Source organism: Momordica charantia (genome assembly GCF_013281855.1).
Source record: "Momordica charantia cultivar OHB3-1 chromosome 5 unlocalized genomic scaffold, Mcharantia_2.0 BLBB01000005.1, whole genome shotgun sequence".
NCBI classification, from domain to species: Eukaryota; Viridiplantae; Streptophyta; class Magnoliopsida; order Cucurbitales; family Cucurbitaceae; genus Momordica; species Momordica charantia.
Genome location: NW_028275163.1, coordinates 16,474,662 through 16,546,049, shown reverse-complemented (window position 1 = coordinate 16,546,049; position 71,388 = coordinate 16,474,662). Strand labels below are relative to the sequence as shown.

General features: G+C 36.9%; 4 protein-coding genes, 1 long non-coding RNA gene and 2 other non-coding genes across 19 annotated transcripts; 5 read left to right on the top strand and 2 right to left on the bottom strand.

Annotated features, from left to right (window-relative positions):
- The first annotated feature begins 1,774 nt into the window (after nt 1–1,774).
- On the top strand, nt 1,775–3,471 carry LOC148211452 (uncharacterized). Its single transcript, XM_088124424.1, has 4 exons — nt 1,775–2,254; nt 2,347–2,457; nt 2,664–2,719; nt 3,159–3,471. Exons 1-4 carry the CDS (start codon nt 1,775–1,777, stop codon nt 3,469–3,471), a joined length of 960 nt encoding a protein of 319 aa, XP_087980550.1.
- Nucleotides 3,472–10,987: 7,516 nt separating this feature from the next.
- On the top strand, nt 10,988–11,094 carry LOC148211451 (small nucleolar RNA R71). Its single transcript, XR_015791145.1, has one exon. It is a non-coding gene; the product is annotated as a small nucleolar RNA R71 (small nucleolar RNA).
- A 9,746-nt stretch (nt 11,095–20,840) lies between these two features.
- On the bottom strand, nt 20,841–28,091 carry LOC111022939 (uncharacterized). Of its 12 annotated transcripts, none has more exons than XR_015790776.1 (9): nt 27,882–28,091; nt 27,511–27,617; nt 26,972–27,343; nt 25,858–26,606; nt 25,533–25,765; nt 25,313–25,432; nt 22,749–23,124; nt 21,592–21,954; nt 20,841–21,433 (listed from the first exon to the last, which is right to left on the bottom strand). XR_015790776.1 is itself a non-coding variant. In XM_088123835.1 (2 exons), exons 1-2 carry the CDS (start codon nt 27,910–27,912, stop codon nt 27,018–27,020), a joined length of 357 nt encoding a protein of 118 aa, XP_087979961.1. In that variant the 5' UTR covers nt 27,913–27,927; the 3' UTR covers nt 26,835–27,017. The 12 variants fall into 12 exon arrangements, 1 of the variants encoding a protein (XP_087979961.1); XR_015790777.1 differs by having other exon boundaries at nt 27,511–27,610; XR_015790775.1 differs by lacking the exon at nt 27,511–27,617 and having other exon boundaries at nt 21,592–21,745; nt 21,826–21,954; nt 27,882–27,927.
- Nucleotides 22,408–26,162, top strand: LOC111022941 (cytokinin dehydrogenase 1-like). The gene is made up of 4 exons (XM_022300253.2): nt 22,408–23,065; nt 25,294–25,421; nt 25,516–25,776; nt 25,896–26,162. The coding sequence occupies exons 1-4, from the start codon at nt 22,408–22,410 to the stop codon at nt 26,160–26,162; spliced, it is 1,314 nt and encodes a 437-aa protein (XP_022155945.1).
- A 4,774-nt stretch (nt 28,092–32,865) lies between the features above and the next one.
- Nucleotides 32,866–35,988, top strand: LOC111022942 (uncharacterized). Of its 2 annotated transcripts, XR_015790941.1 has the most exons (4): nt 32,867–33,134; nt 33,226–33,309; nt 33,911–33,948; nt 34,674–35,988. It is a non-coding gene; the product is annotated as an uncharacterized LOC111022942 (long non-coding RNA). The 2 variants fall into 2 exon arrangements; XR_015790940.1 differs by lacking the exons at nt 33,226–33,309; nt 33,911–33,948 and having other exon boundaries at nt 32,866–33,134.
- Nucleotides 35,989–52,897: 16,909 nt separating this feature from the next.
- Nucleotides 52,898–54,848, top strand: LOC148211449 (uncharacterized). The gene is made up of 4 exons (XM_088124423.1): nt 52,898–53,086; nt 53,481–53,727; nt 53,815–53,976; nt 54,235–54,848. Exons 1-4 carry the CDS (start codon nt 52,898–52,900, stop codon nt 54,846–54,848), a joined length of 1,212 nt encoding a protein of 403 aa, XP_087980549.1.
- On the bottom strand, nt 53,360–53,464 carry LOC148211450 (small nucleolar RNA R71). The gene has a single exon (XR_015791126.1). It is a non-coding gene; the product is annotated as a small nucleolar RNA R71 (small nucleolar RNA).
- Nucleotides 54,849–71,388: the final 16,540 nt, after the last annotated feature.

Here is a 71,388-nt window from a genome sequence, read left to right as displayed (position 1 = left end):
ATTAAAGATCTAGGAAGCTTTACAATTTTGGTGTCCATTGGGGGTCTTAAGATTGGTTAAGCCTTGTCCGATCTTGGGGCAACTATTAATTTAATGCCGCTGTCAGTATACAAGAGGCTAGGCATGGGTGAAGTGAGACCAACGACAGTCACACTACAGCTGGCAAATAGCTCAATTGCAAACCCTGAAGGAAAACTCGAGGATGCTCTGGTACAAGTGGACAAGTTTATATTTCCAGCTGATTTTGATGCAGATGAGGACGTGCCAATCATCCTAGGGAGGCCATTCTTAGCCATAGGGCGCGCGCTTGTGGATGTACATAAAGGAGAAGTAACAATGAGAGTGCAGGATCAAGAAATTAAATTTTTTGTCTAGGACTCTATGAAGTACCCTTCTGATGATAAAGAGTGTGCAGTCTTGTGAGTACTAGACGAAGCTGTCCTGGAGTCATTCAGTACAGAGGCAATGCTGGAGCAACATATAGGTGAAGTGGATATTATGCTGGAACAAGTAGATGAAATATGTCAAGAAGTTCTCTATTTAGACTGTGCTGGCGATTTCGCAAGATCATGGTCAAGATTCCACGAGAGCTTAGACTTAGAGGACATTGGACGTAAACAGTTGAAGCCATCTATCGAGGAACCACCAGAATTGGAGTTAAAAGTCCTCCCAAAACATCTAAAGTATGCTTACCTTGGAACATCCAAAACACTGCCCATTATAATTGCTGGAAACCTAACAGCAGAAAAGGAGAACGAGTTGCTAGCAGTGTTGAGCGAACACAGGAAAGCTATCGGGTTGGACAATCGTGGATATTGAAGTAATAAGTCTCAGTTACTGTATGCACAAAATTATTTTAGAAGGAAATTGCAAGAATTCAGTTGAACCGCAGCGAAGGCTCAACCCGACGATGAAGAAGTTGTTAAGAAATAGATCATAAAGTGGCTGGATGCTGGAATTATACACCCAATATCAGACAGTGAGTGCGTAAGTCCGGTATAGTGCGTTCTGAAGAAGGGAGGAATGACGGTAGTTGAGAATGCCAAGAATGAGCTCATTCCCACTCGGATAGTTACCAGATGGAGAATATTCATGGACTATAAAAAACTCAACAAAGCTACAAGGAAGGATAATTTTTCGTTGTCATTCATTGATCAAATGCTGGACAAACTAGCTCGGCAAGAGTATTACTACTTCCTTGATGATTACATTGGGTACAACCAGATCACTATAAGTCCTCAAGATCAACAAAAAGCAACATCTACATGCCCGTATAGAACTTTCACCTTGAGGAGGATGTCTTTCGGTCTATGCAACGCTCCAACCACATTTCAGCGATGTATGATGGCTATATTCTCAGACCTGGTTGAATTTGTGGTAAAAGTCTTTATGGATGACTTCTAAGTTTTTGGAGCTAGTTTCACTAAATGTCTATCGAACCTTCGACGGATGTTGCAATGCTGTGAGGAGACCAACCTAGTCCTCAATTGGGAAAAGTGCCATTTCATGATAAAGGAGGGCATAGTATTGGGACATCGGGTTTCAAAGAAAGGACTGGAGGTAGATAAAGCCAAAGTAGACATCATACAGGGTTCTACCGACGGTTTATAAAGGATTTTTTATAAACTTGCTAAACCTTTGTGTTCCTTGTTATAAAATGATAGAGTGTTTGATTTTTCTGTTGACTGTTTATAAGCATTCGAGGTGTTTAAAGTATGCTTTCACCCATGCCTCGATTATTCAATCACCAGATTGGTAGCTCCCATTTGAATTAATGTGTGACGCCAGTGATTTTGCAATAGAAGCCGTGTTAGTGCAACAGAAAAATAAGATGCTGCATCTAATCTATTATGCTAGCAAAACGCTGGTAGAAGCTCAAATCAACTACACCACTATAGAGAAAGAGTTGCTAAGGTTGGTATTTGCTTTCGAGAAGTTTTGCGCTTACCTGATGGGAGCAAAAGTGATAGTCCATATTGATCGTGATGCTTTGAAATACTTGCTAACCAAAAAAGACTCAAAACGAAGATTGATTAGATGGATTCTGCTGCTACAGGAATCTGGCGTGGAAATAAAGGACAAAAAGGGGTTAGAAGACTTGGTGGCTGACCATTTGTCTAGGATTGTAAAAGCAGATGAGGGTAAAGACGTTGTAGGCCTCAGAGAGAGCTTTCCAAATGAGCAACTGCTCACAGTTTCGCATACAGATGTTCAGGAGGAAGAACCCTGGTTTGCAGTTATTGCAAATTTCTTGGTAGTAGGAATACGTCCAGAGGGATGGACAAAACAGCCCACGAATGCAGATTTTACTATTGGGATGATTCTATTTTGTATAGATTGGGGTAGGACAATATACTTCGAAAATGTGTCACAAAGTCGAAAGCATCTCAAATATTAAAGAGTTGCCATGCTGCTCCTTATGGGGGACATTTTGGTGGACAAAGAACAGCAGCCAAGGTGCTTCAGAGTGGCTATTTTTTGCCATAAATTTTCAAGGATGCGCAAGAGCTGGTCAAAAACTGCAACGAATGTCAACGGGTCGGGAATATCTAAAAGAAATCAGAAATGCCAGTGACCTATATTTTGGAAGTTGAATTGTTTGATGTGTGGGGTATAAACTTCATGGGCCCCATTTACTGGCCATCTATTTATTCTTGTTGCAGTTGATCATGTGTCTAAATGGGTTGAGGCAATCTCATGCCCCACCAGCAATGCTAAGGTGGTAACCAAATTCCTCCTGAAAAACATCCTCATCAGATTCGGCACACCAAGGGCGATCATTTTGTGAACAGGGCTATAGCAGGATTATTAGCCAGGTATAATGTTAAGCATAGAGTCGCTACAGCATACCACCCTCAATCAAATGGCCAAGCAGAAATTTCGAATAGAGAACTCAAAAACATCATAGAATAGGTGGTGAACGCCAGCAGAAAAGGATTGGGCATTAAAGTTGGATGAGGCTTTATGGGCATACAGAACGACATTTAAAACGCCATTAGGAAATTCCCCATACAAGCTGGTGTTTGGTATAGCCTGCCACCTACCCCTAGAATTGGAGCACAAAAAGCATTTTGGGCAATAAAAAAACTGAATCTAAACTATGCTGCAGCAGAGGAAGTCAAGAAGTTGTAGCTGGAAGAATTGGAAAAATTCTGAAGAGACGCATATGAAAATGCCAAGATTTATAAGGAGAAAACCAAGAAATGGCATGATGCGTGCATACATCCCAGGAAATTCGAAGTGGGGCAACAAGTTCTCCTTTACAATTCAAGGCTCAAGCTATTTCCTGGAAAGCTAAAATCTAAGTGGTCGGGGCCCTTTCAAGTAGTTAAAGTTTCTACCTATGGAGCTATAACGGTCAAGGAATTCAAATCAGATAGAGAGTTCACTGTAAACGGACAACGACTCAAGCACTACTGGGGAGAGTATGTGGCAAGGGATGCTGAAGCTCACCAGCTGGCCTTTGCATGAAGGAGCTATTCTTTACTTATACTTTAAAAAAATAGTTATATATATATATACACACACACCTATATATCTGTAGATATTCTTCTTCCAGTTCGCAATGCTTAAATTCTGACATTTTTGTTTAGAAATTTTTAATTACTGAAAGATTGATTTAATTTTAGTTGTAGGTGGTTCATACGGGGATAGATAGTTAAACACAGCCACAGAGAGAGAAGAAGCAGTAATGATAAAGGGACAGCTGGCTGGGCGCGGTAATTAATTTAAAAAAAGGGGCGGTAATTATTTTCGGGAATTGGAGGTTAATTCAAATTTCAAAAGGGAGGCCCTTAAAGCCTCTATTTAAAGCCCACTACCACCGCCCACCAACCCACTATCGTCTTCCCCCATTCATCTTCCTTTTTCATTAAAACCGTCCCGCCTGAAACCCTAGTCCCTCTGTCCTAAAAAGCCATCGCACCCATTCCTTTGTGAACACCAACCGCCTGTAGCAGAAGCCATGCCTCGTATCAAGCAAAAGGCCAACCGCAAGAAGCTAAAAGAGTTACCCCTGCCAGAAGGCTCGTCAGAGGATCTCGACAACTAAGGCGACAAATCGATGGAGGCAGAAACCATCAAAAAGCAAGTAGCGTCACCCGCTCATCTGCTGGTAGTGGCTGATTCACGTTTAGCTCCAATTCCTGAGGCAGAGAAAGTTCTTCCAGCGCAGTCAGAGGAGGAAGCCCACCTCTAAAAACCCTCCACCCTCTACCTCTATCAATCCATCTCGCCCAATAACTACTCCTCCGCCTTCGCCTCTTCCAGTCACCTCACCAAAAAGCACCAAACAGCTATCCTCCTCTGGCCCAGCCTCCCACACTCGAACTGCCAAACGGCTAAGCGAGTCAGCTTCTGAAGGCATGACCTCTAAAAAGGCAAAGGCCGCAACTGCTACAAAATCTTCAAAGCTTGCTGATGGCCCATCTGCCACTGTGCCCAAAGGCCCCATCGAAGGTAATACAATCAAGACCACGACCTCATCTAAGAGGAAGCGGCATTATTCTGTCTCTTCTATGCAAGTCGCTACCTAGCCACTTCTACTAGGGCGAAAGAGAGCCAATGTTGTTGCTCCCCAGGATGCAGCCTTCATAAGGTTTAGTACACAAGCCACTGTGGAGGCTCATAAACGTTTATGAAAGCGGGACTTCTTTTTCGAGAAAGAATTTCATTTGGACACCATGCCAACGTTTGTCTAGCAAGTCATCACTAGGAACAAGTGGGACTACTTTTACGCTTCCCTTGGGCCACTAATTCCACGTCTGGTAAAGGAGTTTTATGCGAACCTTCACCACGACAGCATTGGAAGAACAATCGTGTGAGAAGTAGAGGTTGTCTGGAGCTCCAAAGAGATCAATACGGCTCTCCACCTTCGTTCTAATTTGGAGGCAGAATTCAACAAGATGCTGGAGCAACCTACTGAGGCTCAGTTAGCTCACGCGTTGTCAATTGTGGCCTACCTTGGAGCCTCCTAGAGTATCACCTACAAGGAGCCCGCTCTCTACCCTCCAACTTCTTTAAGCCAGAGGCCAATGTATGGCTGTACTTCCTCAAGAGCTGAATCATGCCTACCACTCATGACTCGTCAGTGGCAAAGGAGAGGGTTCTGCTCATCGCATGTTTAATGGAGGGTACAAGTATTGACGTCGGCCAGCTCATTCACCACGAGATCGCCCGGTGCGCCTCCATGAAGTTGGGCCGACTGTTCTTCCCCAACCTTATCTTCAAGCTGTGTATGAAATTCGGAGCTCCTGTGGTCAGTGATGAGGAAGCGTTAACAGAGAAGCGCATTATGGACAAAGCACTTCTGGACCGCCTCATGGCTAATGACAGCGCGCGGCGAGGCATTATTCCAATTGGGGCCATCAATGAAATGATGGCTCATGAGGCGAGAATTTCAGGAGAGTTGGCTGAGCTAAAATTTATAATGGTCGCTTTAGTCAAGCAAATTACAGCTCGCGACGCTGAACTCAAGAGCCTCCTAGAGGGCATAGCCAAGTCGGATGCTGCAACCCCTCTGCTCAGCGCCGCGCAATGGAAGATCTGTTGGAGCACACCTCCAGTTCGGAAGACGCTGAGGCTCAGGAGGACATCGGCTCGGAAGAAGAAGAGAGCAAGAGCAATTCTATATAGCCTGTGGAGCCCCTCTCTTCGTCTTCATCTCTTTGATTCCGAAAACCCAACCAATCAACAACCAATCAATCTTTTCAATTATGCATTTACTTTCTTGCCAGTTTTAAATTCAACATTGTGTTTTTTTAGGGTACGAATGCTGTTGTTTTCATGTTGCCCCTCCCCCCCTCCCCAATTTTATATTTCGAGTGCTTAAATGAATAGAAGTATGTTGGTTATTGCATCAGTTGTTCCGTGTATCTTGTTCTTGCCCTACTTTCTTAACTAATAATGCTGCCAGTAAATGTTTAGTCTTGAATATAGTTTTGTGCTAGAGCAACCGCTTGTGGGCAGTGACTGTTTTTGTTCCTGCTCTAATTTAGGCCCAAGTACTACAACTCAAGCAGCATCCTGTGAGTACAATTCTAAAACAAAGGCCATTTAGTGGAGGCATTTCACCAGCTTACCTACCCGTGTCAACCAATACCTTAGTATCACCATAGAGACATCCTTCTTTTCCACACCCTTTATATGTCCCTTTACACCATCCATATCTGACTTGCAAAAAATTCCCCTTATGTCACACCATTTTTCTTAGTTCTAAGTTTAAGGGTATGCGGGAGCATCCTATACCTGTTGTCAGTCGCATTAGGGACAATACTACATTTAAGTTTGGGGGTTGGTGCGTCTACTTTGTTGCTGTAAGGATAAACTTTGTAATGTAAAACTATGAATCTTTCTAGTCCTGTAATTCAGCCAAAAGGAAAAGAAGAAAAAAAAAGTTGTCAAGGAGGCTGCAAGGCTAGGAAGGGCTAATAGCCCATAGTTTAAAAGCTAGAATGGTAATAAAAGGGTAGTGGTGTAGGCTAGTGGTAGGGAGTTAGAATTGTACCCCTAGAAGAGTTAATGTTTTTGAAAAAGAAAGCAGGATGATTCTAGAGCCGTAGGAAAGAGCCTATGCTAGAACAAGAACAAGGATTTAGCTGCTCTCTTATAGATATTTTTAGCGTAAGCAGATTCATAGGCTATAATATATGCTGGCAGTAAGTGTGAAAGCAGAAAGCAGTGTTTAATGCAAGATGTATGTTCATTAGATGGAGGTTCTTTTCATATTTCAGGGATCTTAGAATTAACCTTGCTTAGGGACGACCAAAGTTCTAAGTTTAGGGGTGTCATAACTCTCAAATAGAGAGTCTTAATAGGCTATTCAGGGCAATTATGGTGCGAAAACGCAAAGATATCTAGAAATAAGCTTAAGAAAAATGGAGAATACATCGAGCGGACCCCAAAGTTCTAAATCACTCTGATTTTCATGATTTAATGCATAATAGTTGTTAGTTTGTGCAGGGGCAGTTGAATTCGGATTTAAAGGAGAAGCATGTTGCCAAGTTGTGAAGATTATGTTATGTACGAAAAAGAAGCAATAGTCAGTAGCCTGGAGTTCGTCTGGATGCTCCAGAGCGCATAGCAGCACAGTAATTCTTTGAGCTGGGAATATTACTGGTCCGTACAGCCTCCAAGAAGTGCCCTAATTTTAAAAGACAGGGTATTTAAGGAAATTGCAAACCAGCAGCGAGAAAGATTCAGACACCTTTGGAAGTTAGCACCGGTTTTGGGAGGAGAGAAAAAGGAGAAGATTCCCTCATAGACGAAGGGCTTTTTTATCGAAGAATGAGCTGAAAGATGCGGGTTGTGCCGTGGGGTTTCACTATACATCATAGGAAGCTTCTTATTCTCTGTTTTCTCCTTCGGCAATGATTTCATCTTCACTCTTCGTCATTTTCTTTCACAATTTTATTATGAACTAACCTTCACCTTCGGGGAGGGAATATTCCTAATGCTTGGTATTTATTCGTGGTTTATCTTATTCAACTTCAATGAATGTTTAATGGAAGTGTACTTAATTTTTGTCTCACTATGCTTGTGTGGCCTACTTGTTTAGTGTGTTGTCTTGTTTGAGGTTAGGAAAAGCCCTTGTTAAGTAGTTTAGCTTCCTTTAGCTGTATTAATCCTCGATTGGATATGAGAGTGGATACTTAGGGATGGGGTTCACCATAGAGCGCCTATAGACCGTTCTGATATGAGTATCTTATCTATGGTGGGAATCGAGTTAAAGTACATCTAAGGTATCTTAGGAAAGAGCCGTGAAGGTTTGGGCAGTAGAGCTGGAGAGTTGATCGGTGATAACCTTTCGAACACAAGAGCAGTGCTAAGGAAATCCCCATCCCTGATTTACTTATCACTCGTTTCTTCCGTGTGTTTCTAATCTTCGTTGCCAACTGCTTTTGAGTGTGCTGAGAGTCTGTAATAGCTGGTTTCCGTTGCGTGTTTAATTTAAATAGTTTTAGAAACTGAATTAATAGACCATTTATTGCTTTTCTTTTGTTTTTCTTTGGTGATTCAAAATTCCCAAATTCGTTTCTTCATTCTATAATCCCTATGGAGACGACCTTGTTATGAAGCTACTTGACTTTACTCGATAATTATAATATCGAGCCACTCGGTTTGTATTTAGTAAGGAGCTGCCGATAGAGAAAAGCTACTGCTGCCATTTCGTGCTAGTGTCTCCATCTGCGTTCTCTTTACCTCTTTTTCATAAATGGGTTGTATCTTTCCCTTGCCCATTGTGTTTTCTTTTTCCTCCATGAGCTAACCCCATTTCGGGGAAGATTTACATGATGTAACTACTGAACAACCAAAACTATAGCCGTTATTAAGTTCTATTTAATAGAGGTGTGCATATTTTCTTAATCTTGCGGAACATTATTGATCACCTTGTTTAGTTTGCTAGCTTTTGTATGATCCGGAAGAATATATAGTTAGTCGACTTGCTTTGTTCATGATTAGTCACTTTTGTTTAGTGGGTTTGAGGATTCGCAGGGATGGGGTCCCCTAATTATGCTTAGAACTTGTTTTTCAATGCTTAAGTATATAGCAACGTGAGTTGTGGGTATCCATGTTTGGGTGTCTCGGAAGGGAACCATATCAAGTTGAGCAATAGTGAGCGATTTCATGTTGGAGTCGAGGTTGGGTTGTAGAGAAAGCATAATAAATCTTCCCCGCTTTTCTGTATGTGTCAACCCCTTTTCTCGTTATTCTATGCTAGAGCTATTTCTTGTCCCCAACATTTATAAGTTTTCTCATTGTTGGAGTCATTTACTACTTTTGTTTATTTTACTTAAATTACTATTTTCATACCCACATTATTATTTTATTATTTTCTTGCACCATTGGTATTCACAAGCATAACTTAAAATATTACCCTAAGTCCATGTGGTTTCAACCTCGTTCGTACTACAATCGACGGATATAGTGTACACTTGCACTTGTATCCATCACGGTTGTTAGGATGCAACAAGTTTTTGGCGTCGTGGCCAGGGACTTAGTTATTTTTATTTTAAGACATACTGTTTGAGGATACGGAGCTTAATCGAGTTTTCTTTTTCTCACATTTTTGTGTGGTAGTAGGTGTATGAACAATTTCGAAAGGTTGGTATATATTATAGATCACGAGATAGAGCAGACATTTCATAGGATTCGAAGAGAACAAAGGAGAACCCAAGCTACATCAAATATGAATTCGTCTAACCCACCTCAGCGCCCACCTATTCCACCAAATGTGAGGATTGAGGAAATAGTAGATGAGGAGCCTACTGCTACCGACCTTGTGGCAGCAGTGCCCCCTCTCAATGTTGTTCTACTAGAAGACAACACGGACATAGAGATCGGGGCATATGCGGCTCCGACATTTTACAATTTTAACCCAGTTATTATGGAGCCAGAAATTGAAGCTCCCATATTTGAGCTGAAGCCAGTGATGTTTCAAATGCTACTTACAGTGGGACAATTCCATGGACATGCTACCGTGGACGACCCACATTTGCATCTGAAGTTTTTTATGGGAGTCTGTGATTCATTTAAGGTTGAAAGATGTAGCAAAAGGTGCTACAGCTCAAGTTGATCCCCTGCCCACTGAGAGACACAAGGACTTGATTGGAGTCACTACCTTATGAGTTAAATCACAGGCTGGAATGACTTGGCAGAAAAATTCCTGGTGGAGTACTTCCCACCAAGCAAGAATGCTAAATATAGAAGTGAGATCAACAACTTTCAACGATTTGATGAGGAGTCACTGAGTGAGTCTTGGGAGCGGTTTAAAAGACTTTTGATTCTTTTAATATGTATATGCTTAAGTACCTCAAGAAATCGTTTAAACTGCCCATCTTGATTCTTTTTCAGCAGCCTTTTCGGGTAGGGTACTATAGGAACATATTCTGTTGTGGTTGCTGGAGCAATGGCCTGTTCCGGATGCTTCGACTTGTCAGCTGTTTTGGACACAGATGCTCCAGCATTGTCTGTCTTAGTAACTTGGTTGTTCTCTTCGCTTGTGTTGCCTTACGAATCCACTATCTGCTCAGTATTCACTAACTCCCTGAGGTTTGTCTCTTTTTTAACTGGCATGGTTATAGGTGTCCTGTTTGCCTCAATTTCTTCTACTTGATTTAATTCATCATGGAGTCCTAAAGCATTTGGATGGGTAGGAGGTAATGTCTTCCTGCTTCTCAATGTAATGGCCTTAAATTGCTCCTTTCCACCTCTTCTTGACTACTCAGTGTCACTAGGAAGCACTCCTCGTGTACGACTTTTCAATTATGTGGCTAGCTGACCTAATTACACATCCATAATTCCCAAAGATGCAGCTAGACTTTGAACAATAGTATCATTCTTCGTCATATAACCCTCATTCTTTACTATATATGCTTTAAACATATCCTCTAGGGTCATAGCCTCTAGATGCTTTGAAGCGGTCTGTTGATTCTGCCCAAAAAATTCAAGTGGGTACAGCACCTTCTGATGATATGCTGGAGCATTACTGGTTCCAACTGATCTAGAATTCTGGCCTAATAGATTTCCGCCCCAGATAAAATTTGGATTATAAATGTTTCCATAAATATTATTCCTGTTTGGTTGTTGATTACCCAAATAAAACATTGAAGCTAGGTTGCCCAGACAATCCTCAAAACGATGTTTTCCTTCTCAATAAGGGCATGAAACATTTTACACACTATTTACCTTAACCTTGGATGCTCCAGCATCTGAGTGCGATATGCTCATCATCACAATGTCTGCTAGCTTTGAAATTTTTGAATTTAAATCTGCCACGACATCATCTTCTACTCATCCCTTAGATGTATTTGTTGAAGCAGCCTTGGACTTTGACCATTGGTGCTTATTGTGCGAGATTCTTTCCAAAATATCGAAGGCTTCAGCATACGGCTTTGATAATAATGCTCCATTAGCTGAACCATATATCACCAACTGTGTTGCCTCATTCAAACCATTATAATACGTCTCTATTTGAATACACCGTGGGATTCCATGATGAGGGCACTTATGGAGCAGTCCTTTAAATCTCTCCCATGACTCTCTCAAGGACTCTCCAGGGAGTTGATGAAAATTATTGATTCTGCTCCTAAGCTCTGCATTTTTGGATGGTGGAAAATATTGCATCAAAAAATTTTCAGCTAAATCATTCCATGAGGTGATAGACTCGGCAGATAAGGAATCTAACCATGCTCCAACAGTATCCCTCAAAGAGTAAGGGAATAACTTCAGGCGCATAGCCTCTTTACGAACTCCTTCTACCTTAAATGAATAAGCCACTTGCATGAAATACCGTAGGTGGCGATAGGGATCTTCTGATGAAAGTCCATGAAAATACCCTACGGTCTAGAGCATCTAAAACATTGTGGGCTTCAGCTCAAATCGAGCTTCAATAATAGGATCTGCAATCATTGGGTTGAAGTCATAAAATACTGGGGCCGCATAAGCTCTAATTTCCTGCTCTATATCATCCGCGAATAGAACAGCATTCAGAGGAGGTATTGGAACATGTCTTCGAGCTACAACCCCTTTACTCTCTCAACTCTGGTGGATGCTGTGGGTTATCCATTTTAATTTCTTCTCTACGCTAGACTATTTGCTCGGCCTTTCTCCTTCTAAAATCGTTCAATTTCGAGTCGAACTCAAATTCCAAAGTAGGAAAATCGTTCATTCACTGCACAAATCAACAATAGATAGATTAAGAGAGCTTTTACGTCCCGTATTCTAATTTGCTAAAATCAAGTAAGAAAACTTAATCCCCGGCAACGGCGCCAAAAACTTGTTTGTTTCCTCACAACTAAGAGAAAATTGGTGCAAGTATACACCAAAACGCTTTGATGTAGTATAAAAACAAGATCGTCTCCATATGGATTATAGTTTTACTTGAAATAGTAAATTAGAATACCAAAAAGCAAAATTATAAATAAAATATTAAAGTTGTCTATATGCTGTAAAGGAAATCAACAAAAAACAGTAAATTAGAAAGAACATAAATATTCTACAATTCGACTCTGGAGCATCCAAAAACAAAAAACAGACAGAAAATACGAAAAGATGTGATATGAAGGTAAATCGAGGGGGAATCACTCTAGTAAACTCAAAATGTTGAATGCCCAAACCGACATGGCTCTCTCTCGAGATACCCAAACATGTTTAACCCCAACTCCCGTTGTAGACTAAACAAGCAATACATTCAGTTTATAGGCACGAAAGGAGGAGTCTCATCCCTCAGTACTCACCATTCTACTTCAAAGAGATAAATCTTATGCAAAGAGAGGCAAACACGCAACACAAGAACTTTCCCAAGTTTTAAGTGAGCATAACCAACTAATAATGTTGGCCAAACAAAATTAGCACGATGAAAGAATAAAAACACCTCTATTAAATCAACATAAATATATATGAGTTACAAAAACATAAATAAACAAGAGCTACAGTGAGTTCATCCCCCCTGAAGGTGGGGTTTAGTTCATAACAAAAAAAAAAGAAGAGTGAGTAGAAGAGAAATGTAGCCCATTGAGTAAGGAAGCTTCAGCCGCAGTAAAAATTCCCCCAACTCAGTGAGACGCAAGGATCGGCTTCTTCTTCGTCGGCTTCTCCTTCAAATGGGTGAGAGATGTTCTCTAATTTTGTTGCCCAAATGGATTATATGTTCTAGGGCTCTCTGTGGCGGTTGGACATTGTTTTGTTATTTATATCGGGTCCTTAAAATTAGGGCTACACTAGGAAAGTTGTACGGACATGGTAAAACTGGTGCAAATAAATTACTACGCAGTCACACTCTAGAGCATCCTGAGCGGCTTCTAGCTCCAACATAAATGCAATCTTCCTGCCATATTCTAACAACACTTTCACAGCCTTGAAAGCACTTTGCTTGCCTCAACAAATTCTCCAATTCCTATGCAAAACATCCATAATTAAGCATAATTCATTCAAAATGGGGAAATTAAGAATTATAATAGCTCAAGGACCTAACTAAGTGATTTCTAATCTTTTCCATGGTCTATTGATAAGGACTCTCACATCTATACACTAAAATTGCCCAAATTATACCACAAAACACTCTCTTATGGAGAGTTATCACTGCCTGTGTACCCGCCAGCCGCCTACCATGCCGGCGCCCGCACACTCATGCCATGCTAACCTCATAAGAGTCCAGCACCTGCCCCAGAGCGTGCGCCTACCTAAACCTTGCCAGCACCCCTGCCAGCACGTGCGCCTACCTGCAGCGCTTCTACCTTTGCAGCGCTTCCCCCATCCGCACACCCCAACTTGCCTCCAGCATTCAAGCGCGTGCCCACCTGCTCCATGCGCATACCTATGCAATGCCACGCCTGCACGCCTATGCTTGTCCCAACGCCCATGCACGCCCCTATCTGCCGCACAAGGTCGCACGCCCGCACTTGTCCCAGCACCCATGCACACCCTTCACCTGCCACATACGCTCATGTGCGCCCCCCACCTGTCTCACACGTCCGCGCACCTCCTGTCTGTCCTCGTGCGGCTCATTCCCCCAGTACCTACATGCCCCTACACGTCCATCAATACACTTAGGTTGTCGCGTATCATTTTGCGATGAAGAGCATCTTTACAACAATTGTCGTGGCAATTTATAGTTGGTGCACTACTTGGGAAATGCTCAAGACAACATAAAAGCCCCTACTCCAATACGTATAACCTAGGCTGGAGAAACCATCCCAACTTTAGTTGTAGCGGAAATCAGGGAGGAAATAATGATGGAACATCCAATGCTTCAGTATACTAGGAAAATGGAAACTATCCCCCAGGTTTTGCTAACCATGGTCAGGGAGCAAGACAACGACCATTTGAAAGATCATTTGCATATTTGGAAAATTCAATGAAGCAGAACATGGAGAAGAATGACGCCACGGTGCAAAGTCAGGTAGCATCACTAAGGAATCTAGAAATGCAAGTGGGCCAATTAGTAACAGATTTGAAGAGTAGACCACATGGAGCACTACCTAGTGATACCGAGGTGCCTAAAAGGGATGGCAAAGAGCAGTGTAAATCTCTCACACTGAGAAGTGGAAAAACTTTACCACTGGCACATCCCAATGCTCCAACTAGGATCGAGCCCACTCAAGAAGAACAAGGAGAGTTTCCGCTAGAAAAGGATGATCAGTTAGAAAATGATAGTAAGCCAGAAAGAGTAGTATCTTCCAGCCCATCGATACATATTAGTGAGAAGTCAAAGGATACTCCGGACACTGCAAGTAAAGAGGTCAGCCTAATCAATGCTGGAGCATCACAGGCAAGAGTGTCTGAGAAAAGGAAGCCTATAGAGCATGAAGATTCTCCAGCTGAGTATTGACCCGCACCACCATATCTGAAGCGGATGCAAAAGAAAGAGCAGTATGTGCAATTTAGAATGTTTCTAGATGTGCTGAAGCAACTGCATGTCAACATACTGATAGTGGAAGCATTAGAGCAAATGCCAGCTTATGTGCAGTTCCTCAAGGACGTACTCACAAAGAAAATAAATCTGAGAGAGTATGAAATGATATCAATGACCAAGGAGTGCAACAACATCCTTATAAGCAAGATTCCAGTTAAGATAAAGGACCCTGGAAGCTTTACTATACGTGTTTCCATTGGATGACAGAAGATAGGCTAGGTGTTATGTGATTTAGGAGCGAGCATCAATCTTATGCTCTTGTCCATCTACAAAAAGCTTGGAATGGGAGAAGCACGACCAACAACAATCACATTGCAGTTAGCTGACCGATTGGTCACATTACCTGAAGGAAAAATCAAAGATGTCTTAGTGCAAGTAGATAAATTTATTTTTCCTGCTAACTTTATTATTTTGGACTATGATGCAGATAAGGAGGTCTCTATCATACTTGGGAGGTCATTCCTTGCAACTAGAAGAGCGCTTGTGGATGTTCAAAAAGGCGAGGTGACAATGCGTGTCCAAGATCACGAAGTTAAGTTATCTGTGTATGATTCGATGAAATACTCATCAGAGTCAGAAGAATGTTTAGTGTTGAAGATTTTGGATGAAGCTCTAATAGAGGAATTGGAAGCAGAAGCAATGCCAGAGCATTTGAAAGTTGCTGAGGCTGGAATTGCCTTTGGGACACTCTTCAGGATGTAGGTGTCGAGCATTTGATCAATTGTTAGCAGCTCAGTGGGGTGCAAACCCTCGTGCTCTCGCGCTCAAACTCCTTCCACCACAAATAATAACACCTATACAACATCCCCCACCCGTTGGAAAAAGCTGGCAGTGGAAGGCGCATACCGGACCCGAACGTTGACAGGTGAACCCAACATGCCCTACTGGTGGCTCCTCCAAAGGTTCGCCCCACTTAAGATACCTGATTCCTATGCAGACGGGATGTCATATTTGGCCTTAATGAAGTCCAACCAGCCCCTACCAAGCTTGGATGGACAGTCCTCACTCCTAAGTATTGTTTCCCGACCTCTTGGAATTAGCACTGAGTCTAAACTATAGACTCAATGACGAGCTAATGTGCCTACTGCTCCCCGAGCTACGCTTACAGCTATCTATCCTAGACATATCTACGAAAGTGACTGAAGAGAAGACTAAAGAAAATTGACCTGTAAAAAGAGCGACTTGCAGCTCAGATCGACGTAAGAGAGATGGTTTGAAAGCGTGAAAAATGAAGACCTGGGGGATGCCTTATATATAGGATCCCATAAGCAATCCTGGCCGTCCACGTAACCCCCATTTAGCAGTCCAAGTCGCGCCTCGAAGCACGAAAAACCATACATGCGCATTGCCTTGTCAGAGCGACGTTCTGCATTCTGTCAGAACGATCGAAAACTAGTTCAGCTCGTACCCCCCGCAATTCAATATTCAAATTATTTTCTAACTCTTCTATGTCAAACCACAGCTTGACTTTGCCAGTGAGGGGGCAAATTTTGGTTGCAAAATCAGAATCAACACGTGGAAGCACCTATTCAGTTCACGGACCCTCCATACCCGCCGACCTGTCTATGTCGAGCTGAGATGATCAAACCATACCAATCGACCTGAGGAATCCAACCTCTGGCCCGATCACTGACCTGGAGGCCCGACAGCCGTAACTGCCACTCAGAACGGCTCCAACGACCTTGTCTGCCCCGCCTGCCTATAAAAAGGACACTCTGCCCACAATTCCTCCAAGTATGACTTGATATAGCTCGAGCTCAGGCATCAGAGTGTTTGTTCCTTGTGCTAGTTCACTAGAGACCACCTCGACAGCTCGTCCTCGTTGAAGGAAGAAGACTTTTGAAAAATTGGGACTTATTTTCACAATTCAAGAACAACATTTGAGATATTGAAACAATCAATATGAAAGAGAGAAGATGATGATTAGTATCTTCATAAAAGTTTGATGAATAGCAGCAAGGCAGTCCTTTTATCAAGAAGAGGTCGATTATACTATTGTGGACAAAAACCAATATTAGTGACCTCGTGAACAAACAATCAGACTAGGAGATTTTTTGGATGTACAAATTATTTGGTAAGTTGAATAGATGTCTGTTCAGCATTGATTTTAATTAAACTTTGTAATTGTGTAATTTTTTGTTTATAGAAATTTATATAGGTTGTATTGCATAATGGAAATTATTGCAATTTTTTTGAATGGTATAATGAATGCATACGTGATAAGAGAAAATTTGTGATACTCCAATAGAGGAACAAGATTTTAAAGTTGGAAGAGAATATTTGCACTTTGAAGATGAATGAAAAACAATACAGAGGGCAGCTAACTTGCTCATGGATGCTAAAAAGTTGTTTAATGTTAGTTGTTCGAGTAAAAATGAAATGTCACGTATTAAAAGGCCAGCTAAGCCACTTTTGCTGAGTTAGGAAACCAACCTTGCATGGTCGAGCACACTAAAAAAGAACTGAGCACACCGCCAATGGGGTTGAGCGCTTGTGCACGTCACATACGAATTACAACCAGCGGATAGGGTGTTGGCGCCTTGTACCCAAACCACTACGCGCCTCTAATGACCATTTAGGACGCCACCAAGTTTTTTTATTTGTGCGACTATGGGAAACAGAGAATATTGGTGGTTTCCACAGACCCCTGGCATGGCATACCTCTACCCTGTTGGACGTTGAAGGGAGTGGGGACCTCCCACTAAAACCCTCTCGATCTCTATATATAAGGAAATGAACAACCCTAATGAAGGTAGGTCGCATTTGCCTACACAGCTTCTTGTGAGGATTCAACACGAACTCTCAAGCAGATTTTCACCTTAAGACTCCTGCTTCCTTATTCTTTTAGCTTCATACCTGTTTCCCCCTACACGACTTCTAACTTAAGCATCGGAGTGCATTCGAGAGAACACCACACCAATGCAAGACTTCTGTATGTGCAAGCAACATGTTTTCGATATGAAAGTATATGTAACATCTCAGTGTTACCTACATGAACCTTATACCCATAAACACTATCCACTTTTGCATACACTATCCGCCACAAAATAACCATAAAACCTTAAACTACATTTCAAAATATTTAGGACACTTGAACTACATTTGGTCAAAGGATTAACGTGATTTACTTTTTTTATTATTTTTTTTATTTCGATGTTGCTTACGTTAGTGGATCCCTATAACCGAGGTTAGTTGCTTGGGTTGAACAACACTTTGACCAGTGTAGAGCTCGAACACAAGACCCTTTGTGGTAGGTAATTAATGTGATTGTCATTGCGCTATCCCCCAAGGGATGAGGATTAATGTGATTGTCATTGCGCTATCCCCCAAGGGATGAGGATTAATGTGATTTACAACATCACAAACATATCTAAATGCCTCTGGTGACCTCAATCCACGAACATTCCAGCATAAGGTTTTCATGGCTTCATGTAGGGCTAACTCACAGCCTCTACCGATATAACAACTTGTGGAAAATCATGAACACCATCATCCACGCGTTTAATTTTAACCTATAACCATTTATTTTTTTGTTTTTTCTGTTTTTATTTTTAAGTTTTTAAAAAACAAAATCCATACATGTTTGATAAATGTTTTTTGTTATTTGTTTTTAAAAAAAGAGAGAATTTTATATTGAGTAGATATGATAATGGTGTGCGGCGAGAGTGCCCTCTCTCATTCTCGTTTGTATTATGACTAAATTTACAATTTTTTTTAGTCCAACATGTTGGGGGATTCGAATTCACAACCTGTTGATTGAAGAGATATGTCAATTACTTGAGTTATACTCGTTTTGGCGTGACTAAATTTACAATTGAACTTTTAAGTCTCTCAAATTCAAATTTATTTACTAGTTTTAGTATTTGTTTTACTTTTCACGTTTTAAAGGCACTTTTCTTTGTTTTGCAAAATAACACTTTTTAAGATCTCGCAAAATTAATTTAGGTATTTCAAAAAATGTCAGTCTTTCCAAATTTTTAAATATTCCAAAATGTTGATGTCTATTTTCAAAATTTTCATTATTCCTATTTTACCCTTTCTATTTATTTTCAGATCTTGCAGGAATTGTTTGTAGCTTCAGTTTTCGGGGATGCTCTCCTTCAAAAAATGTCACAATCTTATGATGCATATTTCCAATTCAATCTTAAAAGTTACTTTTGCAATTCAAATTATTTAGAAGTATCTTATGAATAAATGTATTGTGGAATTTTTAGATTCAAATTAATTTACGGGAAGTACTAATTAAGATTCTCGTTTCAGAACTGTTAGTAAGAAATTATTACAAATCGGACCAAAAAATAATGAATTAACATGATTAGCGACAAGGCATTATTGTCGCTACTAAACTATTCTGCGACAATGGTCCTGTTGCTGATAATATTATCAGCGACACGGCCCCTTTGTCGCAAATAATATTATTTACGATACGGCCATTTAGTTGCAAATAATATTATTTGCGATGGACGGTTGGCGTCGCTAATAAGATTATCAACGACGGTCCATTGCTGTCGCTCATACTAATATAATAAGATTATCAATGACGGTCCATTGGTGTTGCTCGTGCTAATATTAGCGATGCCCTCTCCCTGTCGTTGATAACCTTATTAGCGATGCCGCAACACTTTTGTCGCAAAAACTATAAACGACGCGTTCTTAGAGACAATCTTAGCGACGCGCAGGCCCTTGTCACTAATAATTTTAGCGACGCAGATTGATTTTTAGCGACATGTTTCCTGTGTCTCTGAAAACCTATTTTGTTGTAGTGGATCTTTGAGTTTTTACACGCACAATCTTCCTCTTTCCGTTGGGATTTTTCTTTGTTGGTCCAGAATTTGGTGCACTCAAATCTTCCTCTTCGACTTGGGATTATTCGTTGGTTCAGAATCTTCCTCTACACGCGCTCAATTCTTCTTTATTCTTCATCGAGACTCTTCTTCGCAACGTTCGCGGCTCTGTGTTTGATGGTTTTTGCCCCAAATCTGTTATAATTTTTCAGAATTAGGTTTGCAATCAGCTTCAGAATTCTTCGTTGGAATTCTTTGATGATTTTTTTTTCGAATATGGTATAATTTTTCAGAATTAAGTTCGCAATTAGCTTCAGAATTCTTCTTTGTTTTTCGTTATAATTCTTCTTTATAATATAGGGTTCAATGTTTTAGAATTACAAAAATTTCAACCAGTTTTAATAGGTTTTGTTCATCAATTTGATTTTGTTATTGTTTTAGTTTTTCTGTTACGTTGTTTTTTGTTCGTTCTTCGTTCTATATTAATATGAAGTATATCAGTGAAGCATATCTATGAGGTATATCACACATATACAATTCTATTTGTAACTTATATACTAAATATAAGCTATATTAAGTACATCAATAGTATATCGGTATCAGATATCGTATAAATTTTTTTGTTATCTGTGTCCTACTGTGGAACGTCACTGCTCACTGATGAAATTTTAGGGATAGTTGCCGGGAGAATATTCTCATATTTCTCTCCTCTTATGTTAAAAAAATATTAGGCACCATCGAGTGAGAAGTTGGAATGAGAGAAAAAAAAAAAGAAAAGGAAAAGAGTCACACAGCCGTATAGTAATTTAAAATTCAGAAAAGATGACACTTCGTTTAAAATTTATCATATCAGCACTATTTCTATTTTCAATCCTTAGGGATTAATTTCTAAATTTAAAGAATGAATGGTGTACTCAAAGCTCAAGAACATGTCCCTTATCGTACTGATCTTCAGAAAGGTTTTTTGTCAAATAATTTTACTATATCCGTACACTGTTAAACTCTACTGCACGATAAGATCTATCACGGGTTGAGATGCAAATAGATTGGCTGTTATTTTGAATCAAATTACTATATATACCAAAAAATATATATACAATAACTTTTTTTTTTACTCCTATAATCAAACTACAGTTATGAAAAGAATATTAGAATAAATAGTAATAAAAAGGAAAAAATATTAGAATAAATAGTAATAAAAAGGAAAATTTAGTCGCTGAATCTCAGCCCTCAAATATTGTACTTAAAGAAAAGTAATAATAAAAATAAAAGGAAGAAATTGTTAATAAATAAACTTGATTTTAAAAAATATAAAACTAAACCTTGAAGAATTTGTTGAATTGACTTGCCTCCATAGTGTCATTTTTTATATATAACTAGGAGTCGGAGTTTTACTCTCCTATATCAAGGACACCCGCATCTAATCCCGGACTCGAGAGACATCAAAAGTTTTTTAGTGTTAAGCTCTCCAAAATGTTCGAACTTGAGAATCATAAACCAATATAACCAAGAGATTCCAAGTCCTTACCAACTGTCCCGATGGTCCATATTGTCATAATCCAGAAGCAAAGAAAACTAAGGAATATAGGCATAAAAAGGAGAATCTAGCACTATTGAGGAAGAGTCCAAATGGCTGAGAAATCTAAAAATTAAATGTGAATCTTTTTCTATTAATGTGTAGGGACTAGGGAATCAACAATAATACTTTCATGTGTAAATGTAAAATAATGTCTCACATTAAAAGTCACTCCCTCTTGAAGTTAAATTTTTTTTATTCCAAAAAAAAAAAGAAAAGAAATAGAATAAATCCTCCATGAGCCTATTTTTGTACATCACATCATCTCATGAAAACATCTGCTCAGCAATAAACATAATACTATCGTCATTCAAAAGGTCGAAGGCCACATCGGTTGACATCGATGCAGCTTGTGACAAGATGGATGTCACTGAATAAAAATGGATAGGGACGACCACGTTGCTTTCTACCACGAGGTCATCATGGTGCTTGCTTTAAAGCTCCTGCAACAACCCTCCTATAGAAGAGACAACTTCTACAATAATTGTACTATGTTTTGTTACTACTTCATCAGTTTACATGCCTCACATACCCATCTGTTCCCAACCATTCACTAGAATTCTAAGCACTGTCCTCCCCAGTGATTTCCAAAAACAAACTTCTTCAGCAACGATATTCAAACAAGGGGAAAGAGTAAGATACAGTAAGGCAGGTCAATACCTGCCAAGTGAAAATCGAACCATCGACATTTTAAATAGTAAAAAATGTCATATCCACCCGGGTATAATCAAATTATAAACATGTTCTTTCCTGGACCATGGAAATTGGGAAATTTCTTGAAAAGTAAATTTATAGGGTGAAGGTAAGGAGAGTTGTACCAATGGTTCCTCGTGGTGATCACATGTCTGGGGACCCGCGTGACACCTTATCTACAATGATCAATACCTGTAAGACTTTGGACCATTTTCCATACATCAACATCCCAAAGGAACTCCAAATGGTCGTCCATTTCAACTCACCACTGCCCCTTCACTTCAATTCAATTCACTTTCCATCTGACTTTTCTCAAAACAAGTATAGTAATAAAATCAATCCAATTCACAACAACTTACAGTGCTTTTAATAGGTCTCACCCAACAATCTCAACCACCCAAAATTGGCGTCGCTACCTTATTTTAAGACTAGTTTAATTACGCCCAGTTGTACTTGTACAGCATCATGGTATTCCATTCCCCCTAATGCTGTCACAGAAAGAAAAAAACCAAAAATTATTTTCAAGCTGTTTTTTTGTTTTTAGAATTGAGTTTTGGTGGTTAGTTATTGTTCACAAAAAATAAGCCACTCGTGAAAGCACATAAAAAGAACTTTTAAAAAAAATTTTAAGAAACAATTATCTAACCATATTTTTATCACACATATGTACATACACATACATATATATATATGACATCAGTATCTTTTCCCTTGACCAAATGCCGCCTTAACAATAGAACCCAAAAAGGTCGAGCTAATAAAGAAGTCTACCCACCCAAACAGTAGACAGTAAGTAAATAAGGTCTGCTCAAAACTTCTCATTAGATAAACAAGCCCCTTAAATTCTCTTCTTCCACCTCCAAGTACCTTAAGCTCTTCCACACCACTTCTTTTCTCTTGGCTTCGTTAAGAAAAACAAAGAGAAGCTCAATATTTGAAAAATGGGGTCACCATCTTCCAGCTTCCTCAACCACAACAAAACCTTAGTCCTCAAAATTTCCATGATTCTATTCTTCGTGAGCTGTGTACCTTACAGAACCACCCAATGTTTGGGGAAGACAAGAAGTCACCCTCCTATACACTCTACTTCTAACGTGCTTTCATCCTTAGAAACACTAAGCCTAGATGGATACTTCAGCTTCAAAAACAATCAACAAGCAGCTAAAGATTTTGGCAATATTTATCACATGCGTCCCTTAGCAGTTCTACATCCACATTCGATTGGTGACATTTCAATCACAGTAAAGCATATTTTTCAAATGGGTTCAGGAACCGAACTTACAGTTGCTGCAAGGGGCCACGGCCATTCCCTTCAAGGGCAGGCACAAGCCTTTCAAGGCGTGGTTATCAACATGGAGTCCCTAAAGGAACCAGCCATGCAGGTTCACAGTGGAACATTGCCGTGGGTGGACGTTTCTGGTGGAGAGCTGTGGATAAATATCTTACACGAAACGCTTAAATATGGTTTAGCGCCAAAATCTTGGACTGACTACCTTCATCTTTCCGTGGGGGGTACACTATCAAATGCTGGTATTAGTGGGCAAGCTTTTAGACATGGACCTCAAATCAATAACGTCTACCAGCTTGAAGTTGTCACAGGTACTATTCCTTAACTTTTCGTCTTAAGCTTTTTATAATTCATATATTTATTAAAATTCCTGTCAATAATAAATGTAAAATGATACATCATACATATACTTAAATTTGTTACTCAATTAATATTCTTGTAGTCAGTTCTACTAATTTTTTCAGGTTTTATTGTTTTTATTTCTTTTATCATCAAATTAGGGTATCAACTCCATTCTCACCCAGCGTATAACAATTATAAAGATACTTTTCGAGGGTATTTGATTTGCAAATTATCAAATATTAGATACTGATGATGAACCTTCCGGCAATGCTTTGATGATCACCATTTGTCCACAAATTGCACAATCATCCCTAAATCATAATGTTTGTTTCACTTTCACCCAGGAAATAAAAACTTGTAGAAATTAACCCTGAGACTTGCAAGTGTAAAAATTGGACCTTTCCATTACGTTCCGTTAAAATTTTGTTCTGATGAGAGAGAATAAGACTCTTTCTCTAAGAGAATGTATCTCACTCTGCCACTCCTCTCTCTAAAAACTCTCTTAAGTCTATCTTTTACTGTCTAACACACTCCTTGATCTAAAAAAAGCATTCACCCCCCCCCCCCCCCCTCTTTAACAAGGTTCTCTCTAAAAATGTTTGGGAGAAAATAATCGTGAAGATAGAATGTTAGAGAAAACACTAGTCAAAGAGGAAGACAAGACTTTTCTTTAAGAAACAAGAGCATGGTAGGGAAATAGAGACTCTTTAGTAAGGAGTGTGTTGAAGAGAGAGATGAGACTTTTCAAAAGAGTATGGTAGAGGGACACCGATATTTTTAAGAAAAATATTTTTCATGAATATTCTGATAATAAAATGACATAAAAGATAATTTTATTTAGATTACGTCGAGTTTATGAATATCATAGTTTAAAAGAAAATTTATACAATATTGTTAGAAGAAATATTGCAACCACTATGGATTGCCAACATGTGCTAGCTCAATTGGTTGCCTCAATTGGTTAAATACTCATTTCCAATCAAAAAGACTGCAAGTTCAAACCCACCCCTTTATTAAAAAAAAAAAAACATTATAGACACTCTCTCTCTCTATTAAAACTAAGCACACATCGATAATATTTTCCCCAGGACATGAGCTTCCTCCAGAATCAAGAAAGGGACCAAAATAATTATCTTAAACGTATGCGCTTTTGTAATTTCCTTTTGACAGAGGAAACGATTATCTACTAGACTCTTTTATCTAGGCCAACACTCCCTCAATCACCTAAGAATAAAATTTAAAATAAGTTCAAAAACAAAGAAAGAAGAAAACTTGAACTAGAATAATAAAATAACTCTGCAAACCCTCTGAAATTAATAACTTAAATTTAAAATGCTGTCATTTTATAAGGAAAAGTTTATCTTAATCTGAAGTTAAAAAAACAATCTTGCTAGGACTTTTTGTTTTATATTTTCTCCAAGTTTTCTTTATTTAATTACCACAAAAAACAGGAAGGATCTTTCAGGAAGGAAGATAAAAACATCGATATAATGTCTGGACGCTAGAAACAAAAAGCACAAGAGAGCTGCCAATAGCGCCAAGGGAGGAGAAAGTCGGGGAGTTAAGAGAGTGAAAACCACCAAACAAAAAAAAAAAAAAACAAGGCCTCAAAGACATAGCAAAAGAAAACGAAAACCAATTCCAAGGGTTTCTGTGAGTTCGTGGTTTTTTTTTTTTTTTGATCAAAGAGTTCGTGGTTAGTTTGGAAAAGAAATTAAACAATAAGGTAACTAATAAATTTTGAAAAGCCTAGTATTAAAATTGAAATGGTTTATTGGTCCAGCCTAAGAAAATCATAAAGAGGGTGAATAGGAATAACAAAAATATGGTAACTATTTAATTAAATTGTCTATGTAGAATAATTTTTTATTCATACCTACTCAATAGCTGATATAATTTCTTTTTTTTGGGTTTTAATGAATTCTCAATCGTCTGTCAGTAAGAATCAAGTTTTTTTTAATGAGAAATACTATATTCTTAAGAGATATTACTATAATATGTAATATTTCTTAAAGAAACTAAGCATCATTTTTAGGAGTAGAAAATAAAAAATAAAAGTATGCGCTTAAATTATTATATTACAAAGATGGCGTAGAACCACTATAGCAAATATGTACAGCGAAGCCAAAGTTTTAACTCATTTCAATATTAAGAACTTGGAGGTAGACAAACCGATGAAAGTTTCAATTGAGCGCAGGAAAGGGAGAGGTAGTTACCTGTTCGGAGCAGCATAATGCCGATCTGTTTTATGGTGTACTAGGAGGACTTGGTCAGTTTGGCATCATCACAAGGGCAAGGATTTCTCTCGAATCAGCACCGAAAATGGTAAAAATACCCTGCACTCCATCAGAATAGGTATATTAATAAACCTTTTTGTGGAATCTTGTAATGCACAACATAATTCATCATCTTTTGACAGGTAAAGTGGATAAGAACCTTGTACTCAGACTTCACAATATTCTCCAAGGACCAAGAGCATCTGATATCCTCCAAGTTCTCCTTCGATTATATTGAAGGCTTTGTTCTAATAAACAGAACTGGTATCCTAAATAATTGGAGATCTTCCTTTGATCCCAAAGACCCGATTAAAGCCAGCCAATTTGTCGCAGATGGAACAACTCTGTACTGTCTAGAATTGGCCATGTACTTCAAATCTGAAGAGACTGAGTCTATGAACAAGGTAAGCATAGCCAGAAACATTATGAGATATCATACTCATGTCAAATAGCCAAAAGAAATTTAAAAAAAGAGAAACCTTTACCAAATAATTCAATTTGTAAGCTCTACTTTGTAATGCAGAGAGTTGAGAAGTTGCTATCACAATTGAGCTACATTCCATCCACTCTCTTTCTATCAGAAGTTCCTTACGTGGAGTTTCTGGATAGAGTGCACATATCTGAGAAAAAACTAAGGGCAAAAGGATTGTGGGAGGTTCCTCACCCTTGGCTGAATCTAATGATCCCAAGAAGCAACATAAATGATTTTGCTACAGAGGTGTTTGGCAACATACTTTCAGATTCTAGCAATGGTCCCATCCTAATCTACCCGTTTAACAAATCCAAGTAGTTGTTTCATTAGATTTAGTCTCTTGCCCATTAAAATCCAACATACATATTATTTACCCATCCTAATACAAATCAGTTTGGGTTATACAGGTGGAACAATAAAACTTCAATGGTCACACCAGACGAAGACATTTTCTACCTAGTGGGTTTCTTATTTTCTGCACTGCCAACTTCAACTGGAAAAGAGAGCGTAGAACACATTTTAGCCCAAAACCAAAAAATTCTTGACTACTGTACCAGAGCTCTTCCAGGATGTAAGCAATATCTGCCTCATTGTAGCTCCCAAGATGAGTGGCAGGCTCACTTTGGCTCCAAATGGTGGACATTGGTGGAGAGGAAATCTACATATGACCCATTCTCGATCCTTGCTCCTGGACAAAGAATATTCCAGAAAGCCACTCCCTTACAACATCTTGTATCTAAAACAGGTCACAAAACGAGCATCCTAGAGGAACAGGATGCCAGAATGATATAGTGAAGGTAAAATAAATTAAAACTGTATTTTGTCATAAATAATAATATCATTAACCACATAAAGACTATGGATGCCTTGAGTTTTTTCTTTCAGAGGTTTAAGAGTTAAAAACACAATCAAAAGTCCAATGCATCATAGAAAGCTGAGCTTAACTTTGCTTCCTAAGGGCATTCCAAGCATAATTTTGAAAGAGTCATCTGCAATCTATCTTGATCATAATATTGAAAGGCTCATGGTCTATCTTGATTCAAAGATACAACAAACAAGTACATCTTCCTACTGCAACAGAAGACAAAACATGATCATGTACAGACTAGTAAACAAACCGTACTTACAAATGACTGTAGATGGACACAAACAAAATTCTCAAAGCATAACTACTCAGTCTTTGTTAGCATCTTTCCAGCCAAGGCCCGGTCTAGAAATTTTCCCCTGTGGTCCTTCATAGTCTCGGGCATTGAGAATTGTAGCTTCAAAGTCAGTAGAATCACTTGCAACAGGAAGAAAACTACCAATATCATCCCTCGCACCAAATCCTCCAGCCCGTAAAACATCATCAGTTGTCATGGAGGCCTCCATGCTAATCTCCCCAGCTATATCAATCTGTCGTGATGGTTCACCTTTGTTAGTTTGCACATCTTTAGGTGAGCTTGAAATTGATTCTGCAGCCTCCTTCTCGACCATCACAGAAGGAACTTCGGCCTTATCTGGTGCATTACAAAACAAGACAACTTCAAATGGAGGAACGAACATCATGTAATCCAAGATACAAAGACAAGTTTGGAATGAGTTTTCAAAATCGTAGTTAAACTCTTCAATGAAAACGTTGACAATTCTATGGAAATTTTGAATTTTTCAATGCACAAAACAGTACCTTCCAAAATGATCGAACTCTGTACTCCACGAAGCATTGTAATGGACAAAATCCAACAGATTACGGATACAGAGGATGATAATGCAGCAATGATTCAAAGCTATCCTCTCCACAAGTGAAAACAAACACATCGGCAACAATAAAAAACTATTTGAATCGAAATCATCCAAATGCTTAAAAAAAATAGCTAGTTGTTTTTTATCCCAGAGACGCAGCTCTAAACCAGAAAAATACCCGATGAAAAGAAAATTTAAAATAAGGAGAATCAAAAATCAAATGCACCCACGTTCTATCGAATTACACAGCAAAAGAGAACTAGTTAGGAAGTTAGGGAAGTGAGAATTGAGGTGAGAATAGAAGTTAGAACGGACCTGGAAGTGAAGAGCTCCGAGAAATTTCCATGGCTTCGCAATGGATCACTAATGGGCGATCAATCTTTTGTGGAGCGCCAGAGGGCAACGTGCCATTGGAATGTAAAGACGCGCGTCCGACACGTTTGCAATTTAAGTAGCGGTCATTCGGATTCGGGGAAGCTCCTACTCACCTCACACCAGAAATATGTCGACGATAGAAATGTGGAGATTTCGATCGCAGAAAATCTAGGTTTCAACAGATATTTTAAAAAATATGATGGAAATTGTAAAAGTAGATGGAAATTATTTTTATTAATAAAATTTTAATTGTAGCTTAATCATGGATATTTTTAAAATTTGAATAATCTATCTATGAAAATGTCAATGTAGACAAAAATGTCAAAACAATATAATAAATATTGATGGAAATTATTTGAATTGATAAATTATGTTATTTATTTATGTTTTATTGATAATTTCTAATCAAATGTAGTATTTAGTTATATAATTGAACGAGATATAAAATAAATAAATAATAAATTTGAAAATTGTGAAAGGGTTAAAATTATAAAATTAAAAAATAATTAAACTGAATAAAAATAATTTTGAAATTGCGTGGGTATGATCGATAAAAATATAAATTTTACTTAAAAAGAATTCAAATTTTAAAAAATCAAATCAAAATCAAGCACTATGGTAGAAAAGAGACTTGTTACTCATTATAATAATATTATCAAGAAAAATAAAATAAAAACTTTTGTTCTCAAGTTTCCCTTTTAACTCAAAAAAGAAAAATGAAAAAAGATTTCATTTCATGTCAATCTCACAAAAAAGATTTCATTTCGTGTCAATTTCTTACGCCGGTTATCAGTTTTTTATTTTTCATAGTTTTCAAAAATAGGTTTTTGTTTTTCGAAAAATGATTTTTCTTCTAAATACTCAACTTTTTTTTTTCTCATATTTATCTTTAAAAAATTTATTTCTCACTCTAAATTTTTTTTTATTTTTAAATTTCTCTCTACAAACTTTATTTTCTCTCTCTAAATACTTTGAATATTTATTATTATTTGTCTCTCTCCAAATTTTTCTGTATTTTTTTTTAATAGACTAGTTTTATTTCACTCTCTAAAAATTTAATATTTTTCATAATTTTTTCTCTCTAAAATTTCATCTTTTATAATTTTTCTCTCTTTCTCTGAAAATTATATTTTATTTTCTTGTTCAATTTTCTTTCACTGTAATTTTTATTTACCTTTGTATTTATTTTTTTCTCCAAAAATTTTATTTTGAATCATGTTATTATCTCTAAATTTATTTCCACTATAGTTTTTCTCTTTCTTTATAATTTTTTTTTCTCTTTAACATATTTTTTCCTCACGACTTTATTTTTTTCTCTACAATTTTTCTCTTTTTGTCTTTTAACTTTTCTTTCACGATTTTTTTTAAATCTTTTTATTCATCTCTCTAAAATTTATCTTCGAAAAGTTTATTTACATCTCTCTAAGCTTGTATTTTCATGGGGTGACAAAAATTTCCCAAAAAATAGGAAATGCATGTCTCGACCCCGTCCCCATCCCCAATTCCATTTTTTAAATAATTAATATATATTTATTACACTTTTTTTATACTTAAATTCTAAAAATACTTAAAAACAATTATAAAACCGATAATTTTTCTTGAGAACATCTCTCAGACCCAAGGAGTCCGAGATGGAGACGGAGACTACAAATTTTCATAATTACGAGAATGGGGGAGAGCATCCTCACTCGTATCGACACTATTGTCATCTCTACTCTACATAAATTTTTATCTGTCTAATATGTATTTTCAATTTTCTAACTTTTTAAAAACAAAAAACTAAAAATGGTTACCAAATATGTTTTGGTTTTCTGTTTTTTAAAAACAAAAAACAAAAAATGGTTATCAAACATATATGGTTTTTGTTTTTTAAAAATAGAAAACCAAAAACTAAAAACTAAAAACAATAAAAAGCAAAAACCAAAATCTAAAATGCTTATCAGACCCTTAAGGTGGGAAGCAGCTCGTTAAAGAGACTTGTGATTTAGTGAGGACTCATGAGAGAATCCAGGCCACGCGAAGAAGACACAACGAAGATCAAGGGAGAAATCGAAGGATAATGGGGAAGCCACAACGACGACGAACGATAGAATCGAAGGCTGATGGAAGATGGTGCAGCAAATATGAGCGGCAGAATCAACATATAACAAAGACAAACAGTGGAATCGAAGGCTGAAAGTCAAACCATAGCTAAGACAAATGGTGAAATCTAAGGGTAATGAAGACGTGGAAGAGGATGCAGCAAATCAAAATCTGACTGTGAGATTGACAGCGAACACAAAGATGAGTTCAAAACCATAAATCATGATAGAGGACCGACGATATGTCATTGTACTGCTCACACTCCTAGATCTTCACGGCACCTCCTCCACCATAGTGTGAGCTGGGAGCAGCTCCGAAAAGCGAGGCCTACTTCCAAATTCGGGCTATCGAACACGGAGTCAGAAGTGAATTACGAGTCGGACCCTTTTGCGAATCGATTCCTTATCCCGAAAATCCTATTTCGATCGGATCTAAAATGATTTAGAATTAAGAAATAGGATTTGGTTTGTTTATATTTAAATCTAAAATATGTCTAATATATGTAATTTTTCATCTTCCCTTTTTTGTTATTGTTGAAGGCAAAGCCAGCCGGTTTTCTCTTCTTTCTTTTTTTTTACTCTCGTAAAAGAAGATTTGCAACTCTTTAATGCCAAAACAAAAAGTCGATTGGATCACCATTGCAGAGACGGAAATCATGGCTCCAGCAGAAAATCCTAAACATCAACCCCTCAATCAAAAACTTCTCTTTGTTTTTTGGTGCATATCTTCTTTGTTCGAGAGCGCTTTTTTAATGCCATCAATTTTTGAAAAGGTGAAAAATCCATACCCGGGCGGGGAAAGGAACTGGGGTATAGGCAGTTGACTTAGTATCATTGACACGTCGACATATCGACCTGTAAACTACATATTGTCGATAGGGGTGGGGGATCAATCAATATGTGTCAATGGGGTCAACATGCCAACGTGTTGGTCAATTTTTTATTCTATGGTTTGGTTCACCATTTTGTCGTCAATTTATTAAGATTGGTTATTAGAAAATAGAAAACAGAAAATCAAATTTGTTATCAAACCAGTGTGTTTCGTGCCCAAAAAAAAAGAATAATTGTAGTGGGTAGCAAAAATATTTTATGTATTTCAGAAAATGTCACTAGCTTTTCAAAAATTCAAATATAACAAAATATTTGAATTTTTATTTTCGAAATTTTTATTATTCCAATTTTACTCTTACGATATCTGTTATATATATGATGTAGATCTATATTTGATATACATCCAATTTATATCTGATATACATCTGACGTATATCATACATCAAATCTATATCTGATATATATCTAATGTAAATTTGTATATGTTATACATCCAATCTATATATAATGTACATCTGATGTAACTCTTATATATTTTTGATATACATTTGATGTACCCCTAATATACAGTATTAGATGTACCATGATATACATTATCAGATATACCACTAATATATATCAAATGTACATATTATACATATAATATATATATCTGATGTACTTCTAATTTATGATATACTAAATATATTTGCAACTGATATACTAAATATAAGGTTTATCAAATGTTTAATTTTTAGTAGTATATCAACTGTTTAAATTCAAGTTTATCATTTCAATCTATTGATTAATATACTAATATTATCAATAATGTTGATTACTATATCACTACTATTTATTCAATATTAATATTAATTAGATACTAAATATAAGAGATATCTAACTCTTTAAATTTATAAAGTATATCAAAATTTTAACTTGTCTTTTTGGACGTGCATGGTCCACATAAACATTTTATATAATAACTTTATATTTCGAAAATAAAAAATAAAAAATTTTGCACCATTGTTTTCATCTAAAAAAAATATTGGATATAATAGTATGATATCAACACACATATATCATAGTTATATTAGTAGATATAATGGTTACATCAGAGGTATATAAGTGGTAAATTCTGTATATTAAATATATATCAGTGTTATATTACTGGTAAATCATATAATCATATAAAAAGTTATATTAATAAATACCATAGTTGGTATATCAATGGTAAATTAGAGACATATCAAATATATATCACATATATATGTATTGTATCAGCGTGGTAAATCAATGGTTATCATACATATATCAGTGGTAAGACATGTTAGAAGTTGAGTAGATATCATAGTTATACCAGAAGTAAATCAATTGTAGATTATTATTGTAATGTCCTGCATTACCTTTAACAGTATTTTCATGACATTATATTATTATTGTTTTTTTTAGGTAAGCTAGTCAAATCTAATTAACTTTATGTCAATAAACTTTAATCAATCCTAGTTAATAATTGTAGGCTTCTAATACTCTAACTAATTAAGCTCAAGTTAATTTTATTTACTTATTAAAAAGAAATTTACAACAAAATTTAGTGATTCATCTTATCAATGTTTAATTAATTATATATGTTAATCAAAAATAAATATGCATAAGAGATTAATAAGATTAGCGAGATTAATTGTATTTAAGTAACAAAATTAACAATACTACTTTAGTAATTAGATAAATGTTGTGAAATATGGTAATTGTAATGGTAGCATTATTTGAGTATTTATAAAGTTTCATACATTTTATCCAAAGTTTTATTTTAAGGTAATTAACCAAGTAAAGCCCCATATTACCTTTATTTTACTCTTTATTTTTCTACCTCAATTAAATTAACTTAATTGGGGGAATATAGAAAGTTTTACCTAACTCATAACCATGATTAGGCAATATAACTTACCTTCCACTAACCATGATTAGGCAATATAACCCACCTTCCACCCAAGAGACACATGTAGTAATTAAGTTAGTTAGGAAGACCAAAAAACACTAACAATCCCATTAAGTAATTGGCCATGCATGAGGAGAGAGAAGAAGTTTGTTCCATCTTCCAAGATTCATGTTTGTTTCATCTTCCAAGGCATTCTCCTTAAGTTACCTATGTTTGTTTCATTCATTTTCCTCCAAGAACATTTCTAAACAAATCTGAAAATTTCCTCTCAATCATCTACCCTATGTTTTAAATCACACCTTAGAGGAGTTGTGGTTGCTTTTCCAAGTCCCTTCAAGGATCGTTCATTGCGGTTTTGTCTTTTCGGTAAGAACGGTTTCTTTTAGTCTAGTTTTGTAAGTAGATTTTTCCTAATAATTTTTATAGAATCTAAGCATGTTCATATCCATTTTCTAAGGTTTCCATCATCATTTCAAGCTCTCTTAGTTGCTGAAAATTTTCTATTTTTATTCTTTACGGTAGAGAGGAAAACGCACCAACGGTAAGCATCATTCTTCCTTGTGTAAATTATTTTAAGGGTTCATTATTAAGATAAAATAGGTACTGTTTAGGCCTTATTTTTATTGATTTGAGATCTGAAAATCAGAATTTAAAAGGTCCTAAAAATGTTCATAAAATTGCTTCATAATGGTTTTTAACGGTTTATGTTATTTTCATAGTTTTAGCTTGTTTAGTATCAAATTCTGGATTGTTAATTCTGAATTTTTGAGACCATGACCAGCACCTTTAAACTAACCTAAAATGTATTTGAATGTATTAGAATTGATTTTTATGATTAGTTTTACCTACGGTTTAAAATTGTGAAAACTAGTGCTATGTGTTTTCTCTAGTTTTTTCGTAAATTTGCAAAATCAGTAAATTATTTTTATCGATATTATAGTATATAAATCAGAAGCTAATATGAAGATTTAAAATTACTTTTCACAAATGTGTATATATATTTTATGATTATTATGGACTAGGTTAATTATTAAGGGATTTCTACTAGTAGAATAATGAACATATCTAGTTATGAGAACTTATTGGAGAAAGCTTAGTTTAGGTAATTGAGTCCTAATTTTAGTTGTGTTAATTGTTATTAGGAAGCTTTAAGGAATTTCTTTTAGTTTGCGAAGTTCAGGTAAGTGGATTCTATCATAAGTTACCGCCTTGTATGTTTTGTTGTATTATTGTTTGATTGTAAGTGAATTATGTTATGTGTTGCATTGTTTTGTTATTGAATTATGTTATTCATGTTGCTTAAATATATTTTGTTATTGAATGGTGATGGTGGTTAAATTTTATGTATTACAAAGCATGTTATGATTCTATAGCTTTCTCATGTCATTTTAAGTATGTTTAATAGCAAATCATGTTTAGGTAAAACATGACATAATGTGTGATGCATTGCATTCGTAGTGAAGTTAATAGTCTTATGTGTCATGGATTTAGGTAAGATTAATGTTATGCATGAAATACCCAAATTAAGCAGTTATGTTATGCAGCTAGATATATATACACATGTATGGTTTCTGCTAAAGGCTGGGCCCTGGGAAACAAATTAGTTCATGTTAATGGTATTTATGGGGGGTAATTACCCTATAAATATTACATGCGGAATTGACGGTTATGGTATGGGGTATTTCTGCATAGCATGACGCCAAATTAAGGATTTAGATATGTAAGTTTATGCTAGCAAACACAAGTATCTTAAGTTAAGTTGTTCGTTGGTTTATATGTTAGGTTGAGGTATGCATGCATATAAGCATGATATGTGTGTTTGAGCATGAAAGGTTCCTTATGATGAGAACTACTTACTGGGTATTTTTTTATACTCATTCCATGTTGTTTCAATTTTTTTTACAGATAGTTATATAGTTGATGAGAATAACGTCGAGGATGACCTGGACATTGACGAGGAAGAGATATGAGACACAGTTGAATTTTATTTATAATCTATACTTTTAATTATGACTATACCACATTTTTACTTGTTTTATTTAAGGATAATAACTTTGTGATTTCTGCTACTAAAGATTTATAAGTCAAGTCTTATTAAGTTATCGTTTTCATTTTCATTTTTAGATGAAAAATACAAGTTTTTATCTTATTTTATTTTAATGAAATTATGTTTTATGAGTAATTATCTCAATATTATATTATTAATGACATATAAAAATTGGAGTCATTACAATTATTATATCAGTGGTACAATTATTATATCAGTGGTATATCAGAGATATATATTAGTGGTAAGATATATTACAGATATATATCAGATATATTAAAGGGTGAATTTGTAATTTTATAATTGAACCTCCGTTTTTTATGAAAAAAATGCTATATTTGAAAAAACTAAACGTGGTTGCTATTTTGCTTATTTTACTAAAATTTTTTGCCATATTTTTAAGTGCAAAAAAAAAAAAAACCTCCCACCATTTGGTGACATTTTTTAAGTGTCATGAAATCACAATTTTTTTTTAGAACTTTTTGTAATGTTTACAAAGAGTCATAAATAACAAAAAATCTATAAATCTCCTTGTTTTCCACCCAAAAACGTGCCTCCACTCATTCGTGACATTTTCTTAGTGTCATCAAATCCCAACCTGTTTTGACTTTTCGTGATGTTTACAAAACGTCATAAATAACGAAAAATTCGTAAATATTTGTGTTTTTCAGCCAAAAAGTGCATCTGCCCTTTTGTGACGTTTTAAGTGTCATACAATCCCAACTTATTTTGACTTTTCATGATGTTTACAAAACATTATTGATAAAGAAAAATTCGTAAAATCTCTATTTTTTTCCGGTAAAAAACACACCTCCACCCTTTCGTAACATCTTTTAAGTGTCATGGAATTATTACTTTTTTTTTCTTTCGTGACGTTTTAGAAACGTCATTAATAACAAAAGTTCGTAAATCTTCGTCTTTTCACGAAAAAATGCTCCTCCACCCTTTTGTGACATTTTTTAAATGTCATGGAAGCTCGATTTTTATTTTTATTTTTTTACTTTTTGTGACTTTTTTTTAACGTCGTGAAAAGGTAAAAATCCAAAAAACTCTGTTTTTCCCACCAAAACCTGTTTTTTACATGCTATGATGTTTTTTTTATTCTTTTCCTGCCCTTTTACTATTCATCAATATCATAGAAATCCAAATTTGTACTAGTGAATAAAGAATTTAGCTCATGCTAAATTTTACAAAAACAAACTTCTTGGAAATTGAAGTTAAAGTCATTTTCTTTATAGTTTGGAAATTAAACAGGAAGTTGAGGCCTCGTCTGGTAATGTTCTTATTTCTCATTTCTCATTTCTTATTTCTAATTTTTTAGAACTAGAAAAAGGAATATATTTGGTAACCATTTTTGTTTCTTATTTCTTGAAAACGAGAAATATAAACAAAATTATGTTTGATAACTATTCCCGATTCTGGTTCTTATTTTTATTTTTTTATTTTTTTGAGAAAATGTTGTAATACAAAGATATAAAAAGAACTAAACATCGTCCAAAGTTTAGATTATATAATACAACTCAAGTCTCAAAAGCAAAATTTAAAACAATAGTAATGTCTATCATTCAAAAGCTGCCCAAATTTTATCTATAGTGTCGTATCTCATTCAAGTCGTTCGCCTTAAATGATGTCGACTTTACATGTAGCTCAATTAGACTACTATGTTCTTGCAAACTTTGTAAATCTTCAACGATCATTGATTCATTGCTATAGTAATTAAATAGATCAGCTTCATGATCTATTGTGAACAGTACAACATGGTATTGGTGAAGGGATCGAAACTCGCAGCGGAAGCGCGTGTGCTTCGATCTTGATTCAAAATTACAACAAAGGAAAGACATAAGCATGATTAAAAGGAAGTTAGTGAAACATACCTTTGAAGACACTTCTTCATTGTAGACACCAATGCCACCAAAAGACCTTTCTCGCTATTCTTTAGATGGTAAGAACTCGATTTGTGGGAACCATCTTATAATTGAGAAAGAGATCGAGAGATTGAGAGAGATTATCTCGTTGGAGTTTTAGAAACTCAATCAACCGATGACCGGGAAACCAAAGAAAATGGGAAAACCTCCATTTTATAAGGGAGGAAGAGTGAGGGGAAGTTAAGTTACAACTTCCCCACTCATCACCTCCCACTTCCTATCAGGTGGGAAGTCCGAAAACTAATTAATTAATTACAAAAAAGTAATTATTAATTTAGTTAAATTAAATCTAATTTAAGTTAACTAAATTAATATATCCCATTAATTTAATTAAATCATATTTAATTAAATTAAATTTAAATTAATCAACCATATTAGAATCAAATTATAATATCCATCTCTCTCATATTTTTTAATCCAATTCAAAATTAACTTTATATCATAATATATCAACATACATTATATTAATTGCATCTCATACAATTAACTTTAACAAATTTGAACAATTTAGCCAAAACGAGCATAGCTCAGCGGTAATTGGCATATACCTCCAGTTATATACTGTTTTAGCTTTATAATTGTCAAAAAATGTTTTTTTAATAATGGTTTATAATTGTCACGAAATATTTTTTAACAATAGTTTATAGTTGACACGAAATATTTTTCAACGACGGTTTATAAATACCAAGAAAAAACATAATAATGACTATTTATAACTGTCAAGAAAACTCTTAAATGGATCAACAACCAAGAAATCATCATCTTAAGTAGAAACTTTGTATTTTAATCAGTTGCTTTTCAAGGTAGTGTACTAGCATTCTCGTGATACTTGTTATTTTTTTATTCTTGCTTTTCTCTTTCTACTAGATTATCATCCTACAGATCCTCTTAATATTATCCTTATCTCCTTGATGGGAGACTTGTCGCTTTGGTTGTTGTTGGGAGCTACATTGGAATCTTCAACAAGTTCTTTGAGGTGGCCCTTGTGGATGAGTTCTTTCACCTTTTCTTTGAGATCATGACATTCTTGTGTTGGATGGCCCTAACCTCAATGGAATAGGCAATATCTTCCTTTAGTTTTTTTTTTTTTTGTGAGATGGTGTTTCCATCTTTTCGGGCCATCTTTTCGAGCGAGACTGTTGTTGAGGTATACCTTTTCAAAGGGTCTCGTTGAAGCGAGCTACATATTCTTTGAGGCTCTCCGTTAATTTTTGTTTTAGGGTTAGAAAGTAGGCCACAGGTCAACTCTTATTTCGTCCTCTAAATGTAATGGCCAATTTTTTTAAGAAGAAAATTGCTTATTCCGTCGTCCAAATGTCTTGGCCAATTCTTTGAAGAAGAAAATGGATTTTTTTCCTCAATTGTCAAAACCGGACGCGGGCCGCTCTGGTTAACGTGAATGAAAATACCTTGCACCTGATAGCCTCTATCACTCCGTAGATATCCATCCATTCTCTATACGTGTCTAGGTGGTCGATAAGATCTGTTGAGCCGTCGTACTGTCTGATAGCAGGGAATTTGAACTTCAGAGGGACTTTTTTTTCATTATCTCTTTCACGAACGGTGAATCCACCTGGTCCATTATCTTCTCAAGATCACATCTTTTATCTTTCCGTTTTTCACTAAGTTCCTGTCATTTCTTTGTCTGCTTGTGTTGGATAGATGGCTTCTCTTTGTTGAGCACGATTTCTCGAGACCTGGTCTTTTTTCCAGGATTCTCCTACTGCTGTGCATCGCTAACTTTTGCTATCGTGTAGTTATCAGATCTGGTTGAACAAAAAATAAAGTTCCATGGCTTATCGTTTCCTCCCATTCTCAGTTCAATGGGTTGCTTGTTGATCTTTCAACATCTTCATAGTAGCTTTGCCCTTCCGTAGATCTCGGACGAGCGTAGGTTACTTTTTCTTCGAGTTTTTCAAAAGGGAGGGTTGTGTTCTGATACATTCCATCGACTTTTCCTTTCGAAGTAGGTAGTTTGTCTTCTGAATGTCTTGAAACTTCATCAAGTTGCTTTCTCTATTCCAGGATTTGTTGATTCATTTTTCATAGAGCTTGTTTTGGAATCCGTCGATTTATCTCATTATTTATCCTGGAACTTCTCAATGTGCTTGTTCTCGGTCCTGCCTTAGAACTTGTCGACTTGCTTTACGCTAGGCCTACTCAGGTCTGAGTAGTTCGTGGCTTATCTTCTTCCTCGGATGGGTCGACTTATCTCACCCAGGATCTGCCCTGGAATTTATCGATTTATTTGTTATGGGTCCTGCCTCAGAACTTGTCAACTCGCTTTATCCTAGACGTCCTCGGGTCCGAGCAGTTCTCCGTTAATTCCTCGTTGATCGTTTCGACTTTTAGATTTTAGTCGTCCCACAGACGACGCCAATTGTTGATGTAGAAATTTGGCCTCCTGGGAATCCGCCAAATTCGCACCAATCTTCTAAAATAAAAGGGATCAATGAGACATGCAAAACCAAATAGCACTGAGTACCGGTGTGGTTCTTGCCACATAGACTCCGATGCTTAAGTCAGAATCGGAGCAGTTGAGTATGGAGAGTATGGTATTTTGACGTACCTCTAGGGTTTAGTTTACCCTCTTATTGTAGAACTCGAATCCTGCTCTCTCTAGGAAATACAAAAGTCGAATCCTGGTGTTTCTAGTAATTTTGGACTTTTGGGGCCCATGTACTTTGTCGTGGGCCGAATGTCAGATCAAAAGTCGAGACGGGATAGGTTCGGGCCGGCATGCTCAACAGTTGGGGAGAGTTGAAGAGTTCTTGGCTGTGGGCCGAGAACTCCTCAGTGCCAACCGCCAACCCAGGTTGCTGGGTTTCGACGTCCTTACCTTTTCCCCCAATTTTAACTTGAATGAGATAAAGCTTGACTTTGAAATTTTATCCCAATCTCAATTTGGAATATGGCCAAATTGATATTTGAATTTGCTAAAATTCTAAAATTTGGAATATACCCAAATTAAAAATGCTACCCAGTTAAAAAAATTTGAACTCAAATCCTTATTTCATTTGGATTTAAACTGCAATCATTATCCTATTTGGATTTGAATTGATTTGAGTTGAAATCCAATCAAATTTCAATTTCGAATTTGAATAAGAATCCTATTCGAATTGGGATTTGATTTGGGTTAAATTTAAATTAGGAATCCAATCAAATTTCAAACTCAAATTTGAACAAGGAATCCTATTCGAATTGGGATTTGAATTATTCTTCTGGTTTGAACCCCAAATTCTTGCTTATAAATTGAGCCTTTAGGTGCATTAGTAGAAGTATAGCAAAAGTCCACCGAATACATTAAATATCTCTTGGCCTCAGAACCTTTTTTCGTTGTTTTTCCTTAAATTCTTGGCTTTTGGTATTCACACTCTTCCTGTCTTTATACAGCCTTGTATTAATATCGAGGTTACCATCTTCTGTTCGCCCGTCTCGTTTGCATTGGCAAAGAGTAAGAAATCTCGATTTACTATTTATGCTACATAATTTTTTTAAATCTTCATTAAACAACGGCCAAAAGAATTTTTCTTTTTTTTAATAAAAACACCTTCCCGTCGATATCAGTAATATTTTTTTTTTCATTTTATTTTAACACCTCCCTGCTTCAGGGAGGATTTCAACTTTTTTTTCTTTAATTTTAATTTTAATTATTATTATTATTATTATTTTTCTTTTTACTTTAAGAAGATAATCATTTTTTTAATTTAAACAACACCTCCCTTCCTGCGGCAACGAGGGTTTTATTTTTTATTAATTTTTTTAAATTTTAAATAAAACACCTCCCTGCCAACGATATGAAGGGTTTGATTTTTTTTTCTTTATATATATTTTTTATTTTCAAATATGATGCCTCCATTTGATGAAGCTGCTCTTTGTAAATACCAAAAACTTAGGTTTTATGATTGAGTCTTACAATCTTTACATAGACCAGTCAAGAATTTGGTAGTTGAATTTTACAATCATCCTTCTATTTACTGTGGCGTCACTCCTGTTTTGACCCATCACTTATTTATTTTTGATCTTGGTATCCTGGCGGTGGTGGTCACCTTCATTTGTCTTTCAATGATGTCATTGTTGAGTAAGTTAACGTTTTTTTGATCGGTTAAGGTGTTCTTTACCAGTAAATGCTCATTGTTAGGGTTGACTTTTTACTGTAGAAACATGTGTTGGTAGTTCTGTTTGACCTGTTTCCCATCATTATTTCCTAAAAAAAATTACATATTCATTAAGTAGAACATGCATAGAACAGTTCTGCATAAAAGTCAAACCATGGTACTTTAGAAAAATTATGAGAAAAATGTGGTCAAAGTTGGAAGAAAATAACATATTTCTATTTTGCAGGAATTGCGCCTGGAGCAATTTTGGAGGACAATTTGGCCAAACGTGTTTTTTGATTAGTGAGGGATAAGGAGGACATTTCCTATGTGTTTGAATCGAAGTTATAACTGTGAGTCTAAGTCAAATGGGAGTGATTAGGTATATCTCAATACATTTCCACCTAAAAAGGTGGGAAGTTCAACAACTCCAATGACCTATATAATAAAGTTATTCCTCCAGCAACAAATCATCCATTCCAAGCTCGTTTTCAGCTTCATTTACTTTCTCCTTCGTTGTAGAACCGTTCTTAGGCTTTAGATTCAAGTTGTAGTTGTTATTTCCTTGTATTTTCATACTTTTGCTTATCGTATTGCTTTTAATCCAAGTTCTATCTTTTGTTCTTCTTAAGTTCTTTTGCGAGTTTACACTCCCCTTACACTCGAGAGAGAAGAAGGTCAAGCTATAACTCTTTGTACGACTCATTTATTCATTTTAATTCAATGAAAAATACTTCCTTTATGTTTTCGTGCATTTTCTTTCCTTTAAAAATGTTCTAAATTAGTTATCAACCTCTTTGTGGAATGTCTTAGTCAAAATGATTTGATTTTCAACACGCTCGGGATTTTGCCCAAAATTGCGCCTGACACTTTTTTGGGTTGGTTTCTAAATACTTCTCTTTACGTCTTTTTTCCATTTGGACAGTGGGAACTTGATTTATATACTAAAGCCCAATCTTGAGAAGGGTGAGTTAGGTAAAATAATAGGAAATCAATATGGGATGTGACTTAAACATAAGCGCATAAAACATGGTCCTAGACATAGGCCCTCTGACCCATAATGAAAATGAGTTGATAATTATTCTCTAGAATTGTAATCACACATAGACAAATGATTGTAGGTTACCCTAGCCTCTGCAGCAACCAAAAGCGGTAGTGAAATAGTAGAACTCAATTTCCTAAGAAAAGCTATAAATGCACCTGGCGTAGTTTCCCAACAAAGTGTGTTTTCCATGTTTTGCATCAAAACTAAGGTAGAAATCAAAGTGGTTGAGTTTTATTAAATTGCTTGATAGTTAAAACCCCAAACAACAACATTTCATCACTATTTTCTTCATAAATCACAATTGCGTATTTAAATCATTCACTTCGTTAAACTGTTTTGAAAAGCAACAAGTCCCTGAAGATTCGACCTTGGATTATTCCCAAGTATTACTTGTGACCGTGTGCACTTGCATGAGTCTCTAATCTTTTTAAAGGTAGAGAAAGTCCTAACACTCACCTCCATCTGTGACATCTTTGCTGAGTAGGTTAACACTTTTTCAATCGGTTAAAGTGTTCCTATACAAGTAGTGTTCACTTCCATCTGCCTTACAGTGACATCTTTGTTGGATAGGTTAACACCTTTTCGATCAGTTAAGGTGTTCCTATACCAGCAGTGGTCACACCCCTCTGCCTTAGAGTGACAGCTTTACTAGGTAGATTAACACCTTTTCGATTGGTTGAGGTGTACCTATACCAATAGTGCTCACTTCCACTTTCCTTGCAGTGACATCTTTATTGAATAGGTTAACACCTTTTCGATCGGTTAAGGTGTTCCTATACCAACAGTGCTTATATCCATCTGTGACATCTTTACTGAGTAAGTTAACATCTTTTCTTGGTTAAGGCGTTCCTATACCAGCAGTAGTCATTGTTATCTTTCTTGCAGTGAAATCTTTGCTGAGTAAACACCTTTTTGATCGGTTAAGGTATTCTCATACTAGTAGTGCTCACTTCCATCCTTGACATCTTTGCTGAGTAGGTTAACACCTCTTCTGTCGGTTAAGGTGTTCACATACCGACAGTAGTCATTGTTATCTTTCTTGCAGTGACATCTTTGCTGGATAGGTTTAACACTTTTTCGATCCGTTGAGGTGTTCCTATACCAACAGTGGTCACTTCCATTTGTCTTAGAGTGACAGCTTTGCTGGGTGGATTAACATCTTTTTGATCAGTTAAGGTGTTCCTTTATCAACAGTAGTCATTGTTATCTATCGTGCAGCGACATTTTTGCTGGATAAGTTAATACCTTTTCGATCGGTTGAAGTGTTCCTATACCAACATTGGTCACCTTTATCTGTCTTGCAGTGATATCACTCCCTCTTTTCTTTTCTAAAGTATATATACATATATTTTAAAACCATAACATTTTTTTTGCAGCATCATGGTGTATTTTACGGAACACCCTAATCCCAAGAAGAGGTGTTTAGTTATTTTATAGTCTAATCACTTGTTGGATGCTGTGCTGGCTTCTTTGTACACCTATGATCACAATACTAATATAATTTGAGTGTGCGAAACATGGTATCCTTCCACTAATATTCTTCATACGTCATTTAGAGAGTTATCCATCTATTTGTGGGATATGTGGAGATTAGGAGGACTTCTTACCGAAGGCTGGTGTCATGATGAAGTTGTTCCAAGTTGCATGAGGTTTTAGCGTCATCTACTCAAAAAGAGAGAAATCTCCCAAAGAGTTGTGAGTATCTTTTTGCTACTTATCACCATGTTGCATCTAAATAGGGTATTGGTTTATGAGTCCCTATCAAGTTATGGATCTCTTTCTGGTTTAAAGGAAATGGAAAATATGCACAGCCACCTCCTCGAAGGGAACAGAAAACTTATCGACCTCGTTCAACCCATAATCCAGATAGGACTCCTTCAGTATGCTGTAGTTGGTTAGTGGAAGAAATTAAGTTATTTGACCAACCGGGCGTAGAAGATAAATGGAAGGAAAAAACATACTTGGCTGCTTTCCTATCTTGTTGGTTATGCGTATTCGTCTTTCCTAGTAAGAATTCTCTTCATCCAGAGGTTTTTAAAACTACTAGTTACATGACTGAAGGTACTTCATTTAGCTTTGTTATTCCTGTTTTGGCCAACATTTATTGTGGGCTCGGCTAGATCCACGATGCGTCAACTTCAGCTGGGAACTCAGGTGCTTGCTTTCCCATACATTATGTTTATGGCTGGCTTGCTCATTATTTTCATACACGTTTCAAAACTCCCATGCCAGTTAGAGGCCCGATGATGGTTGATTATTTCGGAGAAGGTGGAGCTAAATACTTCAACGAGGTTGCTACTCGTGATATCATTCACAAAGATAAATTGTATATCATCACTTTCAACTCTTCAACCTAGAAATAGAGATGAAGATTTGAATGGTAATGAAAAACTTTCATTTCGGGATTTGTCACTCTTCTTGAGCATAAGGTCATGCTTCATATCGTCACGATGTTCAAGTTCGATGGTCATTGAGGCTTATAGTCCTTATCGGTTTAGTTGACGGTTTGGGTTTTATCAAGATATACCGAAGGATATGGACGAGAAGAGGTTCCTCCAATCAGCTTGGATAAAGTATTATGTCATTGGAGGCTTTGTATTCTAACTAGGAAATTATCTCAAGTACATCTCCCTGCACGTTTACTAAATCCACATAGCTAAGTTACTCATCACTACAAGAATTGGTGGCTAGCAAAAAATTGAGATTATCTTAAAAAAGATGTACGCCAGTTGATAAGCAGAGCCCTTTCTCATCCTTCCAAACCCAAACGTCCCAAGAAGGTTGGTAATGATAATGGAAGGAAAAGAATTCGTCTGTTAGAGATTAAGAAGTTCAATTCTGAGCATAATAAAGAAAGTTACAGTAGTAAAATAGTGGTCATCATTGGAAAGGGTCAAAGAAATCCAAACCACTATTAGTTTGTGCTGTGATAAATTCTTTAATGGTGTAGAAAGTTCTTCAGAGTGTCTTCCTCTTCCTTTGGTTAGTTAATTTCTTTTCTTTTCTTTCTTTTTTACGATTATTATTTTTTTAATGATAATTTCATTTTATGTGATTTCCGGTCACCTATGGATGATTTCCTTTAAGTAATTGACGAGCAAAGTAGTTTTCATCTTTGACAAGTCCTCATGTTCACGATCCAATTTTCACTGGTGTCGAAAATTTCAAGGCGCCAACTGACAGAGTTGTAGCTCCTTCTCATCCATTGCCTGCAATTGTTGAAGATTCTACACCAGCCAATAAGGTGGTGCATGTTGTCATCCTGGAAGTGTCTGATCTATGTGTAGCTAACGTAATTTCCGACGGTCGATGGAAAGTTGCTTTAATTATATGAAAAACTTTACACACGAAGATTACGCGTACTCCACTTGATAGAATTTCTAAACTTGAACAAGAGGCACGCAAAATTATCCATAAAATTTCGGTGACTAGAGTAACTAATCTTGCTCATCTTGAAGAATTTGTAGATGACTACTTTCGAAAGGTTGAAACTTATAACAACCTACAATCATCGATTTCCTCTCAGTTGACTTCATCAAGTAAAGATCGTCAATTAGAGGAGAGCAAATTTAGTTTAGAGAAGATATTATACAATGAGCAACATGCTCTTGTGGAGAAGAATAAACTTCAACAACAACATGCACAACTACTGTAAGAGGAAAAAGAGTTGGAAGCCAAGCTTAAAGTTGCCCGAGCTCAGCAAGGTGAAGTTTCTAAGTTGATTCTCGAGCAAGATGGATATATGGATCGACAAAAACTTGAAGCCTCTAAAGTACGAGAAAAGATGAATGATACTGAAAGTGCTTCGATTGTGAATGATGCGGATGTCAGATCGCTTGAGACCTGTTGTGAACTTTGGACGATGCGTAACAAGAGTCGAAGGACTTCAACTAGATGCCGCGATTTTAGAGGATTTTTTAATATTAATAATAATATTATTTTTTTTATTTTTTTGTTTTCATTTATCCTTTCATGTATGGACTCTATGTTTTCATGTTAATAGTACTTTTTCTTTTTAATCATAAAGAAATAAAATTGTCTTGATTCATGATTTCAGATTTTTTCTTATTATAGACTAAACTCAAAGTTTCCTCTAAGCTGCGTACGTAACCTTCAATGAAAGGGATCAAGTCATAACGTTGTTCAAGTGCAAGAGTTATTTTTTTTTTTTGGGTTGTTCACCTTTTTAACTCATGCGGGCCAAGAGTATCATGTAGTTTAGACTCTTACGATAAGAAGTGTTTACATTTCACGCATAAAACATTTTAAAAATTTTGCCGTTAATTGGACCAATTCTCAATCCATGTTTATCAACGATCTTATACGCTACATTTGTGTAGACTTCTTTGATGATGTCGTCCGTCCCATTTAGGTGTGAACTTATTCCCTGTGTGATGCGTCGTGATGATAAGTCTTCGAATAGCAAGCACCATATCACCAACTTGAAATGATCGAGGCCAAACATTTTATTGAAGGCTCTGGTCATTCGTGCCTGATAGCATTCCAATGCTTGTTGCGCATCAAGTCTTTTCTCGTCAAGTGCTTCTAACTCTTGAAGGCGTAATTTTGTATTGTCTTTAGTGGTTAGACCTTCTAGCATGGCCATTCGTATTGATTGAATTCCTTTCCCAAGTGAAGGATAACTTCTACACCATAAACTAAAGAGTAAGATGTAGCTCTTGTAGAAGTACGATGAGTAGTTCGATAAGCCCATAATACTCCACCGATCTTCTCTTGCCAGTCTCTTTTTGTCTTGGAGACCACTTTCTTCAACAAGTTGCATAATGTCTTGTTGAATGCTTCTATCAACCCATTCGCTGCAACATTATACATGGATGATTTGTATTGCTTGAAGTTAAACTTTTCGCATAGTTTGTCCATCAAACTATTGGAAAACTATCAGCCATTGTCAATGACAATTCCTGAGGTATACCGTACTGATAAATTATACGAGTTCAGACGAAGTTTGAAATGTTCTGTTTCTTTGCCTCTTTTAGCACAATTGCTTCAGCCTACGTTGAAAAATAATCAGTCCCCGTGAGTATGTGTAACACCCCGCGTTACTCAGGTTAGGTTACTCTCGAGTCTCAGGGCTTCCTTTCTTAGAATTTTTTTTATTTAATTTAAGTGTTTCATTTCAGTTTATTTTGAACTGTTGCGGAAATTGTTGTGAGTCATTTGCGTGTATGTACTTATTTAATTATTGTTTAGCGAGAAGTCCGCTTCTTTGGCAATTGTCCTGGGTCGTTGGACCAACTACTAAATTATATTATTGGTTATAATTAAGCTTAAGGAGGTTGGAAATAGGATTCTAATTTCTTGTTCGTGGGCTTGGTTTTGTTATAACAAGAAGTAATTGGGTAAGTAGGCCTTTCTTATTTTAAAACAAAAGAGAAGTAAATGAAAAACCCTAGCCCAAGTGGGTTTTTTTTTTAAACAAAAGAAAAGGGAAGAGGAAACCCTAGCCCCCAAAATCCACCATTTTCGTGAAACACCCACCCCCCCCCCCCCCCCGTTTTCCTTCTCTCCATTCTTCCTTCTACCGCCAACCCGCTCCTTCTCGAAGCAAGCTCAATGGCCGGCGACCTCGACACAGCAGCGCTCAACTTCGACGGACGACAGCAGGCAGTGCGCTCGGACAACATCAAGCGCGCGGCTCCGGACAGCAGCGGCGCGTGGTGTCGAACAACATCAGACGCGTGACTTTGGGCAACAGCGGGCATGCGCAGGGTGTCAGGCAGCAGCAGGCGGCGGCGGTGCGGCGTGGGTACAGTTCTTGGGCGTTTTCCGGCGGTGCATCTCCCCCTTCGCGAGCGAGTTCGGTCTCCCTTGGTGGTCAGAAATCGCGGTGTGGATCCTTGCTGCACACAGCGTAGTGAGTATCGATTTGGTGAGTTTTTGTTGATAAAGTAGCTTGGACAGCAGCAGTTTTTGCTTTCGGCGCCTATCGATAACCATTAGGAGCTCGATTTACGCAACCTACATTTATTCGAGTTAGGCCGGAGTTAGCCGCACCTAGACGAGGCATTTTTTTGAGGTAACGGACGTTGCAAGACCCCTTATATTGAATTTTGATGGCTGGAAATTTTGTGTTAATTATTTTTATTTGTCTATTGTTGATTAGGTGTTGAATTGACGCAAGATCTAGGAGCATAGCAGTGTGTAAGTACCACCAGGGGGCTAGTGCGTGCGTTATTGAAAGTTAATGGAATGGTTTTGTGCTGATTTATAGTTAGAATAATTTATTTCGTGCATATAGTAATTGTTAGTCTTGGTTTTGTGAACACCTAGTGATTGTTGTTGAGTTACATGTTATTAATTCTATTGTTAGACATTATGAGCATGCATGGTTTCTTGTCGTTGAATGTGGCTGGGCAGTTCTGATTATTGTGGTTGGAAGGGATTGATCTATGACGTTTGGAAACATGTTGAGATGAAATGCATATACTAATTGCATGTTATTTAGTTTTATGTCGTTTAGTTGGAAGCTGTTGGGTAGTGTTTTGTTTGGTAGGATTAAATGTATGCTGGAAAATTTTGTTGTGACTTGGAATGTGGGTGACTTACAGGTTGTCTTGGAAGGGTTAGTGGGAGTTGTCAAAAGTTATGGGAAGGGTTAGCTGTTGTTATCATGTGGTTTGTCAGAAGTGAAAACGCATACTAGTCATTGGGTTATTCAAGGCCGTGTAGTAGACGATTGAAGGTTATGTGGTAAAGTTTTAGAGAATGATGATGTTGCGAATACGTGGTTTATCGTGCAATGAAAGTGGATGTACCGGTGTTGTGGCCTCGTGGGCAACAGACGAGGCGGTTAGGTCCCTACTGGATGTCGAGGCTCCGGGGGTAGAAGGCTTTGGGGATAAATGACAAGGTCGGACACCAAGTTTTCTATAAAGGAGTATTGGGATCTTGGGGATAAATGTCAAGGACCAATACGTCAGTAGTCATCGATGCCTTGGGGATAAATGACAAGGCTGAACAACAAGTTTCTATAGATGAGTATTGGGATCTTGGGGATAAAGGTCAATAACCAATGCGCCGAGTAGTCATCGGTACCTTGGGGATAAATGTCAAGGACTGATGCACAGTTCAAGGCCTTGGGAATAAATGGCAAGGTCGAACGCCAAGCTTTTGTAGAGGGAGGTCGGTATCTTGGGGATAAATGTCAAGGGCCGATATGCCTTGAAGAGTTAGACTTGGAGTACTAACGTAGAGGGTAGAGCGAATTCTAGCTCGAATGGGTCAAAGGCTAGTAGGTCGTGCAGTCGAAGTCCTGGGAGTCCTAGTGTATGAATGCTTATATGGGAATGTTAATCTACTGTTATTATCTCTTGTTGCTTGGTTGTTTGTTTTTGCTATTGTGTTTGATGTCGCTGTGATTACGAGCATGCTGTGGTGATTAGTTAGGGCGGGCTACTTACAGAGTATTTTATATACTCACCCCCCTCTACCTTAATTGTTTCAGGTACGAACAGGGCCCCCGACCGTGGTGATGACGTGGAAGAGGCTTGACCGAGGAGGGATCACTAGTTGCGTTGGTTAGGATGGCGGAAACTGTCGTTCATTGGGAGCAGCGTTAGAAACTTATAGTTAGGGGTGTACTAGACATTGGGTTGACTCACGGAACGTTTTCTTTTTCTTTATTCATTCTTCATAGGCAAACTAATGTTTTGCGGTTATTGTTATTATTTGAATCACTGATGCACTTTGGATTATTGGACCAAATGATTGTTTTCTTTTAATTGGATTGCTAGCCACTGAGACGGGCACAAACTTTTAGGAATTAGTTGTGTTTTGAGTCCCTGATTATCTTTAAAGTAACTGTTTCACGTCTTGGATGGAAGGGGTGGTGAATAGGTAATATAGTGACGTCATCTTGTTATGTAGTGAAATTTGGGGGCGTCACAATATGTAAGAATGTCCAGCTGCAGATTTAGGCATTATAGGACTGATAAGGTCAAGTCCCCGAAATTCAAATGGCCACGAGGCTACAGTGGGGTGTAGAGGTTTTGGTGGCTGATGTATGAAATTAGTGTGAATCTGGCAAGCTTTACAGTTCTTTGTGTATTCCATAGAATCTTGAACCATTATGGGCCAGTAATAGCCCATCCTCTTTAATTGGAAATTGAGCTTTGGTTCGGACTGATGAACGCCACAAACTCTTGAGTGTGCTTCTTCTAACGCCTTAACAGATTCTTCCTTTCCCAAACATCAAAGGGAGAGGCCTTCATATGCGCGTCGATAAATAGTAGCTCATCAACCCTTTTATGTATTTTAGTATTATGTCTGAGGTCAATTGGAAACTTTCCATGTTGAAGATAGTCTAATGGATTGTCGTCAATCTTCTTCTTCAAGGTTGCAAACTGATATAGCGTTTGCTTTTTGATGCTCGTTTTCGATTGTTGGGGTGATCCACTTTTGGCAAAGTGAGATGTGCAACGTCTCGTCTTCCTAAACTGTAAGAGTAGTAGCCAAATTTGCTAAGGCATCTACTTTTTGGTTCTCCGAACAAAAATCATGCTCTAATGTTATGCTATCGAACCTCTCTAGCAGTTGTCTCGCATAAGTGAAGTAAAGCTTAAGGTCTTCGTGCTTCACATCATACTCAATTAGAAGTTGGTTGATTATCAACTTTGAATCGTCGTAGATCTCAATGTATGTTATTTCGGATTCTATCACAATTTGAAGACCTATGATGAGTGCTTGATATTTAGCATCTTTGTTTGAACACAATTCACCAAGTGTGAAGCTGTAGGTTAACATATGTTTTTTAGGTAAAAAAAGACAACACTTACCCCTGCTCGTGCTGCACCATCAAATTACATGGTCCAAGGTTCAGTAACTTCAATATAGAAGACGTCTTCATCAAGCAAATCTTCGCAAAATTTCCAATATGATTGGACTGTATGATTTGTTAGGAAGTCCACCAATGTTTGTCCTTTTATTACCTTTTGCGATATGTAAACAATATCGTATTGTTGGAGCAAAATTCCCATTTTGCTAGACGTCCAAAAATGATCGGTCTAGACAGGACATATTTTATTGGATTTGCCTTAACAACCAAATGCACTGTGAAGGCTTGCATATAGTGCCTTAATTTATCAATGGTGAAGAAGAGAGAAAGACACATCTTCTCAATAGGAGAGAAGTTTAGCTCAGCTCCGATCAAGGACTCAAGTAATAAAGGGCTCGTTCATTCCCTTTCTCTCATTCTTGCACCAATGATGCCTCGAACGATCTTTCTTGTGCAGTGATATTTAGTATCAACGATTTTCCTACTATAGGTACACCCAAGATATGTGGATTAAGCAAATATTTATTTATGCTTTGAAAAGCATTTTCACATGCTTGATCCCCTCGAAATTGACATCCTTCCTCATCAATCTCGGGAACGGTTGGCATCGGCCAGTGATAACTCTCCAAAAGAGAGTTATTCTAGTGTATATTTGGATGTTTATGTGCAAAGAATTGTCAAGGTGTGTCCATTTTAGCTCTTAAATATCATAGATAATATTAGAAAGTGAAGTTTGAGCTAAAAGTCTCAGGTCTTGAATGCTCTGGCTAAAAATTGCACTAAATTCTCTTATTTCTCGCTTAAATGCACATGTTTAGAAAAAGAAGACAAAGCATGAAGAGAGTGCTAAGCCCATAGAAAAGTGGATTATGTAATTGCAAAGCAAAGCAGTTGAAAGCTGGAGTGAAGTAATGTTGGAGCATGGATTTACTGCGTAGTTAACAACCTAGGAATGAGAATTTACCATGCCCGTACAACCTGCAGCTGGGTGCCTTAAAATTGGGACCCGATATAAAAGGGACAGTTAACCCTAGTCGACACACACAGATCCAAATAGAGACACACTTTTGAGAGCTGAAAAACGACAATGAGGAGGAATCTCCCCATTTTTAGGGAGGGGAGAGAGCTGATGACAGGGGAGGATATTTGACTGCTGCTTCGAGCTGTCATCTTTATCCTCAGTTTTATTCTATTTTTTTTTTAAATGGGTTGTCTTCTTCCTTTACTCATTGTATTTTCTTCTTTTCTTCATGAACTAAACCCCATTTCAGGGAGATCTACATGTTGTAGCTGATAAAAAACCAAACCTCTAGCTGATTTCATTGGTTATTAAATAGAGTTGTATTTATTTCTTAAATCTTACCTAACATTGTAGGCCACTCTGTTCTGTATTCTAGTGTCTGTATTGTCTCGGAAGGGCTTATGGGTAGCTAGCTGACTTGTCCTGTTTGTAATTTGTTACTTTTTTCTAGTAATTTGTGGACGCTAAGGAATGAGGTCCCTTAATCATGCTTAGAACTTGTGTATATTGCTTGGAAACCTAGCAACGAGAGTTGTGGGTATTCATGTTTGGGTGTCTCGGAAGGGAACCATGTCAAGTTCAGCACCAATGAATGTTTTCTTGCTAGAGGGTAGGTTGAAAAGTCAGTGAAAGCATGTTAAGTATCCCCCACTTTTCCATATCTGTCAACCCCCATTTTCCCTGTTATATGCTGCAACTTCTTTCTGTTATCAACATTTTGAAGTGTGTATGCTGTTGAGATCATTTACTGTTTTGTTTATGATATTTCTTTTACATAGAACACAATCATCTATATTTTTGTTTTTACATTTTGGTATCTGCGAACATAGTTTAGAATACAATCCAAAGTCCTGTAGATTCAACCTCGTTTCGTGCTACAATTGGTAATTTTGTACTTGCACGTGTTATCAACACAGTTGTATGAACAAAATAAGTTTTTGGCACTATTTCCGGGGAGTTGGTGATTTTATTTTAAACAATAGTGTTTGTAGATACATAGCATAATCGAGTTTTCTCGTTCTCACATTTTTGTGTGGTTGTAGGTGCATGAACGATTTTGAGAGCTAGGAGTATATGATTGATCACAAGATAGAGCGTACTTTCCATAGAAATCGAAGAGAACAAAGGAGAGCCGAAGCTGAAGCAAACATGAATCCGCTTAACCTAAATCCGCGCTAGCCTATCCCACCGAATGTGAGGATGAAAGAAATAGTAGATGGGGTTCCTGTTTCTGCTGACCCTGAGGTAGCAGTGCCCCCTCTCAATGTTGTATTACTAGCAGATGACATCGATAGAGAAATTAGGGCGTATGCAGCACCAACATTTTATAATTTCAACCAAGTAATCACAGGCCTGAAAATTGCAGCCCCAAAGTTTGAACTCAATCCGGTAATGTTTTAGATGCTCCAGACAGTGGGCGGCTAGTTTCACGGACATCCTATGGAGGACCCACATTCCCATCTGAAGTTTTTTATGGGAGTATGCAATTCATTTAAGGATGATAGATGCAACAAAGAAGTGTTGTGCCTAAAATTGTTCCTCTATTCACTAAGAGATGAAGCTAGAACATTGTTGGAGTCACTTCTTTCATAATCAATTACAAGTTGGGATGACTTGGACAAAATTTTTTTGATGAAGTACTTCCCGCCCAACAAATATGCTAAATACAGAAGCAATATCACAACTTTTAACAATTTGTTGGGAGTTAGTGAGTAAATCTTGAGAGCGTTTCAAGCGACTTCTGCAAAAATGCCCTCACCATGGAATCCCAAGATGCATGCAGATCGAAACATATTACAATGGTTTGGACGATGCGACGCGTTTAGTCATCGATGTGTCAACAAATGGGGCTTTGTTAGCTAAACCTTATGCTGAAGCATTCAACATCTTGGAAAGGATATCGTCCAACAACCATTCATGGTCTGACCTTAGAGCTATACATGGTAGAGGAAGCAAGGGACTTAACAAATCTGAGTCATACTCTGCTCTAAACTCGAAGACTGAGAACCTGAAAGACTTAGTGATGAAAAGTATGACACAACAAAGTACAGTGGGAGCATATGCTGGCAAAGCAAATGTTAGCCACATCTAAGGGATTTATTGCTCTTTTTGCAAAGGAGATCATTATTATAATAATTGTCCTGGCAATCAAGAGTCGGTGTACTACTTGGGAAATCCACAGAATAGTAGAAACAACTCATACTCCAAGATGTATAACCCCGACTGGAGAAGTCACCCCAACTTCAGTTGGAGTGGAAATCAGGGAGGAAATAATGCTGGTACGTCCAATGTTCTAGCATATCAGTAAAAAGGAAGTTATCCCCTAGGTTTTGCGAATCAAGGTCAGATGGTAGCACAAAAGCCTTCAGAAGGATTGTTTGCATTGTTGGAGAAGCTGATGAAGCAGTACATGGCAGATAATGAAGCCACTGTGCAAAACCAGGCTGCATCAATAAGAAACCTATAGTTACAAGTAGCCCAGTTATCAACCAATTTGAAAAGCAGACCTTAAAGAGCATTGCCTAGCGATACTGAAGTATCGAAGAGAGATGGCAAGGAGCAATGTAAGGCTCTCACACTGCAAAGAGGAAAAAGCATTACCTCCGGCATATCCAAATGCTCCAAGGCAGTGAACGAGGTAGAACAAGGAGAATTTCAGCCAGCAAAAGATAGTGAGCCAGCAGAGATAGTTTCACCTACCCCACCAGTACAGATTGTTGAACAACAAAGGGAAATTGAGAATTCTTCGAGTGAGGAGGTCAACCCAGTGAATATTAAAGCATCTAATGTAGGATCAACGCAGACCAAAGTGCCCAAGAAAAGAAAGCAGGCAAGGTATGAGGATGCTCCAGCAGAATACAGACCGACACCACCATATCCTATGCGGTTGCAGAAGAAAGAGCATAATATTCTGCTTATGAAATTCTTAGGTTTGCTGAAGCAACTGCATGTTAACACTTTGGTGGAAGCTCTAGAGCAAATACCAAATTATGTACGGTTCCTAAAGGAGATACTCACAAAGAAGAGAAAGTTGGGAGAGTATGAAACTATGACAATGACTAAGGCCTGCAGCACTATCCTTACAAGCAAAATTCCAACAAACATGAAAGATCCTAGGAGCTTCACCATACCTGTTTCCATTGGAGGATAGAAAATAGGGCTTACACTATGTAATCTGGGAGCCAGCATCAACCTTATGCCTTTAACTATTTACAACAAGCTGGGTATAGGAGAAGCAAGGCCCACAACAATAACTTTGCAACTTGCAGACCGATCCATCATGCATCCAGAGGGAAAATTTGAAGACTTTCTAGTACAAGTCGATAAATTTATTTTCCCTAATGTCTTCATTATTTTGGACTATAATGCAGATAAGGAGGTCCCTATCATCTTTGGGAGGTCATTCCTTGCAACTGGAAGAGTGTTGGTGGACGTCCACAAAGGGGAATTGACAATATGAGGTCAAGATCAAGAAGTAAAATTCTCAGTGTATGATTTAATGAAATTCCCTGCTGAATCAGAAGAGTGCTCAGTGCTAAAGATTTTGGATGAAGCATTAATGGAAGAGTTGGAAGCAGAAGCCATGCTAAAGCATCTAAAAGTGGTCGACTCTAGAATGATGCTGATAATGTAGAGGAGGACTTTGAGGGTATCTACCTAGACAGTATGAACAGTAGTGAAAGGTCAGCTAAGCACATGCATGAGTCTTTAAACCTCGCAAATCATGAGTATAAATTGCTTAAGTCATCTATAGAAGAGCCACTAGTCCTGGAACTCAAAGCATTGGTTCAACATCTGAAGTATGCCTACCTAGGTTTGTAAATGACATTGCCAATAATCATAGCAGTAGACCTATCCATGGAAAAAGAGCAAATGTTGTTGAGTGTGCTGAAGGCCCATCAGAGAGCAATTCGGTGGACTATTGCTGACATCAAGGGAATAAGCCCCAACTTTTGTATGCATAAGATTGTGCAGGAACTCTATTGAGCCCCAAAGTAGACTTAATCCAGAAATGAAAGAAGTAGTGAAGAAGGAAATTATCAAGTGGTTAGATCAGGAATCATATACCCCAATGGTGAGTGGGTAAGCCTAGTGCAATGTGTGCCTAAGAAAGGCGACATGACTGTAGTGGAAAATGCGAAGAATGAGTTGATACCCACTAGGACGGTGACATGATGGCGTATATGTATGGACTACTGCAAGCTGAACAAGGCCACAAAGAATGACCATTTCCCTCTCCCCTTCATTAATCAAATGCTAGATAGACTTGCAAGGCAAGAGTATTACTGTTTTCAAGACAGCTACAGTGGGTATAATCAGATTACGATAGCCCCTCAAGATCAGTAGAAGACGACATTTACATGCCTCTATAGGACATTTTCATTTAGACGGATGCCATTCGGGCTTTGCAATGACCCAGCAACGTTCCAAAGGTGCATGATGGTCATCTTTTCTAATTTGGTAGAATCAGTGTTCGAGGTATTTATGGACGATTTTTTAGTGTTTGGGAAGTCATTTGCAGAGTGCTTGAAAAATCTGAAGAATGTGTTGCAAAGATGTGAATAAACAAATTTAGTTTTGAATTGGGAGAAGTGTCATTTCATGGTGCAGGAAGGAATTGTGCTGGGGCACAGAGTCTCCAACAAGGGCATTGAAATAGACAAGGCAAAGATAGAGGCAATAGAGAAATTGCCCCCACCTGTGAATGTCAAGGGCATTCGCAGCTTTTTGGGGCACGCTGGGTTTTATCGCAGATTTATTAAGGACTTTTTGAAAATCTCTAAACCTCTTTGTCCAGTGCTTGAGAATGATAAAGAATTTAACTTCACATTTGATTGTTTGCAGGCGTTTAACACACTGAAATATGCTCTTACCCATGCACCGATAATAACAGCACCGGATTGGACGTAACTTTTTGAACCGACGTGCGATGCCAACGACTATGCTGTGGGAGCAGTCCTTGCTCAACGCAAAGGAAAGTTGTTGCATCCGATCTATTACGCCAGCAAAACTTTGATAGAAGGATAGATCAATTACATTTTCACAGAGAAGGAACTATTATCAGTGGTTTTCGCATTTGAAAAGTTTAGAGCATATCTGATGGGATTCAAGGTGACTATCTATACGGACCATGCAGCATTGAAATATTTGCTCACAAAGAAGGATGCTAAACCTCAGTTGATTCGCAGGATTCTGGTTGTAAGATTTTGGCATAGAGATCAAAGAAAAGAAGGGAACAAAAAATTTGGTTGCTGACCATTTGTCCAGGTTGACCGATCTAGGAAGCTCCAGGGAAGAATAAGAATTAGAGGAACATTTCCTGACGAAAAGTTATTAGGTATTGAAGTTCTGAATGTGGAGGACGATGAGCCATGGTTTGCTGAGTTGGCCAACTATATCGGTAGTGGGATATTGCCATCTGATATGAATAAACAACAGCTAAAGAAGTTTCTGTTGAGACCAAATTCTATATTTGGGATGACCTATTCCTTTATAGGATTTTCCAGGACAAGATGATAAGAAAGTGTATTACCAATGCTGAAGCAAGCCAGGTGCTGACGAAATGCCATTCAGTCATTATGGTGGGCACTTTGGAGGGCAGCGCATAACAGCAAAGGTTTTCAGAGCGGATACTTTTAGCCCATAATTCAAAGACGCATATAAATTAGTCCACCATTGCAACGAATGTCGGAGAGTTGGAAACATTTCTAAGAGGTCTGAAATGCCTCTCACTGACATCTTATAGGTGGATCTCTTCGATGTTTAAAGCACGGACTTTATGAGACCTTTCCCTCCATCCAGTGGGGGTCTCTTCAATTTGCTAGCAGTTGACTACGTATCAAAATGGGTCCAGGCAGTATCATGCCCCAGCAGTGATAAAAAGGTGGTCGCCAAGTTTTTACACAAACATATGTTTACAAGGTTTGGCACACCTAGAGTCGTGATCTGTGACGAATGCTCCCACTTCATCAACAAAGTTGTAGCATTGCTCCTTGCTGAATACAACATTAGACATAGGGTATCCACAACTTACCATCCCAAATTGAATGGGTAAGATGAGATATCCAATAGAGTGATCAAAAGCGTTTTGGAGAAAGTAGTCAGCACTAATAGAAGGGACTGGGCAATGAAGCTCGACGATGTTTTATGGGCCTACCGTACATTTAAAATGCCTCTGAGTGCTTTTTTGTACAAGTTGGTTTTTGGAAAGCCATGCCACCTCCCATTAGAACATAAGGCATTTTGGTCTGTCAAGAAGCAAAATCTGGACCATGCTGCAGCAGGGGACTTACGTCGCTTGCAATTGCTGGTGCTTGAGGAGTTTAGACGAGACGTGTATGAAAATGCCAATATATATAAGGAATAGACAAAGCGATGGAATGATTCGAGAATCCAGCCAAGGAAGTTTGAAAAAGGCCAGCAACTGTTGCTTTACAACTGAAGGTTGAAGCTCTCCCTAGGAAAACTCAAATCCAGATGGTTAGATCCATTTTTGGTCTCACATGTATATCCTTATAGAGCTATTAAGGTGCAAGAAATTGATTCGGGAAGAGAATTTACGATGAACGGGCATAGGCTGAAGCATTTCTCTGACGATAACATGGTGACAAATGCCGGAGCTCACCACTTTGCCGCAAACTAAGCATAATCAACGAAAGAATAACAGAGTAGGATTCAGTGCCAAATTATTTTCATGTAGTTTTAGATATTTTGTTGGTTTGTTTTTAATTCTTGCAAGTTAATTTTGTTAATTTTATTTTACAAGGGGATAAGGTTGAAATCAGGCTTAAAGTGGTTTACAAGAAAATGTGGGCAGCGGAAGTGATGTCGTTGGCGAAGACAGAGAAAGAAGGTAGGTGGGAGCGCTAAAGCGTGGCAGGCATGTAGTTTTACATTTAAGGCCAGTCTACATTATTTGAGGAAAGAGGTGAGTAATTATCATGATTTTATGGAAGATAAAATCATTATCATGAGTTGGGGGTATTTATGACGTGTTGGAGGCATTTCAAATTGAAAATTAAAAAAAAATCGTGGGGAAGATTTGTGTTAATTGCAAATCCTCATATTTTTTTCCATTTTAAGACCCACATTCCACACACCCTTCTCCCTCATTATGTTGCATAACCGTTCCCCCCTCTCCTTTAAACTTCCCCAAAATCCTTTCCTTTCCCCGTGTAAACCAGAAACCCTAACCTCACCATGCCTAGATTAAAGCACAAAGTAAACTAGAAGAAGACGTACAAGTTGGAGGTCTCTGCGAGCGAAGGCTCTAGCGAAGAGTTCCAGGAAGCCAGGCAGACGATCCCGCTGCCGGAAGCTTCAGGCGAGCGGAGCTCTGTCCAGCAAACTCCGACTAGTTCGGAGCACACTCCCGCTGATTCAGAACTCCTACCACTGCTTCCATCAGTCGCCAGTTCTCAAGTAAGTGCTCCAGACCCCAGTGCCCCTCTCCAACAAATCCAAGCCAAAAACCCTCCCTCTTCTGTTGAAAACTTCTTATCGTTCAGCCCCGCTAAATCAACCGCTCCTCCTACCATCCCCACCACTGAATCACCCTCTACTCATGAAAATTTGCCCCTCTTCCCGCCTAAATGGCTGTCTCACAAACCCCCGCCAACCCCACTCCCATCTCCATTGTCCCCTCACCCATAGTTGTCGAGGAGATCCACCCACCGGTGGCCCCCCAAAATCGTTCTGCCTCTGGCCCTAGCTCACGTACCCACAAGAATAAACGCTCCTGATCCTCCCTTGGAGACTTCTTAATTCATGTAAGTTTATGGGTCCAGGCATTTTTTGGATTGCGTCAATTTTTGACTAATCAATTTAAATTCCTCGATGTCTTACAATGAAACCAAGGAACTTTCCCGCTGTGACACTGAATGCAGACTTGAGAGGGTTCATCCATAATTGGTAATTTCTCAAGCGATCAAAGACTACTGTTAGATCCGCAGATGATCTTGTAACTTTTTCGACTTAACCACAAGATCGTCAACGTAGCATTCGACATGTTTATGTAACATGCCATCAAAGACTTTTTGCATGGAGCGCTGATAAGTGGCACCGACATTTTTCATTCCGAAGTGCATTATCTTATAACAATATATCCCTTTCAGCTTTCGAAATTCTATCATTTCTTCGTCCTGAAGTGCCATCCAAATTTTGTTGTACCCCGACGATCCATCCATGAAAGATAAGGATTCATGTCCTCTAGAAGCATCAACCATAATTTTCGTGATGGGTAGTGGAAAATCATCTTTGGAACATGAATTTTTCAAGTCACAAAAGTCAACTCAAATACGAAGTTGACTGTTCTTCTTTCTTACAGGAACTATGTTAGCTATCCAAGTTGGATATTTTACTTTGCAGATGAAGCTTGCCTCTATTAATTTCATGACTTCAATCACAAGGTGATAGACTGCTACTTTCTAATCAAGTCTTGGCATCTTTTTATATGATCAAGCAAAGATATCTCTGTATATGGTGAGTAGGTTATATATTCACCTTCTTCATCACGAGTAAGTGACGCACTTATGAAGGTTGGACGCGGATCTTCACTTGTGACAAGATTTACTTCCTTAAGTTCGTCAACTGTTGGCTAGTTGCCATCTTTTAATGATGTGGGGGCTTATTCGGCAACTTCTTTAGAGGTTTCAGTGTCTGACACCTCATCAATAGTAACATGGCAACATGCGGCCTCATCTTCCTCGCATTCTTCACCCTCCTCCGTCGGTTTAATGAGGATGATAGTATGTGGCTTCAACTTCAAGAAGCCCTATGTACTTACAAAAATACGAGTCCTTCTCTTCATTTTAGATGGAACACTACTATAGATCTCTTTATCACCTTTCATCTCAGCAAGTTGTCTATCTTTTAAAGTTTCTCCTGTCCCTTCATGTCTCAACAATCAAAAACTGATGTTGGACGTTGGTCCGTATTTTTCACTGGTGTAAAGCTTAGTCTTCGAAAAAATGAAGGTCGTGTAGAAGGGATAGCTACACGTAGACTATCTTCTTCTCTTGTGGTCGTACCTAACCTTTGAAAAGCTAAAGTGCATGTAGAACTAGAAGTTGGATATAAAACTTCTTCTTTTGTGGTACCCGTACTTAGTCTTTTAAAGATCAAAGAACGTGCGACTGGCGGTCTGATGCGATCTAATGCAGAAACCCTTTGATTAGCACTTTCTTGATTTTCTTGAAGCTCGTCAACTTCATCTATCGTAATATGGTTCGTGTATGCAACCTTTTATTTCCCCTTTCTGGTAAGCGAATTAGCTCTAGTGATTTATACCCAAGTCCTTCTCTTGAGGTGAGTATGGCGTAACCCTCATTTTGCAACTTCTTCTGTGTTGAAGAAATTTTAGGTTTTTCATCGAAGTGTTGGGTGTGTTGCCCTAAACTCGTAGTTTGTACTTTGTAAAAACAAATGTCTATTTAATAAAGTTTTATTCAATAAATTTTTGAATCATAGCTTTGCATTATCCAAAATCCAATAAACTAAACATCCAAGGTTATTTGTGATGTAATCGGGACAATATATATACTGGGTATATAGTTGATATACGGGGTATATAGTTGATATACGGGGTATATATTTGATATACCCCTGATATATGAATGGATAATGTCCCGTGAATAACCTAAAAGGTCTATAGTATATAGATAAGGCTGGGTACCTTATCCTGACAACACTATGGATACGGCTCGCTCTGTAAAGGTTACAGACGACTCGATCCAGGTCGTTCGTGTGGAGACATTCGAGTGGGGGTATCCTATACAATGAGTTTGTATAAGACCGGACCGCGAAATAGGTAATCTTTAGATGTAACACCGTTAACTAACAGATTGCCTTTTCTTAGGATGACCAGGCAACTCATTCTCAATCCTGAGTGAGTTATGGACTCCTGCCCGTGAGGGCTCGTTCTTTGATCTGTATGGGTGAGAGTGGCCCGAGTCGCTGACTCAACATTCCTACCATTTTGGGGACGAGACCGAGTGGGGAGCTGGGAACATAACTTCACAAGATGGAATTCACTCCTCCCCGACTTTAGGGGAGTAGATGAGTGTTCCCTTAAATGCTGACTCCGGGACTTGAATAAAGGGCCCCGCCCTCTCATTGGCCGAGAGGGACTTCCGGTTATTGGTTGGACCATAACCGGGTTGTTCATTAGAGGAGCAGTGGTGTTTGAGGAGTAAGATGTAACTCAGGGGTAAAACGGTAATTTGACCCAACTTGAGTTACGAACACTCGTGAAGGATTGACTCGTCATTAATGGTCGTATATCCATGGACACGAAAACATTCTGCAGTGAGAAGAGTGCAACTGCGGGTCTTTAGTGGAATGACCCGTAGTTAACAAAACTAGATTAACTCGGTCAATGAGTTTGACCGATTAATCTTGCATCGTTGGAGCTTCGGATCTGTAGGTCCATTAGGTCTCCTTGCTAGCTCATAACGGGTAAAACGAGGATCAAATTTTTGGAAGAATTTGAATTGTTCAAATTACTTAAGGGATTATATGTATATTGATACATTATAATATATAGTTAATTGTAAATTAAAACTATATATTATGAGAGATATTATTTGAATGAGATTTAAATAAAATTAATATGAATAAGATTCATATTAAAACTATAGGTTAAAAATAATGTGCATAAGATGTACATTAAAACCATAGGTTATACGAGAGAAATGTTTTAAAATATGATTCTAATTTTATAAATACTTAAGTGTTAATTATTTATGTATATATATATATTTATTAATTATTAATTGGATTAATAATTAATTATATTAATTAATTTTATATATATATTAATTATTATATATATATATTATTATATATTATTATATATATATATTAATATTAATATTAACTCCCCTACAAAATTGCAGGGGAGTGGGAGGTTTTGTGACGTGGGGAGTTACCCCAGGTCATCCCTCTTCTTCTTCTTCAAGAGTGTTGGAGAAGAGAAAAACGTTTTACAGAACAAAACACAGAAAAAAAAACCTCCAACGATTTCTCTCAAACTCTCTCAACCTCTCCCTCTCTTCGATCAAGGTGCTACCACAAGCATGATCCCGAGACCCAAGAGGATCGCGAGGAAGATCCGGTGGTGGTGTTCGAGGGGAATTCACTGAAGAAACGTTCTTCAAAGGTTTGAATTTCCTCTGTATTTTCCCTCTGTAAAATTCGATTTTGTATCCCGAAAATCAGCAACGAAAATCCGTTTCCACTCCGGGATTCACATCCCTTCACGAAGATCCTTAGGTTTTTAAACTCAGTATGAGTTGTAAAATCATAGCCTGTTTTTGCCAAAAGCTTATATGCTTTTGGGTTGAATCCATCATTCGTTCGTTGCTCAGGCAAGACCATCTTCATATGGCCGTCCTCAGGGTTTTTAGCCTATTGCTTTATTATCTTCGTAAGAGGTTTGGTGAAGTTCTATTTCAAGATTCCTAAATCACCAGCCTTTAGGTTTCCCGAGCATTCCATAAATGGTGATTCACCCTTCTTTCGTTGAAATAAAAGGACATAGCGAAGTATAGGAACACTTGGCACTTTCTTAACCTTCGAAGCCCATAACTTTGTGACACTTACAAATGTTTCATTCTTTTGGATATCAGAACTATTTATTTCTTTGATTAATCCTTTGGCTGAATCTTCATGTTGTTCCAACTTGGTTTATCACAGCTCTTGATCAAGGGAATTTCTGTCGGTATAGTTTCTCCTATAGCATCAGTCTTCATATAGAATTTCGCATATGCAAAATGAGACTCAGGCTCTGAGAACAGGTTCATATAAGCTTCAACTTTCTTAATGTCGTCTTGATAAAATTTGAAACATTGATGCAATAAGGACGTTATTACTCTATTTCTGTGAATCCAAGGGCGCCCTAATAATAGCTTGTAAGTGGTCTTGGAATTTATGACGTGGAATAAAGTGTTAGTCTTTAAGTCCTCAATACTATGTTCAAGATGGATCATGTCAATTGCTCGATGATCACCTTGATTAAAGCTTTGAATCACCAGTTTACTATTTGATAATAGATAAATTTTGGAGAGAAAAAGAAAATTAGTGAAAGAAAATTTAAAGACAAAACGAGATAGATTTTAAGAAAAAAAATAAACTTGTGAGGAAAAGATACGTTAAAGAAAAAAAGAAATTAGAAAGAAAAAGTATAGTGAGAAAAGATTTCAAGATACCAACAATATTCAAAATATACTTTTTAGAGAAAATAAATAAATAAATAAAAGTTACCATGAAAAATAATTGAATAAGAAAATAAGATATAATTTTTAGAGAAAAAATAAATTAAGAAGAAAAAGAAAAGTTGTAAAAAACGAAATGGTAGAGAGAGAAAAAGTTGGAGAAAAAATATGAACTTTTTAGAGGGAGAAATGAGACTGGTCTATTAGAAAAATAAAGTTAGATCAAGATGAAAATTTTAGAGAAAGAGAAATAATAATAAATATTTAAAATATAAAAATTTTAGTGAGAGAAAAATAAATTTTGTAGAGAGAAATTTATGATGAAAAAAAAATTTAGAGTGAGAAAGAATTTTGTCAGAAAATATGAGAAAGGAAAAAAATAGTATTAGAAGACAAAATTAGATTTTGAAAAACATAAATAAAACTACTTTTTTTTTAATTTACTTAGGATTTCAAAATGGTTTTTGAAAAACCAAAAATCAAAAGCCAAAAATAAAAAACGAAATGGGATCCGAAGTGTTTTTAAGTGGTAGATTATAATTCTTCTAAAGGCTCCTTGATTCGAATGATCTCAATGGCGAAATTCCGGAGCAGTTATTTCAAGTTTAGAAATTCAAGTATGTGGAAGTTTTGAAAACAATCAAGGTAGATGTCTAAAAACACTGCACACATACACACCTATGTAGGATCCCCACACGTGCATGTGCATGTGCATTTGCGTAATGAACCTATATTCATATTTTATGCCTATGCTAGATAACTCACAGATATATCAACCATGTAACAACCGAAAAAAAATATAAATATATATATTTAAATTATTATTATTTTTTAGTTGTTTTCTTTTATTTTCTCAAAGATAAACCTTTTTGGTTTAGAAATTATTTTTGAAAGATAATTTGTTCTTAGAATTTGAAAAAAAATAAAAAGAAAGAGTTTTATTAAATCTTTATCTTTTTATTATCCTTTTTAAATAAGGATTCATTAGGATTTGTTATAAAAGCCCTTAAACCCTAGGTTTTATTTTCTTAAACTGTTAGACCTAGTTTTCTCTCAAGGAGAAAAAAGAAAATAAAAGAAGAAGAGTTTGGTATTTTCTCTCAAAGATCGATAAGATTTTCTTCTCATTGTTTTGTTTTATTTTTCTTGATTTGTAGTTCTTTAATTCAGTTTATTGAGAAAAGTTTTGAGGTCTTTGTTTTTTAGAATAAAATATTTTAAGAACTTTTTATCCTAAAAATTTTCCAGAATTTTTTATTTGAATCTTTTTATTTATGAAACTGTTTTTGAGTTATTTTGAGACTTTTTTTTGCATAAAAAGTTTACCTATTTGTATCCTATAAATTATAGTCTGTTGTTATGATTTTTTACATGAAAAAAATATATGTTTTTACCAAATTTTAAAGGTTTTCTATAAAGTTTTCAGATCTGATTTTTCTATAAAAATCAATAAATTATTAATTGTTTTATGGAAAATTCTTGGAAGTTTTATTTTATAAAACAGAAAATTGTTCAGATTTAAAATCCCCAAATTTTCAATTGTTTAGAAGATTTTTAAGCTGGTTTTATTGAGAAACTTTTTGTAAATTTTGTACGTATTAATTTATATCGATTCTTCTAATTTTAAAATTTGTTATTGTTGAATTTAGAGGCTTTTTAACCTAGTTTTCAGATCTGGTTTTGTAGCCCCAAATCCATACTTTCCTAATTATTTTGCATAAAAAAGTGTTTTGAATGAGAAAATTGGGTAGATAAGATTTGGGTTAGTAATTGGTTGAATTTTAAATCCTTGATAGGATTTAAGAATTGATTTTGGATATTGGTTGTTTCTAGGCCTCTAAGTTGACAACTACCAAAGAAGAAGTAAATTAGATTCGTAGGATTTCTGAAAGAGGTAAGTAATTTACTATATCCTTTCGAAAAGTGTTGTAAGTAATTTGTCATATCCCTTCGAAAAAGTATTGTAAGTAATTTACCGTACCCCTTCGAAAAGTGTTGTAAGTGATTTGTCGTATTTCAAAAACTAAAATGTATTTTGGATTTGATAGGAAGATTTGAAATTGATATCTTGCCTATAAAATTGAAGTTTTATTATAGATTTGAAAACTAATTTGGCAATTGAAATTATGTTTATTTGCAAAGTATTTGAAGTATTCTTAAATGATTTGATAAAGTTTTGTTTAAATGTATTTAAAGGTTTGAAATTGATATTTTGTTTATTTGTGAAATATTAGAAATCATGTTTTGGGATGATTGATAAAGTTTGTTTTAAATTATTTCAATGTTTTGAATTAATTTAATATCAAAAGTAAGTATTTGTTTTGCATTTTATTTGAAATATATTTTGATTGATTTCATAGAGTTATCCGGATATGCCATGATTTTGTTTTGAGGAACGTTTTGCTTATTTGGGGTAGTAGCCTAATTTGGAATTGATGAATTTCTGTTCTGGCTTATTTGTGGGAAGGCACTTTTGTGGTTTGACATTCCTTGAGAATGAAGATTCATTATTCACTCACATGGCCTCACACTTAAGTAACTCTGTTCTGGTCGATATTATTTCGACAACTCTGTTCTGGTCGATATTAATTCGACAACTCTGATAGAAGCTTCTGATTGATTTGGTGTTACCGACGGGTAACCACATATGTTCTGTAGGCTACCCAAATAATGCAACATTCCACTCTGATTTTGAAAGTATGAATGAATGTAAGATTGTTTTGAATGTTTGAATGATTTAGTTATTCGAAAGTTTGAAAGTTGTACCAAATGTTTTAGAAGGAATTTTGAAGGCTTTGATTGGAAGAAAGTTTGTTTTGAAGGATTTTGAGTTTGATCAAATGAAAGTTCGTTTTGAATGAATGAAAGTTTGTTTTGAAATAATGAAAGTTTGTTTTGATTGACTAAAAATTTTACCTTATTTGAAGACTTTGTTTCTGAAAATTTAGTTTGTTTTGAAAGTTTTGAAAATTGTATTAAATATTTTAAAGGACTTTAAAAGTTTTGATCTGTTCGTATTTTTTTTTACGAATGTTTTGAAAGGAAAATAAATTTTGAAATTCGATATGGAAATTGCTTATTGAGTATTTTTGTACTCATCTTTGTTTTCCTAAATATTTTTCAGATGAAGGATTGAATGATCGTTCTGGTAGAAGGTGAAGTTTAGCATACTGGCATGAGTTTGAAAGTCATCCTCCTATTTAGTTAAGTTAGTTTAGAAAAATTCTGTAAAGAAATTGCTTCCACTGAATAATTTTAGTTCTTAAGATTTCTTGAAAGTTACGTTTCCGCATTTTGTCAGAATGACCGTATTAGAAAATACGGGTTGTTACAAACCAGATGTTTTTTCTGTTCTTGAATTAACTAGATGAAATGAATGACCAAGGAATGTTGGTCTTAAATTTAGTTTTTCACTCTAATTTTTTTTATTTTTAAATTTATCTCTAACAAACCAGTTTCATTTCTCTCTCTAAAAATTTAATATTTTTCCTAATTTTTTCTCTCTAAAATTTCATCTTTTATAACTTTTCTTTCTTTTTTTAATCTATTTTTCTCTGAAAATTATATTTTATTTTCTAATTCAATTTTCTTTCGATGTAACTTTTATTTATCTTTGTATTTATTTATTTCCTCTGAAAATTATATTTTGAATCTTGTTTTTATCTCTAAATTTGTTTCTATTGTAATTTTTCTCTTTCTTTATAATTTCTTTTTTCTTTAACATATCTTTTCCTCTCGACTTTAGTTTTTTTTCTCTAAAATTTTCTCTTTTTGTCTTTAACTTTTCTTTCACTATTTTTTTCTAAATATTTTTATTTATCTCTCTAAAATTTATTTTCCAAAAGTTGATTTACATCTCTCTCAACTTGTATTTTCATGTCTCTACATTAGGGGAAGACAAAAATTTCCACATGGTCGAGTCCCAGAAATAGGAAATGCATGTCCCGACCCCGTCCTCATCCCCGATTCCATCTTTTAAATAATTAATATATATTTATTACACTTTCTTTATACTTAAATTCTAAAAATAATTAAAAAACAATTATAAAACTGATAATTTTTCTCGAGAAGATCTCTCGAACCCAAGAATGAAGTGGATGCGGAGACTAAAAATTTTCACGAGAACGAGAATGGGAGAGAGCATCCTCACCATTGTCATCTCTACTCTACATAAAATTTTCTCTCTCTAATATGTACTTTCAAATTTCTAACTTTTTAAAAACAAAAAACTAAAAATGGTTACCAAACGTGTTTTGAAACAAAAAATTGTTATCAAACATATATGGTTTTTATTTTTTAAAAACAGAAAATCAAAAACCAAAAACTAAAAACAAGAAAAACCAAAAACCAATTCTAAAATGGTTATCAAACGAGCCCTTAGAAGTTTGCTAGGGATGGTTACTTCACACTCATGAGAAATTTTAATTTAGAAATCTGTTATTATCTCGGTTACCTGTTATGTGTTAAATTGTTTAGGCATTTCATTTTCTTCCTTAGAACTTTTCTTTTTCTTCAATCTTATGCGACCTGGTTGCGCCACCGTCTTTATCTGAGTTACTTAGAAGAGCGAAAATACTCATATACTTCCTAATAAGACAACTAGGAAGTCTCCGGACCCAAGATTGCTCCAAGTCAAGCATGCTTAACTTTGAAGTTCTTATGATCGATCTACCGAAAAGGAAGGTGCACCTTGTTGGTATAGATAGTAACTATCAATTCTTTTAAGTATTTCTTAACCATGCTTCCATGATCTCAGGATCCCTCTCATTCGAATGTAGTATCGGTTCATCCATGTACCCCTCCTCTCTATTTTTGTTGCCTTAATTTTCATTAAAAATTGTGATCTATGGCGACGAAGTAAAATTTTGTTGCGAAAATCACTATTTTTATAGTCTTAATTTTCATTAAAAAAATTTGACGGTGAAATTCCCACTCTTTTCTCCAAACTTTGGTGGTGAACATTACATTTCGTCGTCAAAAGTACCCTATGGTGACGAAATCTAGCTTTTGTCACTATAAGTTTTGTTGTCTTAATTTTCACTAAAAAATTTTGACAGTGAAATTCCCACTCTTTTCTTAAAACTTTTGGCGACGAATATTACATTACGTCCCCAAAAGTACCTTATGGCGATGAAATCTAGCTTTCGTCGCCAAAAGTTTTGAATAAAAAATCTCATACTATTCAAAGCTTTTGGCGACTAATTGCAATTTCATTGCCATATGGTACTTTAAGGACGAAATGTAATATTCATTGCTAAAAGTATCGAAACTTTTGGCGACTAATTTCAATTTTGTCGCCATAGGGTACTTTTCCAGATGACAACTACATTTCGTAGCCAAAAGTACCCTATGACAACAAAATTGCGATTTGTCGTCAAAAGTTTTGTCGACAAAAAAGAAAATTATTGTAATGTATCTTAATTTCTTCTGCTCCAAATTATTCTATAAAATTGAAATTACCCAGTATCATGTCATGTATGCTTACAATCTGTTGTTTTTAGTATTCACCAACAAGAAAAGATAAGTTTAAAAATATTAACACGTGAGGAATCAAATTGAAATTTTCTAAACAAATAGGACTAAATTAAAAAACACTCAAACATTAAGCACTAAAACATATATTTAGCTAGCTCTAAATTTACCTCCACTTCCATTTAACAACACTCATATACGTCGACTTGAGCATTCCTCAATCCAATGTCTACTTAATTATAAAAGCACATAAGTTTCAAATCTCTACTCAAACATTACTGGATTGAACTTGTCGCTTTCTTTTGCTCGTGTCAGAGTTAGCTTGGCAATGAAGTCGGGGCAGTCTGTTCCTTCATGGATGTTCTGGAGGAGTACTGGATGTCGTACTCGCTTAGCTCTATGGCCCACTTCATGATTCTTCCCAAGGCTGCAAACTTTTGGAGTATTTGTTGCAGCTTCCACGTTGCGGTGACAAGCACTAAAGCTGCCTTTTCGATTTGAGTGTAGCGGGTTTTCATTCAGATTAGGGCCTTACTTGTGTAATATACGGGAAACTATTTTTCATTTTCTTCCTCGACAAGTGCCTAGCTGAACGCATTTTTCGAAATGACCAGGTAGAGGTATAGATGCTCAGCCGAATTTGGCTTAGCTAGCGAAGGGGCCGGTGCTAGGTACTACTTTAGTTCTGCAAAGGCCTTTTCGCATTCGTTCGTCCACTCGAGATTTCCTTCCTTCCTAAGTATCTTACAAAAGGCAGGCACTTGTCGGTTGACTGAGAAACGAACCTGTTCAGGGCGGCAACCTTATATCGGTTACTTCATGTCTAGAATGGCTTAGATCTTTTCGGGATTTGCTTCAATCCCCCATTGATTCACTATAAAATCGAGGAACTTACCTGGCCTTACTTCAAAGGTGCACTTGGTCGGGTTCAGTTTCATACCATGACTTTGCATGACCCTGAAGGCTTCGAAAAGGTCCTCATCGTGCTGCTCGACAGTCCGAATTTTGACGAGCATGTTGTCAACTTACACCTCCATGTTCCTCTCTATCTGTGAGGCAAACATCTTGGTCACCATCCTCTAATAAGTCGCCCCAACATTCTTTAACCCGAAGGGCATAACCTTGTAGCAGAACAACTCTTGTTCAGTAATAAACGTGCTCCTGATCAGTCGGGTGCATCTTGATCTGGTTATAGCTAGAATAAGCATCCATAAATGTCAATAATTCATGTCCAGCGGTAGTGTCGACCAATTGATCTATTCGTGGTAAGGCAAAGTTATCCTTGGTGCTGGCTTTATTCAGGTTGGCGAAAGTCGACACGCATTCGCCATTTCCAGTTGGCATTTTTTACCAAAAGCACGTTGGACAGCCATTCGGGATAATGGACTTCTGATGAAGTCTGCCTTTAACAGTTTGGCCACCTCCTCTACCCTGGTAGCGTTGCATGCTGCATCCATACTTCGCTTCTTCTGTCTTATCAGCTTGACCCTAAGGTCGACATTTAGCCTATGCACGGCGACCAACGGATCGATGCCGGACATATCTTCGTGGGACCAAGCGAAAATGTCCGTGTTCTTTCTGAGGAATCCGACCAGGCACTCTTTGTCAAAAATGTCGCGCCTACATTGGTGGCTTTTCTAGGCCCTCGGATGAAGACCGTTTCCAACTCTTATACTGACAGAATGCTTTTTTCATATCCGGTAACCTCATCGGTGACGCCTTCATTCGGTTTCTCTTCGAGGGTGAGTCTTTCTGTAGGAGACCCGATTTAGGCTGCTTGCTTTGAACGTCGATAGCGCATACCATCATTAGCTCTTTCAAGGCAGTGGTATAACACTCCCGCGAAGCCCGTTGTTGTCCGTCCATAGTCCCGATCCCGTTAGGAGTGGGTAACTTCATTACCTGGTCATAGGTGTATGGGATAGTCTTAAAGTGATGTATTGCTGGCCTACCCAGTATGGCATTGAACGCTGAAGGGTCGTCTACCACTACGAACTCCTCAACCTG

Bases quoted from the DNA above. Each gene is read 5' to 3' on its own strand.
- LOC148211452 (XM_088124424.1), top strand. From the start codon at position 1,775: ATGTGTGACGCCAGTGATTTTGCAATAGAAGCCGTGTTAGTGCAACAG. The intron at 2,255-2,346 runs GTAGTAGGAATA...AGATTGGGGTAG, and splicing joins CAGTTATTGCAAATTTCTTG to GACAATATACTTCGAAAATG. The intron at 2,458-2,663 runs GTGCTTCAGAGT...TTCTTGTTGCAG, and splicing joins GACAAAGAACAGCAGCCAAG to TTGATCATGTGTCTAAATGG.
- LOC111022941 (XM_022300253.2), top strand. From the start codon at position 22,408: ATGGGGTCACCATCTTCCAGCTTCCTCAACCACAACAAAACCTTAGTC. The intron at 25,422-25,515 runs GTAAAAATACCC...ATCTTTTGACAG, and splicing joins TCGAATCAGCACCGAAAATG to GTAAAGTGGATAAGAACCTT. The intron at 25,777-25,895 runs GTAAGCATAGCC...TTTGTAATGCAG, and splicing joins AGACTGAGTCTATGAACAAG to AGAGTTGAGAAGTTGCTATC.
- LOC111022939 (XM_088123835.1), bottom strand. From the start codon at position 27,912: ATGGAAATTTCTCGGAGCTCTTCACTTCCAG. The intron at 27,344-27,881 runs GTCCGTTCTAAC...GTAATGCACCAG, and splicing joins TCGGAGCTCTTCACTTCCAG to ATAAGGCCGAAGTTCCTTCT.
- LOC148211449 (XM_088124423.1), top strand. From the start codon at position 52,898: ATGAAAGAAATAGTAGATGGGGTTCCTGTTTCTGCTGACCCTGAGGTA. The intron at 53,728-53,814 runs GTATGACACAAC...CTTTTTGCAAAG, and splicing joins GAAAGACTTAGTGATGAAAA to GAGATCATTATTATAATAAT. The intron at 53,977-54,234 runs GTACGTCCAATG...GCGATACTGAAG, and splicing joins TCAGGGAGGAAATAATGCTG to TATCGAAGAGAGATGGCAAG.